Source organism: Lactuca saligna, chromosome 2, assembly GCF_052625555.1.
Source record: "Lactuca saligna cultivar CGN05327 chromosome 2, ASM5262555v1, whole genome shotgun sequence".
NCBI classification, from domain to species: Eukaryota; Viridiplantae; Streptophyta; class Magnoliopsida; order Asterales; family Asteraceae; genus Lactuca; species Lactuca saligna.
Window position 1 is genome coordinate 18889360 of NC_136418.1, and position 72089 is coordinate 18961448.

The following is a 72089-nucleotide window of genomic DNA, read 5'->3' on the forward strand; positions in this document are numbered from 1 at the left end:
ACAGGCAAAGTGAGAGAACTATCCAAACCTTAGAAGATATGTTGCGTGCCTGTGTGATTAACTTTGGAAAAGCTTGGGATACTCATTTACCCCTTGTCGAATTTTCCTACAACAACAGTTATCACATGAGCATAAAGGCAGCTCCATTCGAGGCCCTCTATGGCCGAAAGTGCAGATCCCCTCTGTGTTGGGCTGAAGTGGGTGATACCCAGTTAGCTAAGGGACGAGTTCCCGAAAGAACTCTCACGGGTCCGGAGATCATTTGGGAAACGACAGAGAAGATCGTTCAAATTCGTGAACGATTGAAAGCCTCTAGAGACCGACAGAAAAGCTACGCTGACAAGCGTAGGAAACCTTTGGAGTTCCAGGTGGGCGACCGAGTCCTACTGAAGGTCTCACCATGGAAGGGATTGATACACTTTGGAAAGCGTGGGAAGCTCAATCCAAGATACATAGGGCCTTTCGAGATTCTTGCGAGAATCGGCCCTGTAGCTTACAAACTCAATCTACCGCACGAACTCAGTAACATACATCCTACCTTCCACGTCTCGAACTTGAAAAAGTGTCTATCCGACGAGACTCTTGTTATTCCACTCGACGAGATCGAGATCAACGAGAGCCTCAACTTCGTGGAGAAACCAGTAGAGATCATGGACCGAGAGGTCAAGCGAACAAAGTAGAGTTGTATCCCGATAGTGAAGGTGCGCTGGAACGCAAAGTGTGGACCAGAATTCACTTGGGAATGTGAGGATCAGATGAAACTAAAACACCCTCACCTTTTCGCTTAGTTATTTGTAACTTCTTATTTGCTTAAATTCTAATTTCGGGACAAAATTCCTTCTAACGGGGGGATGATGTGACAACCCGAAATTTCCATTCTGTACAAACTATATCACTTCAATAAAAGTTATAGCAGTCACGGTTAATTTTCAGACTTTTCGCGTAAGTTTGAGTAATTCAGGGTTTACACTTCAGGAAATATCAGGAGAGTGGGTGCACTAGGGTTTTGTGCAACACTGTTATTCCAACACTCTATTTTATTAGGGATCATTTCAGGAATAAAAATATTTTCTACCAAAAATATCTCAGGACTATAAATAGAATTCTGAACCAAATTCATTCATTATTTACATTTCCAACTAGAGAAAAACCATTTTCTCTCTCACGGATCTTCGAGTTTTTATACCAAAACGTGAGTAACTCTTTATAGTAATGTTAGAAAGCTTTATATGTGCTTATAACATGATTTAGATGGCTAAATCATTAGATCTAGGAGTTTACTCCCTAAGGTGTTCTTGGGCGGTAAACTCCCGAAACAAAGCCGAAACTGACCCGTATGTTATACAACTGCCTTACTCATATGTATGTGTCTTAGGGACAAGAAAACAACCATAAATCACCCAAGTTTGGGGAGTTCACGGCCCAAAAGTTTCTTAGGCCGTAAACTCCCTTTTTGAAGTCAAAATGGTGTTTTAAGGCCTCTAAAGCTTTAAGACTTTTATATAGACTAGTTCCCATTTAGTGTAAGGCCTTAAGCACATCAAATAACACAAACAAATGAGAGTTTACGGCCCAAGTGTATCTTAGGCTGTAAACTCCATAGAAATGGACAAAAGGGGTGTTTTCAAGACACCTAAAGCCCTAGACCTTTACAAGGAATTGTTTCCACTTAATTGAAGGACCAAAACTCATCCAAATCAGTTATCAAAGTGAGTTTACAGCCAAGAGAATGCTCTTGGGCCGTAAACATGAAAGAATGGCACCAAAGTGTGCCTAGGGTCCCCATTTGCCTTAAACAATTGTCTAGAACACATCCTTCAAAATCAAGAGGCTTGAAAACAACAAAAACACCCTATACTTAGAGTTTACTCCCAATCATGGGGGTTTGGTGTGTTTTGAAGTCCCAAATGGTTCCTAGAATTATTCCAACTTGGTGGCTAAGTCCTTGGAAGGGTTTGAGGTCTAGAAATACTCCAAATAGGAGTTTACGGCCCTAAGGCCATTCCCCTTAGAATTTATGGCCGTAAACTCTAAGTATAGGGTGTTTTTGTTGTTTTCAAGCCTCTTGCTTTTGAAGGATGTGTTCTAGACAATTGTTTAAGGCAAATAGGGACCCTAGGCATACTTTGGTGCCATTCTTTCATGTTTAGGGCCCACGAGCATTCTCTTGGCCGTAAACTCACTTTGATAACTGATTTGGATGAGTTTTGGTCCTTCAATTAAGTGGAAACAATTCCTTGTAAAGGTCTAGGGCTTTAGGTTTCTTGAAAACACCCCTTTTGTCCATTTCTATGGAGTTTACAGCCTAAGATACACTTGGGTCGTAAACTCTCATTTGTTTGTGTTCTTTGATGTGCTTAAGGCCTTACACTAAATGGGAACTAGTCTAGATAAAAGTCTTAAAGCTTTAGAGGCCTTAAAACACCATTTTGACTTCAAAAAGGGAGTTTACGGCCTAAGAAACTTTTGGGCCGTGAACTCCCCAAACTTGGGTGATTTATGGTTGTTTTCTTGTCCCTAACACACATACATATGAGTCTAAGGCAGTTGTATAACATACGGGTCAGTTTCGGCTTTGTTTCGGGAGTTTACCGCCCAAGAACACCTTGGGGAGTAAACTCCTAGATCTAATGATTTAGCCATCTAAATCATGTTATAAGCACATACAAAGCTTTCTAACATTACTATAAAGAGTTACTCACGTTTTGGTATAAAAACTCGAAGATCCGTGAGAGACAAAATGGATTTTCTCTAGTTGGAAATGTGAATAATGAATGAATTTGGTTCAGAATTCTATTTATAGTCCTGAGATATTTTTGGCAGAAAATATTTTTATTCCTGAAATGATCCCTAATAAAATAGAGTGTTGGAATAACAATGTTGCACAAAACCCTAGTGCACCCACTCTCCTGATATTTCCTGAGGTGTAAACCCTGAATTACTCAAACTTACGCGAAAAGTCTGAAAATTAACCGTGACTGCTATACCTTCTATTGAAGTGATATAGTTTGTACATAATGGAAATTTCGGGTTGTCACATCACTCATCGGACGAATATAGTTGATCATGCTATATTCCTCCAAGACTTGATTACATATCCCGAGGCATAATGTTAGTGTACAACTCATCCATTTTTTACTTTTCATGATTTTCCTAAATGTGACACCATACCGGCATGCATGCATGTACTTATATTTTTCATAAAAATAATGTTTTATTTTTAAGAGTATAATTTTAGGGAAAACATTTAGTCAGAGAATCTTAGTCCGATTGTGTTTATAGTTGGTATATCTTATATGGTTCGATATACTAACTTCACTGTAAACAATGCTCTGATACCAATCAGTCACACCCCCAAACCAAGGATGACGGAAACGTAAATACAACCATTATAAATATAATCGAGAAAGTTACATAGTATTATAAGAGTACATGTTTCAAAATCGATTACAATATAATGACAAAATGTTTTGATTAACGTCGAAGCGTTCCATCCTCAAAAGCTGGTAGTCACCTGTATTTATTGATTACCTGAGAATACAAGTAAATTTTGAAGGAGTGTCAATGATTACGTTGGTAAGTGCATAAGCTTTTTGTTTATAGAGTATAAATCCTTTCTTTGTAAATGTATAGTATGCACAAGAAAATCCAATATTTTCCTCATAAAATGTGTTGCAGTCTTAAGACCCAAGGACCCAAAATGTACAAGTATTTTACCATACTTATAATAGTGTATGCAGTTTTATAAAAATAAAACCCCTTTTTAACTGTAGAAATTACTGTAAACTGTATGTGTCGTTATCTCCCTATGTGAGTTATTATAACCATACTATGACATAGTAGACCTGTTACGATGTTCTTCAGGTATCAGAATGTTATGACATTTGTCACCCCCAACCTGCCGGTCGGGATGTTGCAAGCAGCTTGGGTGTGGGTTGTTAATCCCAATATAGATCTATACACAAGTATCACGTTCTCCCTACAAGAGATTCTAACTACATGAATTTAACCAGTACTCTAAGAGTACAATGAAGTAGTGCCTCACAACCGGATTTAACGAGTTTACGTGTAGTGTAATTGAAAAACCTTTTTGTAGTAGGAGTATAACCCTCCTTAGTTCGTAGAGTTGATGTAACATAAAATATACCTATTATAGCTTATCATGAATGTACGTAGTAATGAAAAACCCGTTTGTAGAGAGAATTGAACCTTTTCATAGTGAATAGTAATATAACAATTCGTAAACTATACTTATTAGAGTTTGTCATGTATGTTTGCAATGACCAAAAATCATTGTAATGAACTAGTATTTCTGTTATTTAAGTGTAACTTAACAGAAAACACAAGTAAATATGTAGTCATCATAGATAAACACTTTGCTCAACACATTAGAAAGTGTTAATGACTTGTAAACTGTTTGTATCTAGTTTTACCTTTCTGTCATTGTTTTTGTAAAAAGTACAGATAATTCATCATGAGTCGAAATCAAAATCCGTAAACACCGGAAGTTCACAAAATGTGTCTAGTATTCTCACAATTTTTATTATGATTTTTAATCATTCCTAAATCATGTTAAAATGACAATTTTCACTGAGTTTATTGGTTTGACTTGTTGACTTTGACTTGACCATAATTTGATGGTCGTCACATCATCCCCCCGTTAGAAGGAATTTCGTCCCGAAATTAGTGTTTTGAATGGGATTTCAAAGATTGGGGAAGAGATGCGGGTATTTTTGTTTCATCTGATCTTCGCGTGCCCAGGTGAACTCGGGACCTTGCTTAGCGTTCCATCGGACCTTCACAATGGGAATTCGACTTTGTTTTGTTCTTTTGATTTCCCGGTCCATGATTTCTACGGGTTCTTCCACAAAGTGGACTCTCTTGCTGATTTCAATCTCGTCAAGAGGGATAACAAGAGTCTTGACGGACAAGCACTTCTTTAAGTTGGACAAATGGAAGGTAGGATGTACATTTTTGAGTTTTTGCGGTAATCGAAGTTTGTATGCTACCGCGCCAATCCTAACGAGGATCTCGAATGGCCCGATATATCTCGGATTCAGCTTTCCTCATTTACCGAAACGTATTAAGCCTTTCTAGGGTGAGACTTTTAAGAACACTCGATCTCCAATCTGGAATTCCAAAGGCTTTCTTCTATTATCCACGTAACTCTTTTGTTTGTCTCTAGAAGCCTTTAATCGTTCTCGGATTTGGACAATCTTCTCGGTGGTTTCTCTTATGATCTCCGGGCTAGTGAGGGTGCTGTTAGGGACTTGTCTCTTTTCTAGTCGTGTGTCACCCACTTCAGCCCAACACAACGGTGATCTGCACTTGCAGCCATAGAGGGATTCAAATGGGGCATCCTTGATGCTAGTGTGATCACTATTATTGTATGAGAATTCAATATGTGGTAAATTGACATCCCAAAATTTACCAAAGTCTATCACACACGCCCTTAGCATGTCTTCTAGCGTTTGAATGGTCCTCTCACTTTGCCCGTCGGTTTGTGGGTGTTAGGTTGTACTCATGTCCTTCCTAGTTCCCAAGAATTTCTGGAGTGACTGCCAGAATCGCCAGGTAAATCGACTATCCCTGTTTTAGATAATGGAGTTTGGCACCACGTGCAACCACACGATTTCGTTGATGTATGTCTTGGTCAGCTTTTCCATTTTGTCGGTCTCCTTTATTGGTAGAAAGTGTGCGGACTTGGTCAGCTTGTCAATGATCACCCAAATGGTATCAAGACCACTCGTATTGTATTGTGGAGGAGGTGGTGGTGGTTGAGTTGGAGTTATCGGAGGGTTGCGTCTCGTCCCTTTTCTTGGAGGAATTGTTCAACTAAAAGTTTATAGAGATGAAGATGATATTAAGAATCAATTGTGATTATAATGAGAGTGGTCCATGGACTAAATCACCATAGTCCAACAAAACAGATGAGAGTACGATTGAAATAGAGATCTAACAATAGAAAGATGAAAGCATTTGGATAAAGATTTCCCATAAGATTAGATGGCTGTCAATAATATTGGCATTAATGATGTAACAAGTTCGGGAAAAATAACCTAAATGTAGGTCTTACATCAATCCATATAAAGAAAATTTTGACAGCACTAAGACCTTAATAGATTAACAACTTCAAAGTCTTTATCATAGACAGGAAATTAAAACTAGAGCTTTTACATGGACCTAAGTTATATCCAAAAGAGAAAGTAGACTCTACTAGTGACTAGAACGGCTTGGATGAGTCCTTGATTTTGCCAGGTGACGTTCCATGTCTCTCATGCGCCTTTCAAACATTGCCTGATGAGATCTAAGTCCCTTGACTTCATCTTGGGTTGCAGTGAGTTCTCTCTATAGGGCTACATTCTGGTTCAAGGTTCTTCCCTGAGCAAACTCCAGATGGCGAATGCAACCTGTGTTGACTCCTGCATCAGCATCAACCTCCACAACTCGGACGATGGCCGCCCTTCCCTGCTCCTCATTGCAAGCATTCCTACGAACCAGGATAGGCAGGACTCTCTCTACTGAGCCTCCCGTGCTCAGATTATAAAAGCTTTGGTCTTCGTTGTAGGGTAAGGGTTGACCCTGCTCGTGACTCCATCTAATCAAGTTTGTTGCCTACAGAGGTGTGGAGCCTTGGAATGCTGGACGAGGGTTAGGATTTGGGATTGGAGCCACCAGAGGTAGATTATTGACTTCTGGCTCGGAGTTAGAATCCTTTGAAAAGTTCTCTGCGAAGTCATCATCTAATGGGATTGCCTGATTCTCTTCTGGATCGGCGTCGAGCCATCCACCATTGCCTTGGTTGGGGAAGTACGGGTCGCCAGGGGGATGGAATCCAGCCATGTTATCTACGCGAGAATAGGGATAAAAGAGATGGTTAATAGACGTACTACTTAAGATAATTATAAGATGATCCTTATTAGTTACTTCAATACTCACGTAGTGCATACCAATTATATGTAACCGAAATAGAATAGACCTTCGAATAAGTGACCCTAACTCTAAATCCACAACCACACAAGGAACAATAAATAAAGCAAAGATCACAGATTCTAAGTCTATGACACCTTAGTCACATATAACCTTAGCATATCCACTCAGCAACTATTGACCTAATAGTAAAGACCTTTTTAGTTTTCAAATAAGTAATTATAGTAGAACAAAATATTCCTATACTATTTTAAGTTTATGTTCTGTTCTAAAGTTTTCATTGTAGTAGTGTTGGTAATTTTTAGACTTGTTGCAACACTACAACCATTCTTAGGCACATGCTAATCACTTCTCGGAAGAATATAGTTGATCAAGCTATATATAACTCCCAGATCTTATTATATGCCTCTAAGCCTACTTGTGCTTTCCAACAATTGCATTACTTTTTGTTCTGTCTTAGTGACACTGATTTTAGTATGAATGCAGGTATATATACTTTGGTTAAATATTTTATTATTTAAAAGTATAAACTCTTGGTTAGAGTATTTTAATCCCAATGTGTTTATAGTTTATATATCTTTTATGGGTTGATATACTCAATTCACAATAAACAAAGCTCTGATACCAATTTGTCACACCCCCCAAACCAAATTAGCGGAAACGTTCAGGGGCGGAGGACGTCATGTACAGTATTATAACAATGCATAATAGTAAAACAAGCAACAACATCCATTGCATTAATAGAATAGTTAAATACAAGTGTGTTCTGTGTAATAATAATAAGACACCAAAAATGTATAATCAAAGTAAAGACGAGTCTTGAAAATGCTCCGTCTTCTCAAAACCTGTCATCGGTACCTGTCTACTGGTGACCTGAGAATACAAGTTATTTTGAAAGAGAGGATCAACATTTAAGCTAGTGATTTCATAAGTATTTAGTTTCAAATTGTTGTATAAGTTTGAAGAAAGTGTTTGTCAATGTTTGTTTGTAAGTGTTTGTAGTAAATGTTTGTATCTCCTAGAAAATCCTATATTTTCTACTAGAAAAGTAGCCTTCTACCAAGGCCCGAATGTTTTGAATGTTGTTTGTTTGTAAGAGTTAATGTTTTTCCCAAGTATGACTATCATTACCAAAATATAGTTTTACATTACCGTTTATATGAGAAGATCACAAAGTGAATGCAATGTGAAAATAATGATGTACTGTAGTATTGTAGATAGTTACTACTATTGTACTAACTACCTTAAATCAATTGTTAATTAAGGTATAATGTGATATGATTGTAACCCTGCTTGATCGACTAGTAGAAAACATGACGCTCGAATACATCGAAATGTTATGACATTCGTCACTCGTAGACCTGCAGGTCCCAGTATAGCTAGCAGCAAGGTGTCGGATGGTCAATCCAGTATAGATCTATACACAAATTCACGCTCTCCCTCTAGGAGACTCTGGTTACAAAACATAACACAATAGTATGATACCATGCCACGAAGTAGCGGCTCACATTAATGTTATAGTATTCTTGTATTTGTATAGTATGCTTTATCTGTTCTATTGTATTGTGTGTTCTCTTTGTATAGTATATAGTATATTCTCTTCTGTTTCTCGTTATAGTATGCATGAACTGACTCTTTTATGTTTCATTGTACTAGAAATAGTGAGTAGTAATCTCCTAAACTATACCTATTATAGTTTACTCGTAATGTTGTTTGAACGACTGAGTATGTTTGTACACCTTTGTTACCCAAAGTCATTGCACTAATGTAAGAACTTTTATATCTATACATATATACTTAATATATAAGTAAGATTCAAATGACATTCGGACAAAGAATCGATACCCTAAGTCCACAACCAAACAAGGAACAAGAAATAAAGCGAGTTATCAGTCCTAAGCCCTTTCAATCTTATTTATATAACTATATTTGTATAGACATGATTTTTACAATATATAAGTTTAAAAGAGTTTTAGCATATAAAAGAGTTTGATAAAATGTTTTGAAATAGTTGTCTGATAACACAGTTTGAAGTATAAGAATTCCATTTGTTTGATAGTTATTAATCACATGTGATTGATATAATAACTAAAATCTTTCAACTTGTATTCCCCCTCCTCATAAAAGCAGTTAAAATCATTTAAAATGTAAGTTAGGGGTATGAACTCACTTGTAGTGAGTGGTTTGAATGTAAGATTGGAAAAGGATGTTGGGTGCTAAGTGAAATCTCGGGCACGAACGGATCCTAATAAGCATATAATGACATATATATGGATATAATTAGTGTATAAGGAAATAATTATGCAAGGAAACCACCTTAGGGACTAGGAAACACTTATATGGAAGTGTTAACACCACAAATGATAGCATCAAAGGGGTTTACAGCCACACAATGGTGTGTACGGCCAAGTGGTGTACGACCCATGTGTATACGGCCATGAAGTGTACGGCCAAAGGGAGTATACGGCCATAGAGTGTACGGTCATGGAGTGTACAGCCGTACACTCATGGAAGAACTTGCAAAAAGAGGTGTTTTATGGTCATATCTAGCATCCCTTAAGTGTTTATGATCCTATGTTGGGACATGAGATGTGTTTGAGGCCTAAACAAGCACTAAACAAGGGTTTACGGTCATATGATGAGTGTACGACCGTACACCCATGGTGTTCATGTATTTGATGATGATTTAAGGCTTAAAATCAAGTGTTTATTAAGCTCAACTAGTAGATAGAAGAGGTACTCACACTTTTGAAGGCTTCTAAGGAGTTCACGGCCCAAGAACAAGTGTATATTCTTGGTGAAAGGTGATGAACTTGAAGATCTAACCCAAAAAGAGATATTTCATGGATGAAAACATGGATATTCACTAGATAAATCAATGTATCAATGGAAGGAATACTTACATCTTTGAAGATCAAGGTGAAAAACTTGATGATAGTTGAGAGAGAATCAGATTTCTTGGCTTGGAAGTGTGAAAAGTGAGGGAAAAAGAAGGAAATGCTTATATATGTGCATGAGTTCACGACTATGATGGGTGTACAGCCATACATCCATGTGTACGGCCCTACACTCCTCTTGAAGGAGTGTTTGGCCCGAATTCAATAATTATGACTTAAGATAACTCATCCCTAAACCCAAACCTTGATTGTACTAAGCTTATAACACTCAAACAGACCCTAAACAATGCTAAAAGGTAGCAGATTCGAGTCTAACTTTGATAATTGAATGTTGTACAAGATAGAAATTTTGCGTTGTCACACTCTCCTTTCTTGGAATTCTGCATGCTGAACCTATTCAGCACCTTTTCCAAGTAGGTACTCTGACTAAGTCCAATTAGTCTTTTACTCATGTCACTCAAAGTCCTTATCCCTAGGATATAGGCAGTTTCTCCAAGGTCCTTCATAGCGAAACACTTCCAAAGTTGGGACTTAACCTCCTGCAAAGTTGGGATGTCATTTCCCATGAGTAGTATGTCATCCACATACAGTACCAAAAAGCTAACTATATACCCACTAGCCTTGACATATACACAAGATTCATCTTCACTCCTTGAAAAGCCAAACTCTTTGACTTTCTCATCGAAACAAAGATTCCATCTGCGACGTGCTTGTTTCAATCTATAAATGGATTTCTCAAGCTTACACACCCTATTAGGGTACTCTGTGCTGACAAAACCCTCTGGCTGACTCATGTAAACATCCTCAGCCAACTTTCCATTAAGGAAAGTAGTTTTGACATCCATTTGCCATATTTCATAATCATGAAATGCAGCAATGGCTAACATAACCCTAATAGACTTAATCTTTGCTACTGGTGAAAAGGTTTCATCATAATCAACTCCCGAAGTCTGAGAAAAGCCCTTTGCAACCAGTCGTACCTTATAACTATGTACATTACCATCCATGTCAGTCTTCTTCTTGAAGATCCATTTGCACCCGATTGTCTTACGACATGGTACATTATCAACCAAGTTCCAAACTTGATTGTCATACATGGACTATATATCGATGTCCATAGCCTCTTTTAATTTAGTAGCCTCAAGGCTTGCCATGGCTTCCATGTAGCTGTTAGGTTCATCCAGACCTATCGGTGTGTTATCACAGATAAGTGTATCACCTTCCACAATAATATAGAAACCATAATAATGCTCAGGTGCATTCCTAACTCTCGTAGAACGCCTCAGAGGTACAGACTCATCTGTCGGATCAACATGAGTTTCCTCCTCAGGTTGATTGCTAGGGTTTGAGGTTCCTTCACCACTTGACTCTTGAATTTTTTCAAGTTCAATTTGCCTCCCACTGTTTCCTTGGCTTATGAACTCTCTCTCTCGAAAGACTCCCCTTGCTACAAAGACCACATTATCACTGGGTCTGTAGAAGAGGTAACCAAAGGATTTATGTGGGTAGCTGATGAAAATAAACCTATCACTTTGAGGTTTGGGCTTAGCGTAAGTCTCGTGCCTCACGAAAGCCTCGCAACCCCAAATCTTGATGCGGTCCAGATTAGGAACTTTTCCAGTCTACATCTCATGAGGTGTTTTAGCAACCTTCTTTGTAGGGACTAGATTAAGAATATGGGTGACAGTCTCTATGGCATACCCCCAAAATGAGATTGGTAGTGAAGCTTGACTCATCATGGAACGAACCATGTCCAACAAGGTTCGATTGCGCCTCTCAGCCATACCATTAAGTTGTAGTGTACTGTGAGGTGTCATTTGTGAGACAATCCTACATTCCTTAAGATAGTCAAGGAACTCTGTACTAAGACACTCACCGCCTCTATTGGATCGGAGTATCTTAATGTTCATGCCCAATTGATTCACCACTTCCTGCTTAAACTATTTGAACTTTTTCAAAGGTTTCTGACTTATGCTTGATTAAGTAGACATATCCATATGTACTATAAGCATCAGTAAAAGTCACATAGAAGCGGTTAGCATCCCTTGTGGCGGTTCTGAAGGGTCCACACACATCAGTGTGTACCAGATCCAACAAACCTTCACCCTTAGCACAAGAACCAATGAAGGGTGTTTTTGTCATTTTTCTAAGTAGACAAGATTGACAACTATCATTCGACTTTAGGTCAAACGAATCCAAGACTCCATCCTTTTGGAGTTGGCCTATGCGTTTCTTGATTACACTTCCAAGACAATAATGCCACATAGATGCTTTATACAAGTTAGTGGAAGATTCAATACACAACACATTATTTCCTAGGTTATGTATAACCAATACAGCTTCATACACATCATCACAAGGTAACACTTTAAAATAAAGAACGTTAATAAAGAAAGCACTAATACCACCACATTCATTATCAAAAGAAAAGGTAAACCCTTTGTTTTTACAAAGCATGAAAAGAAATAATATTTCTCACCATTTCAGATGAATAACAACATTTATTCAAATCTAATGTTAACCCGCTACTTAGCAATAGAGTATAAAATCCAATCTTGGTGACAGGTGAAGCTTTCCTATTCCCCATCATTAAGCTTATCTTCCCATGCTCCACATCCTCACTTCTTCTTAGTCCCTAGAAATCAGAACAAATATGAATACCACAATCGGTATCAAGGACCCAAGAATTATAATGAGGTGAGTTATTAGACAATATAGTGTAAATACCTGTATGGTTGGGTTTCACTTTCCCATCCTTAACATCTTGCAAATACTTTGGGCAGTTTCACTTCCAGTGTGACTTTTCATGGCAATAGAAGCATTCAGCCTCTTTAGGGTTAGCAGAAGGAGTGGCAGAACCTTTCTTGGTTCCACTTAAAGAGGAGCCATCAAGGGACTTTCCCTTTCTACCCTTCGAGGGGCTCTTACTCTTCTTCCCTTTACCTTGCCCGATTGCCAAGATAGGGGCCGCAGTAAGAGTAGGAGTGGTAACAACCAATTTACCCTTAAAACCACTTTTTGCGGTCTTCAAGAGTCCTTGAAGTTTGCTGAGTGTAACTTCCTCCTTATTCTTATGGTATGTCATTCGGAATTAATCAAAACAAGAAGGTAAGGAGTGCAAAATGATTTTAATTGCCAACTCCTTGGGAAAGTTCACATTTAGCTTCAGCAAACGGTCGACATACCTTTGCATTTTATGTAAGTGGCCCGTGATGGGTTCACCATCCTTCATGCGGGTTGTTATCATGGAGTAGATGATGTCATACCTCTCTAGGCAAGCACTTTGATGGTAGCGGTCCATCAAGTCTTGGTGTATATCAAAAGGGTAATAGTCCTCATAGGAATTTTGGAGCTCGGCTGTCATCGTGGCCAACATGATACATGCAACTTTAGTGGCATCTCACTCATGAGTCCAGAATTCAACGATCTCCTTAGGAGTAGCAGATGACTCATCAAGTTCCTTAAGCTCCTTGTCGAGGACATATTCCTTGTTGATATGGGTATATTTAGTTATAAAATTTCATGCATTATCTTAATACTTTATATTGATTTTATTTTAATTAGTGAAAAAAGTGCTTAATTAGTTTATAATTTCATTTTTCAGCAACAATGACATGCTCGGATGGAAAAGGAAGCGGAACTAGCGATTGGAGGCTTGGATCTTGGATTTTGAAGAAAGAAGGATGTTGCTGGAAAGATTGATCCCTCGTCAGTGTTTTGGAAAGAACCGTAACTCTGATTGATGAGATTCAAAATGTACTGAAAACTAGACACAGTTTCGGAAGACTTTCGTGTTTTGAGAAAATGCTGATTCCAAACGGACTCGATGAGTTGGGCCTCAACTCGATGAGTCACATCGAACTTTCACGATTCTGGAGTCGCTAACTTGTCGTACACGAGTTTTAAGTGACAGACTCGTCGAGTAGGTCACTGGACTCGACGAGTCACCTCTGTGTTGTGAAAATTTATATAAAGGGCATTCCTTCCTGATACCCTAGCATATAGATGAACCCTTGGCGGCCAATTGTCGACTAAAGGTGTTGCTGGAGCGTGGGAAGCAAAGGAATCAACCATACATTAAATTTTATGAAGAATCAAGGCAAAATCAAGTTTACTCTTTACCTAATCTCTTGTTTGAACTATGTTTTTACCAATTGATTTCGTTTTTGAGCTTGTTTCTGCTATAATCATGAGCTAAAACTCATACCTTCTGTTTAGGATAGATGATTTTGTGATTATGGTTTGATTTTATGGTTAGGATTAATTTTAATTGGTGATATTGTTTTGTTAAGCTTGTTATAGAACCTCATATGTTAATAACAACTATTCTCTGTTAATAAATCAGTAATTAAGTTGTATGAACATCTCTTAGTTATAAATTTCAAATGATTTATGTGACGACATAGTTATATGTCTAGGAATAACGAATGTGAAACTAGAATTAACTAGAAGATATGTAAATTAATGTGTGAGCTTGTGTGATACACCTTTAACAAGAGGTTAATTGAATCACCAATTTGATTAGCTAATTACAAGTCTTACTTAACCAGAATCAATAAACTAGGAAACTCATTGGTTTAATCAACTGATCACTGCTTGAATTAATTTGTTTTCTAAGGATTAATAATAGCGAACGTGAACCTAATCACACTAATCGGTAGCCAATGTCAATTAATCCACTGCACTTGTCATAAAATCAACCATAGGAATAAATGATTCGAACCTAAACAAAAGTCTCCTTAATTATTGAATTTAGTTGATTTTTTATTTGCTTAGCTCTTAGTTTCTTAGTTTAAGTTTTAGTTAATTGTTTAAGTTTCTAGTCTTGCAAAGCTAGAGAAAACCCCATTTATATTACTTGTTTTATTTAGATAATATTAGCATTTATTTTAATTGTTTACCGTTCCTTGTGTTCGATACCCTACTTACCTGAACTAAACTACTAATTGATAGGTACACTGTCTTTCGTATGTTTGTTTTTGTGTTTAAGTTAGTAGGATTAAAACTAGTGCATTCTACACACATCACTTGTCCTAATAACGAGTGATCATCCTGATGTTCCGGATCCAATCCATAAAGTTCGAACCATCGGAGATGACTCTCCCACAAAGGTTCACGAGAGAGAAGGAGCCGGTAGGGTTTGAGCTAGAAGCAGCATTGTTGGAAGACATCTGAAAAAGAAGAAAGACAAGTTTAGATTAGATATAAAGATAGTCCTTAATAAAACACCCAAATGTAATATTAAGGCTAAGACCCGACACAATATTTTATAACTTTGAAGAGGGATGCCGTAATCCAAGCTATAAAATATTTGAAGGTAGGTGAATGACGATTCACCAAATTCCACCATGAAAAACGAAATAAGTTATTAGGTTTTAATTGGTTTTGAAACTCCTAAATTCTTTGAGATTCATTAAAATTTTCAATGACATGTTTCAATCTCGAGTGTGCCCTTCAAGTTTTGTGACTGGGATGCCGAAGATCACAAAATAAGGTGTGAAGTAACCATGCAGATTACTTGGTACCCTTAATGTTTATTACTCAATCGATGTGCTGGTTAACCACACGCGCTCCACCGACCTATGATAAACCATAATCCACCCTTTTCTTACCTTGTTAAATCCAGCTTAGTGTGCCGGTTAACCTCACACGCTCCACTAACGACTTAAGCAAAGTGCAAAGTGTAATTTCATGGGTTAGCACCTTATTCACATTTTCCTAAAGTAACTAAGATTGAGAATTTATAAAAACATTTAGTCACTATATAATCATCATACTTTTAATGAGGATTAAATTCATTGTCCTACCCATTCGAGTAACGTCCCTCCACCAGTCAAGGAAGCGGTGGGTGAGAAGTTGCCATTTTATAAGCAACAACCTTATACCCCCCTTATAGATCGATTTCGTGAATGAGGCCTACTAACGGTAAAACAACTTGTTCTTATACCTATATATATATATATATATATATATATATATATATATATATATATATATATATATATATATATATATATATATATATATATATATATATATATTTATAATATTATAAAGTATAAGGGTTGAATTTTAACTTTTAAAATTCTAGGGGTTGGAACTAAAGTTTCTAAATTGACCATGTTCCAAAACTTGAGGGCAAGTTTTGTAACTTTCAAAACTTTTCATCTTTCATAACTTATGAGTTAATGGTTTAATAAAATGAGAGACTTTTCATTTTATGTAACTTATGTGTTTAATAATGGACTTTAAAAGAGTGACTTTTGATAATCCATAACTTGAGGACAAATTATGGATTCCATTTAGGAATGTCAACGGGACCAAACGGGAGCGAAAATAGTTGCCCCCGCTCCCGCCCCCGAAATCAGTTGTTGCCCCCGCTCCCGGTCTCGCCCCCAGCTCCCCCGTTTACATAGCCCCCGGTTACCTCCATCGCCCCCGTCCCCCCAGTTTATATGCTTAAAATTCGTTTTTTTTTTGCTAAACAACTATTTTGGTTTAGGCTAAAAAGCTTATTTTTAATAACTTTAAAAGTTTAAAACATGATCTTTTAGAAACTAAAAAATTAAAAATCCAACATTACGAATTCAACATTACAAAACGACAATTCCAACAATCTTAAAAATATAAAATATGACAAATTCAATATTACAAATATAAAATACTTACATTTCCAAAAATATATAATCAATTCATTACCTCTTCAATATCTATTAATTGGAAACATGAAAGTGAAACCTAACCTACACCTAAAATTAGAAAATCTATTTTGTATATGTATTTTATATTAAATATATATTTTTTACATAAATGTACAACCGGGGCCCCCATGGGAGTACGGGACAGAGATACCAACTCCCGACCCCGATCCCAAAAATAAGCGGGGTTTAATTCTGTCTTCGCTCCCGCTCCCGTTTTTTTTGAAAATATAGTCCCGTACGGGGTCGGGGTCCCACGGGGGTTTTGACATCCCTAATTCCATTAAAACACATCAAGATTAAGAATTAATCTAACAAGCAAGTTACAAAAAATTACTATGATCTTCTAACCTCATAAGTTCATGAATATTCATATCAACAATTTCAAGAATCGTAAATAAACCCATACAAACTTGAAATTTTGATATTAGCCATTAAAAATGGATTAGCATAAACATTACACCATCTAAAACAATTTTATAACACCAAAACAGTTTAGAGTAATGTTTCTAGTCCATTTCCAGCAGCAAAAGTCGAAAAACTGCACTCTGAAAAGCCAACTCATCGAGTGCATGAACTGAATCGGCAAGTTGGTTGAATATAGGCATGGACTCGTCGAGTCCCCCCATGGACTCGACGAGTTCACTCAGGCAGAAAGAAGATTTTTCGATTTTCTTAATAGGTTTGCATCAAGTATCAAGTAAACAAGCCTAGGCTCTGATACCACTGAAGGGGTTTGAGCATTCTAACACTCCTAAGGTGTACATGCAACCCTAAAAACCTTGGATCTGTGTTTTACTAAGATACATGCAAATTTGATTTTCTAAGGTTCTTAACCTAACTAGCATGACATGGGGAACTTTTAAACATAATAGCTAGTTGAAGTACATACCTTTTGTTGTTTGGATTCCTCGAGAACCTTGTGAGCCTAGTACCTCAAGTGTGATGCCTCAAATGTCTCACACAACGCCACAACACTTGGAATAACCTTGAGAGAAGTTCACTAACACTTAAAATTCAGCTAGCCCTCTTGTACTTGCTTGTAGTGGTCGATTTTGCTAGACATGGGGTCTTTATATAGTTGTGACACAAGTAGGGTTACACCATGTAAATCCTAATTGTCATGGCTTTCCATATTCCATGATCCATGGGTTTATAACTCCCATGGATTATCCATGGAGCTCCTCATGAGTTTAGCCCAATTCATATAAACCATGGATCATTAGCCCATTATACAAGAATGGATGATTTACACAATCAACCCAAAATATTTAATTAGTCTCTTTTTGATCACTTAATTAATTCCAAATTAATTTTTTGATCAATACTGATTAAATAATATTATTAATATATTAGAACTTATAATATATTAATAATCCTTCAATGTCATTTCTCTCATTTAGTCTATCCAAGTGTTGCAATGTCATGCAACCCAAATGGACCATGCCAACCGGGTCAAGTACATTCCAGAAATAGTTATGAACTTAGACACCTAATCCAACATACTACACATTGATCCTTTCTCATTTTGTTATATTTATCATTTACTATGAACAAATTTGTGCGACATTTGTTATTTTTAATAATGAATTTTAATTTGTTTTTTCCAGTTATATCTGTTATATATATGGTTGGGTAATTTTTTATTGCATGCATTGTTTCATCTGATTCTTGTGTTTATAACAGTAGGTGTGACAGAGAACAACAGAAACTTTCGTAACTGGACAACAACTGAAGATGCCAAACTCGTGGAAGCATTGGTAAATATGGTGAACATGGGAGGATTTAAAGCCAATAATGGTTTTAAATTTGGATAGTTACAACATCTAGAAAACGCACTGAAGGAAAAAAAAATCCTAGCTATGACATATTAGGTAAACGCACATTGAGCCAATGATCAAAACCATGAAAAAAGATTGACAAATCGTTTATGATATATTGAATGGTACGAACACAAGTGGTTTTGGTTATGATAGATCCCCTCATTCTGTAACAGCTAAACCTACAGTTTAGGATTCTTACATACAAGTACAATATTAAATTTTTTTATATATTTTGTTACTTCTTAATTATTTATATTATAATTTTATGTGATAACCTTTTATGATACAAAATAGGTTCATAAAAAGGTAGGAAAATGGAGAAATAAAATATTTCCTCATTACGAGGATTTATGTATCATTTTTGGAAATGATAAAGTTGAAGGGAATAAAACCAAAGATTTTACCCATATGGAAGAAGATGTAAACATTGAAGAACAATCTGAACAAATAGAAGATGGTTTTGAAGAACAAACCACAAAAAATGAAAAATATCCAAACATGGGCTCAAAGAAGAGAAAAAGAGTTGATGTCGAGAAATCAACAAACCAAACAGAAAACAAATTACATTTTATGTTAACCAAATACATTTAAGTTTCTAGTACATTCAAATTCCAATTCTTTTGACAGATTCTATTCCTTTTAAAAATATTCTGCGAAACAAACACAACCTTCAAATTTACTCTGGATAAATTAGGACCAACCAATGCATGGGCCACATATGTCACACCTATATATGAGTGTGAATCACGCCTTTAAAAGCTTGGTATGGTTGTGCTCCTTGTCGAGTATTATGTTAAATGAGGATCACATCCAAGGTTGTCAACATCGGGATCCTACGTAAGATTGTTTTTGGGTTTGCAAGATCGGGATCGTAAAATTGGGATCAGGATCCTTAGATCCCACAAAATAAAACATAATTTTAATTTATAGTTTTAAAACATTCAATTTTTAGTTTAAAAATTGACAAAATTGCGAATTTGGTCCTTGTGGTTTGCCAAAACCTTTGGATGGGGTCCAACTAGTTTCCAGCTTGCACCAAAGGTCCAAAATCAAGGTTTTCTTGGGTTTTTAGTCCATTCCGTCATTGACCGTTTGTTTGGGGCCGTTAGTGCCTTCACGTGCCCTCCATGTGAGGCCATTTTGGTCATTTTAGGTACTTATTTTAAATAATATCATATTTCTCCCTTATATACATATATGCAATCCTCTTCCTCTTCTTCATTTTTATTTACAGAGAAGAATCCTCTTCCTCTTCTCTTCTACTTCGTCTCTTCTTCTTCATCTCTCGTCTACTTCTACTGCTACGAGATTCAAAAATGGTGCTCTGCTTCTGTGGGAATGTTGCTGTTGTGCGAACCTCATGGACTTCACGAAACCCTGGTCGTCGTTTCTATGCATGCCCTAAAATGGTTAGCAAACTCATATTAGGTTATGATATTTCGGTAGTTATGCAATAACTCTTCTCCTTTAATGTATTCTTGTAGGGATCCAGATGTGCATTTTTGGGGTGGTTCGATCCCCCTATGTGTTAAAGATCAACTGTTATCATACCAGGACTGTTGAGAACAATGAATAGGTATGAGGTTGAAGTGGGCCAGCTGAAGATGTGTTTGCTTGTCTTGTGGGTTTTGTTTCTGTTGTTTGTGCTGTTTTGGAAATAGGAATTAGAGGTTAGGAATTTTTTGTTGGTAGTAACCACTTAAAAATGTTGTCTTTTGGTGCTAGAAGGTTTAATTGTGGTTTATATATGTTTTTGTTGGTAGTAACCACTTAAAAGTGTTATCTTTTGGATCATTGTATATGTAATGCTTTTATGACAATGGGAAGTGTAATGGTTTTATCCTTTTATGAATATGAAATTATAAAGGTTTGATCTTGACATGATATGCAAGTGTAATGGTTTTGTCTCTCCCTTTTGAATATGCAATTGTAATGGTTTTATATGCATACATTAAGTACATTGCCATAACATCTTCAGGCTTTGACAGTACAACATAAACTAATAACAAACAACATTACTAAAAGGGGACCATAACAGATAAATGTCAAAACACAATCATTACCAACAAAGGGCATTAAAGTACATTATCAAAAGGGCATCAAAGTACATTATCAAAATGGAACAAAAAAAAGGCAACAAAGTACCAACTAAAGTGCATTAACAAGTCTTGACAAACATAAAAACTACTTAAACATCAATTCCCATCTTTGGCCTTGCAGGTCCTGGCATTATGACCCTTTTGCTTACACTTACTACATGTCACAGTCAAAAACTTCCTGCTCAGTGATTGAGTTTCATTATCATTTTGACTTTGACTGTTTGCTTGCCTCTTACGTTGCTGGATTTCAATCCTTTCCTCTGCTGTAATCCTTCTTTTCTTTTTTGGCCTGCCTATAGCTTTGTTGTGTGGTGGAGGCACAAGAGTTGTTGGGCAGTCACTCTTAGGCCACATGGCTCTACCTTTGATAGGCTCCACCTTGAAGGAGTACATCTCTTTCCATGTATCAAGCCAATACACCTTATGCACATAGGTGTATAGTTCTCCTACCTTTTCATTGTTGTCTGCCATTTCATTTAGGCTTGCAATAACATGTTTGCAAGGAATTCCAGTAAGCTCCCACTTTCTACAACTACACTCCCTTTTCTCCATGTTCACCACATGTTGATCATTCCATGGACCTTTAACCTGATACTTTTGTCCCCCATTCCATCGTGCATGATACTTACTAGCTAGTGTTGTGTTTGCTTCCAAAATCCTAGTACCAGTTGGAGTTAATGGACCTTGACACTTGTTTAACACCTTCATCACATTGCATACTCTCTTCATAAGGTACTCTCTGATGAACTCCAAACAACTGATAATGGGTTTGTCTCTCCCTTTTACAAGTTTGCTATTGAACACTTCACAAAGGTTATTCAATAACATGTCTGAAATTGCCCTTCCTAATAGTTCATTAACAAAACAACAGTTAGTGTATATCTATACTACAATAAAAAATAAGACAACAAATTGAGAAAATACCAGAAAAATGACTTCTAGCCCAATGATGTGGAGGGATTTTCAAGAGCCATTGATATGCTTCTATGTCATAATTCCTTAGCTCTACCATTACAGCTTCAAACTCTGGTATGGTGGTGGCTGTAGCACACCTCCAAAAATACTCCTTGTACTCTGTAGTCTTAAATAACATCCTCATGTTCTGGTATATGTGTCTAATACAGAACCTGTGTTCTGCATTAGGGAACAATTGTTCTATGGCTGGTAGAAGACCCTGTTGTCACCAAAACAAAATAAGAAATTATCATTAGTTTGTAATGAAACTAGTATGCAATATTAAATGTAACTATAGTACCTTCTGTCTATCACTGATAAAGGTGAAGTTGGAATTTGAATACAAGTCAAGATCTTCTGCAAGACACTGAAGAAACCATTTCCAACTTGAAGTGTTTTCACTTTCAGCAACAGCATATGCCAATGGGTAGGTTCCATTGTTGGAATCAACACCAACTGCACTTAGTATTTGACCTGGGAAAGGTCCCTTCATGAAGGCTCCATCTAAGCCTAAAAATTCTCTCAAACCTGCCTTAAAACCTTTCTTCAAAGGACCTAAACACACGTATATCCTTCTGAATTGCCTGGTTGGGGATGAAACCACAGGTTCTGAAACCACATCAATCTTTACAGTTGTACCTTCATTTGTCTTTTGTAGCTCTAGTACATAGTCTCTCAAAGCTGCATATTGCTTTACGTAATCCCCTGCAACATTTTTGGTGGCTAATGCTTTTGCCCTAAATGCTTTCTCTTCTGAAATACTAACTCCATAAGTTGATTGGAGTTGCTCTTGTAGGGCACGAACAGGCAGTCCAGGATTAGCTTCAATCTGATCCATAATACGTTTGGAAAGAAATGTTGCTGTGCAAGATCTGATTTTTCGTGTTTGGAGGCAGATGTGTTTCTGATTATATGTCTTAATAAACCAATAGTCCTGTTCACTTGACCTAGATGCATGAAGTTTCCATGTGCATTTAACTTTATCTGAGTTTACATCTTTACCCTTTACCTTTTTCCCAGAGGTAGGTCCACCTACCCCACTTGCATTTAAAACTACAGTTCCATCATAAACAGCTGTTAATCTACTCTTGTCGTTTTTTGTGAATGAGATATTCCTCCTTGTCTCTAAAGCATGCAGGTCAATTTTATCTTTCAATTCTTTCTTGGCTTTATATTTCTGCCCAATATGAAAAGCTACCTTGTGCACCTCACCAGCAGAACATAAGGTTTGTTTCCCCAGCTCTTTGATCATTTCTCTTCTTTTCCTGTTGTCCCCTGAGTCATCACTTAGTGAATCCCACTCGTCATTGTCAATTACCTCCAAATCATCTTCTTCAACACTATCTTCATTTCTTTGACCACCCATTCTTTGACATCCATTGAACTCTGCTTCTATATCAATATTTAGATTGAAATCCTCCATGTCAACGTCAACATCTTCAATTATGTTGTCCTCATCAATCATAAAGTCACTATCTTCATCTTCACTGTTTTGATTCTCAAACTCAATGTCATCAGGCTCCTCTTGTCTGCACTCATCATTGAAAGGAATATTATCTTGGCCTTCAAACCCATTAAATGGGATGCTATCTTCGTCTTCAAACCCTTCAAAAGGTTGAAAGTTTGTCATTAACTCATCATCTATGTTGATGTTAGTTGAAAATTCATTGACTCCTTGAGGATCATTATCCATGACAACTCTATACCCCTCATCTGCAAATCCTTCTACACCCTCACCATTGGATTTGTTCACATCAAGTTCTTCATTCACATCAATCTCTTTGTTTAACTCTTTTTCTACATCAACTACAACAAATTCATCTACAAATCCTTCTACACCCTTACCCTTATCAACTTCACCACTTGCCATTGTTTTTTCAGCACCTTCCCAATCCAATTTAAGCATTCTACTACAAGACGATGCCCCTTTACTATGTTTCCAACCTTTAGACCTACTAAATTCAGGTGATGCTGATTTGTATAAGGTTAATGCTAACCGTAAATCACCCTCACCAACATCAATTTGGATTGGAGTTACCACTTCATGAGCAACTACAGGTGATGAGGGTCTAATGCAATCCTGCTTCTCCATGTCTTCTATTATAACCCTTTTTGGACCAGTTGGGGACATAAAATATGTAAGCAAGTTCGTTTGACCATGCTCTGTGTACACTTTAATCATTTTGTTATTATGGGTAACATATCGTGAGAGATTACGCACATCATCATCGTTACCTAATGCTCGGAGTCCAAAGTCAAATCCTTCATTAGGCAAACGGAAATGGTAATACATGATTTCAGTACCATCATACCCTAATTCTCTCATCATCGAGTCTAGTTCATGAACAGAAAATTCATCAATGTCGACAACATCAAAGTACCTTACTTGGCCATTAATATACTTGATATTTGGAAACTTTGTGAAACTCCCTCCGTGATGAAGTTCAATAGAGAATATGTTGGGGTAACCATCTTCAAAACAGAAAGAGACGATTATTAGTTAGAGTTTTTCAAAGTTTGAAGCTTGATCATAAAATACAGAGTTTTTCTAAGTTTGAATCTTACCATAAACTTCTTGAACGTTGACAATCTCTCCAACATTTCTAAGTCCCCACATTTTCAAAGTTTCAGATGATCGTTAGGGTTTTTGCGTTTGAATCAAGAGGTATGAGTAGAAGACGAAGGAGTGAGGAATGAGTAGAAGACGAAGGAGTGAGTACAGTCTGAACTCTTATTAATTGAAGTGGCGGCAACGGAGGCTAACCTAAAATGACCAAAATGCCCTCACATGGAGGGCACGTGAAGGCACTAACGGCCCCAAACAAACGGTCAATGACGGAATGGACTAAAAACCCAAGAAAACCTTGTTTTTGGACCTTTGGTGCAAGCTGGAAACTATTTGGACCCCATCCAAAGGTTTTGGCAAACCACAAGGACCAAATTCGCAGTTTTGTCTTAAAAATTATAAAAACTTCAAAATATTAGTCATAAGTCACAACACAAAATGATAAACAATAAACTGGTAAAATGTAAGAGAAATAAAGTGGTTAAAAAAATCAAGGGAATGTAGAATCGGATTGAATTCCAATCTTACGATCCTATCCTAAATACGATCCGAATCGCTTTTCATATATAGGAACGTACGATCATATGATCTGGATCGCGATTTTGACAACCATGATCACATCTTTTAATTTATATATTATTTTATAAATCTATTTAAAAAAAACAATGGGGGTGTATTAGGAGCCACATCGAAACCATAATATAAATCAGTTCCAAATGGTTCCACACCCCTAATTGTAGATGTGACATCAAGGTGTTTTTGAAGACAAAACATAAAGAATAAATAAAAAGATAACAAGTTGATCGTATAAAATCAAAACATAAAATAAATTTATTACATAAAATAATAATTTAATAGTTTTTTCGTGCATTTTGAGTATAGATCGAGCAAAACTAAACCAAATAAAATGATTTAAGGTACGATTTTTAAACCCAAAGTCAAAGGAAACTACTGAAAAGTATATAGTGTGAAACTGTGAAGGGGTAAAAGAATAGAAAAAAAGTGGTCCTTCAATCTCCATCAAAGAAGCAATCGAGACCAAAAGAGGGTTTAGACCTTAACAATGGAGTAAACAGTAAACTGACAGTGACTTCAACCCACCACCAGCAATTCAGCAAACACCTCTGAAAAGCAGACGACTTTCTATCATCTAAACCACAGTCAAACCCTACGCCTTTTTCTAATCCGTGTTCTTCAAATTCCCCCCCTTTTGTCTGTTTCCCCATCATCAATTTCCGAATCTCATTTCCCCAATCTGCAAGCAAGAAAAAACCTCAATCAACGCGTTTGTCACACTCAGTTTTGTTCATACTCACGGATCGTGATTGATATATTCCCATTTCTTTATATGGCTTGCAATTCTTTCGTGTCCGTCAACTGTTGCGAACTCTGGATTTGGTTTGTTAGATTATCTGGTTGAACGCGATTCACCGGATCTTTCGATTTAGGGCGAGAAAAATGGGTGGGGTTTGTACGGGAGGGACGTTGAAGCGGAGCACGGCGGCGGATTACGGCAGTGATAAGAGTAGTACTGGGTTTTCAGGGAAATTGAGGTCTGTTAAGAGCTTTAATCATCAACAGAAGAAGAATGATTATGATAATGGTAATGATGATTCCGTTTTATCTTCTTACACACAAGATAACGATGTATATCATCGGAAAACCACATCGTATGATTCCGGCGAACTGTTCTTCTCGATTTCAAGAGAACTGAAACCCTCTACCCCTGCTAGGGTAGCTAGCAAGGTATATATCCAATTCCTTTCTCTTTTCTCCATCAAATCCACTCCAATTTCTCTATTTTCAACGAAGATCCTTGAATTCTTCAGTATAAAATCACAATGGAACTGATTTGATTATGTTAATCTTCCATTTTTGGCAGGTTCCTCATGTAACGACGTTTCTTGGTAAAGCTGGAAACGTAGGTCTTGAAGTGTTGGACACTTTAGGAAGCAGCATGACGAATTTCAATTCTCATAGCGGATTTGTATCAAATTCAGCTTTAAGAGGGAATAAAGTATCGATTTTGGCATTTGAAGTTGCTAATACGATTGTCAAAGGCTCCAATTTGATGCAATCCCTTTCAGAAGAAAACATTCAGATTCTTAAAAAGGAAATATTGCATTCGCAAGGTGTTCAATTGTTGGTTTCTACTGATATGAAAGAGTTGTTAAGTATTGCAGCTTCTGACAAAAGGTAATTCGATTCTTACAAAACATTCAAGAAATATTAATTAATTAACAAATTAATTTGATTTGGTTTTTTCATAGGGAGGAATTTGAAGTGTTTTCAAGAGAAGTGGTGAGATTTGGAGATATGTGTAAGGATCCACAATGGCATAATTTGGATCGTTTCTTTGTAAGGTAAAGCTGAAGTTTTTTTAAATACTTATAAATAATTAATATTAATATTAAATATGATTACAAAAACTATATTGTTAGAATTAAATAATCAGATTTGAATGAAATGTTTTTATGAATCAGGTTGGATTCGGATCCAATAACAAACAAGCAACTTAGAGAAGAGGCTGAGATTACAATGCAAGAACTTGCTAATCTTGCACAACATACTTCTGTAAGTCATTTATAAAAAAGTTAAGATATTTAATCTATAATTATAAAAACTATATTGTTAAAATAATAATCTGTTTCTTAACGTTAAAATACAATTCATGTGAGTGGATTTTATGAAGTATAGTATTGTAAAAAGAATAAAATTGAAAGTACAATGCTATATAATTAGGTAGATTTTTTAAGGGTTAATCTCATAAAAGAACTTATATTTGTGTTTTTTTTTTTGGATTAAACCGAAACTTTATTCTGTTCATGAAAAAGACCTTGTATATATTTCAATTTTTCCGATTCGGCCCTTTTAGTTGTTTTTCTCCAAAAAACGTAAAATGTGAGGGTTTTTTCAGGAAAAACAAAAAAAGTTGAGGGTTTATTTGGAAACATTTACAAGGTTGAGGTTTTTTTCGAAAAAAAAGACAAAGTTGAGGGTTTTTCGGAAAAAATGAAAAATATAAGGTGTTTTTCATGAAAAAAGTAAAGATGAGGTTTAATCCGGAAAAAACCACAAAGTATAAGGTTTTTTTTATGAGATTAACCCATTTTTTAAAGTATAATGTTGTAATAGAAAGAAATAAAAGTAGGATGCTATAATAAAATAATAATAATAATATATATATTTTTTGCAGGAATTGTATCATGAGTATCATGCTTTGGATAGATTTGAAGTAGATTATAGGCGTAAGATTGAAGAAGTAGAATCTTTACATCTTCCTCGAAAAGGTTAGGCAAAATTAAAATCATTTTTGAAATTTTAATTTTTTTAAAAATAAAATATTGTAAATATTTTATGTTTGTAAGTTGTTTGATTAACATTTGATTGTTTGTTATAATAGGAGAGAATCTCATGATATTACAAAGTGAGTTAAAGCATCAAAGAAAACTTGTGAGGAACTTGAAAAAGAAATCTCTTTGGTCCAAAAATTTAGGAGAGGTACAAACTAATATAATGAGGGCCCACATGAGGGCAAATTTGTAAAAAGTAACTGACTTAAAAAATGAAATAAATGTATTTTTTTTTTTTTTTTTTTTTCATTTTGCATTTCTTGTTAGTAGGTTGTGGAGAAGCTTGTAGATGTTGTCACCTTTATTCATCAAGCAATTGTGGATGCTTTTGAAGAGAATGGTATTGCAAAATACTTCAAATTTAATTTAATTTAATTTTTTTTTTCCAAAATGTTCAATGAAATATTTGAATTTATATAGCACATATCAAAGGGCAAAATACAAAAAAAAAAAAAAAAAAAAAAATCATGTACTTAACTATTTATATAGTGAATTAAACCATTATACGTTTTCTAAGCGATGAAAAAAATCAAAATAACCATTTTTCTCTATTACACAAATGGTTCCTTGAGGTTTGTTGTATATTGAAGATTTGGTTCAAGGGTAAAATTGGTCTTTTCATAAAAAAAAAATAACAGCTGAAAAGTTAGTTTTAACATCGGAAGGACCATTCATGCAAGGTTTTGAAACCATAGGGACCAATGTCATGACGTTTTCCATAGTTGTCCTCAAAGTGTGATATTTTGCAAACCACAGGGACCAATTATGAATTTTTTTCTTTTTATGTAATTAGCAATCGACCGAGATTATCTTTTATGATTATTTAGAGGTTAAATAAATAAATAAAATAGTTGAGTGGAGAAATTGATTAAATTTCAGCTGCAAATTCAATAAAGAATGGCAAAGACGTAAATAAAAAGACGGAAAGATTAGGTGGCGCGGGTCTTGCTTTACACTATGCCAATTTAATCACTCAGATGGACAACATCGTAAGCTACTACTCTATTATTCTTTAATTTTAATTTGATAAAAAAATTAATGCATTTGATATTTTTGAGCATTTTGGCATATGTTTGTGGATATAAAATTAAAACATATAACAAAAATTTTACCATTTATTTAAATATTTTTTTAGGCATCTCGTCCAACTTGCTTGCCTCCTAACATGAGGGACACGTTATACAACGGTTTGCCCGCCAGTGTAAAAGCAGGCTTACGGTCTCGATTACAAGCTCTTGATTCAAAAGAAGTCGTAAGTAATTTTTTCAACAGTTAATCTCATAAAAGACATTGTATTTTTTGTTTTTTTTTTTTTTAATTAAACCTCAACTATTTTTTTCATTTTTTTCGATCTGGCCCTTTTAGTTATTTTTTTTCCTGAAAAAACTTGTAGACTGAAGGTTTTTTTTTTTTTTTTTTCCCGGAAAAAACAAAAAAGGTTGAGGGTTTTTTCGGAAACAGTTAGAAAGTTGAAGGTTTTTTTTTTCGGAAAAAAGACAAGGTTATGGTTTTTTATCGGAAAAAACTAAAAAAGTTTGAGGGTTTTTTCGGAAACAATTAGAAAGTTGAAGGTTTTTTTTCCGGAAAAAAAGACAAAGTTGAGGGTTTTTTTTAAGGAAAAAAAATCGAGCTTTAATCTGGAAAAAAACATAAAATATAAGGTCTTTTATGAGATCAACCCATTTTTGAAATCTCTATAAATGTTTTCAATTGTTTGGAGTAAATAAATAATCACTAATTATGATTATGATTTTTCTGATTGTTGAGATAAATTTAAAATTACTCGACTTTTAAACAACTAATTATTTAATTCTTCAATTCATTGTAATCAAATTGAAAAACACACGTCCGAAGTCCAAACACCGCCTTATTTTTAGTGGTATAAGGGACAAGGGTAAAATAGTAAATTCCGTTTTAACATTATAAAATTTTATTGGTTGGTTTCAGATGACAATGCCTCAAATTAAAGCGGAAATGGAAAAAACTCTTCATTGGCTCATTCCCGTAGCTACTGACACCACCAAGTATGCTCTTATAAATAGAAATCTGACTGACAGACTTGTACTGTGTTTGACCTGCATTGGACTGTATCAACTATCAAGACTTATGTCAATAACACAAAAATCACAAATGTTTTGTCCTACCAATAAATAGAAATTTGTACAAAAGATGGAAATACCCTTATCATCCTCATATTAAAAACTAGCTCTAAAAAGCTTGTCCTATCTTGTCTTGTCTTGTCCAATATTACAAAAGACGTAAATACCCTCATCATGTTTTTACATTTGTCATTTTCTTGTGTCTACAGAGCACATCAAGGTTTTGGTTGGGTTGGAGAGTGGGCAAATACCGGGTAAGTCACCAATTTATATATATTTTAAGACTTTTTTGTTTCTAAGTAAAAAAGAAATCACTTTTAAATATTTATCTTCATCAAATACTATAAGTAAAAAAACACGAGAAAAAAGACAAAAATAACTATCTTTCTTAAGCTTTTTCCTAAAAGTTGGCCAAAATTTAAGAAAATGTTCTCAATAACCACAATTTTTGCATTTAATTAGCTTTGGCACTGCAAAATTAATTAAGCGACGTGTTTTTTGATATTTTGAAGAAAAATAAAAGTAAAAGAATGCATGTTGCGAATTTCTTCATATTTTTTTTTGAAAATCATGATTTTTTATGGGTTAATCTCATAAAAAATCTTATATTTTGTGTGTGTGTGTGTTTTCATGATTAAACCTCTAACTTTATTTTTTTTTCCTGAAAAAGACCTTGTATTATTTTCATTTTTTTTTGATCCGGACCTTTTAGTTATTTTTTTTTTCCGAAAAAACATGTAAAATGTGAAGGTTTATTAGGAAACAGTTAGAAGTTTGAGGGTTTTTTGGAAAAAAGACAAAGTTGAGGGTTTTTTAAAAAAAAGATGAGAATATACAATTTTTTATCAAGAAAATAATAAAGTTGAGGTTTAATCCAGAAAAAACACAAAATATAAGATATTTTATGAGATTAACTCTTTTTTATTTATCAAGAAACATATTTGGAAGTTTTTTTTGGTAGGGAGAAATAGCGCAAAGACAAGGAAAAGTAAAAAAAAAACCATGACATGATAAAATCGATAGTTATTAGGTTTTATTTATTTATTTATTTTAATTTATTTAAATGTTGGCTAATTTTTGGAAAAAGCTTAAGAGAAACGGCTAAGTTTGTCTTTTCCTCGAAACATCTGAAATTAAAATAATTTTTTTAAAAAGTTACGACTTCAAATTTCTCTGACTTTCTTTCTGTATTAAGTCGTTCTTTCTGTATTAAATCTAAACAACAGATCCGATTTTGGAAAAAAGACATCAACAAGCAACAACATAATCCGCCTACAAACATTATACCACGCGGACAAACAAAAAATGGATCGATACATACTCGATTTAATCATCTATCTTCACCGTTTAATAAGCCTCGTGAGATATCGCGACAAAATACCCAAATACACACCCACCCGATCTCCAAATTCAAACGGGTCAAATCCAAATCCTAAACGGGTCGAAATCTCATCAGAGGACAAGAATTTGTTGGAAGAAGTGACAAAAAGAAAAACGGGTGTTCGTGGAGTGAGTAAAAGTCAAGAACTTGTTATGGTGAAGAAGAAGAGAGGGGAGGTTTTTGTGTCGAGTAGAAGTATGGGGAGTTCACCAAGGAGAGATTTGAAGTTTGAGAATGCTAATATGCTTGATGTGTTAGATGGGCTAGGTACAACTTATTGAGCTATGGGTACCAAGAATTTAAAGATTTTTTTTTTAATTTTTTTTTTATTTATAAATGTTTGTTATAGTAACTTTCTTATTGAATAAGAAAGTTGTATGTGTATGTATGTATGTATAAATTGTTGTTATGAGAGGCGTTAGGCGTGTAGTTGAGTGGGGAAATTGTAGTTGGTTGGAACTACCGGTGTTTGAAATAACCGGGTTTAATTGGATATATAGTGTCACCAAAATGATTATTATTCTTAATTTTATTTAACAATTCGACTATCTTTTTGAGAGTTGGACACTTGATTATTGGCAGTACCACATATTTGAAGTGTTAAAGATACAAACACACACACACAGTATCATTTTCACATCTCAACATATAACAATTAGTTCATATATTATTAGGAGAATATGTTGATGAATATACTATAGGGAAATGAACTAGTGATGTGTATTTAAAGAAAATAATCAATTTTTTAAGCGTTAATACCATAAAAGCCATAATTTTTACACCCAAATTCTAAATTAGCCCTAAATGGATTTTTTGTGTCTAATTAAATATTATGTATGTGTTACTTTTGCCTCGAGCTCTGTTAGCCGGTTACCCCTTGTACCCCTTTACAAATAGGTGTTTTACCGTTAGAAACCCATCTTCCACCTCCTATTTCTACCTTCTCCGATTTCTTCTTCCACACAACAACTTCTTCATGACTAGTTCATCTACATGGTCAATGACTTCAGGATTTTAAAATGTTAATGTCAATTTCAGGAACAAAAACAACCCATGGTTTTGTGTTGTTGTGGTGTTGAGGCTAGCTTCTCAATTTCATGGACGGACAAGAATCTCGAACGAAAATTTAGGGGATGCACCAACTACAAGGTATGTTCTTCACTCTTTGATCCAGTATAAAGTTTTGTTATGGGACTAAGGGTAAATTTATCATAAAAATGTGCAGGATCCTTTCAGGTATTGTATATTTGATACCATATAAAGAAAGAGTATACAAATCATATATTTGATTGATCAATAACATATATTTCTTGTGGCTGGACCCACCTTTTACTAGTGAAGAAAGAGATTACAACTATTGTTTGACTAATTATTAACAACCGAAATAAAATGTGCAGGATCCTTCCTGGTATTGTAAGTTCTTCATGTGGTTGGACCCACCTTTGCCTAGTGAAGATTACAAAAACCTGATGTACCAAATGCATTTAGCTCTGGTTGGTATGGCTGATGGCAATGCTCGGTTGAAACAGGTGAATATGGATCAAAATAGGAGGTTGATGTTGATGATGAAGCTTATGTTCATCATGGTCATGCTATTTGCAGTGATGTTGGTAACGGGGACTATATTGCTGGTGAAATTGTAGGAAGTTAGGAAGTTAAGTTTAGTCTTTTGTGAAGTTGTTGGGTAGGTGAAATTGTACTAGATTGCTTATTTTGGCGCAATTATAATAGCATCTGAAAACGTTTTGAAGGTTGTAACATGGTACCCTTGTAATATATAGTCCTACGGGACAATTAATATGAAAAACATTAACCAGAAATTGACAATGTACTATCCATTACAAACTGACACTGAACTTTGAACTTACTACAAACCACAATCTTTATAAACATAATAGCCAAATACATAAATGGAGGGTAACCATCAGAACCAAACTTCCAATTTTACAACAATGTTTACAAGCCAAAAAATGATTTCACAAAATGACAATGTACTTACTACAATTTACAGTCAAAAGATAACATGTTGTCAACAAATTGGAAGCTTGTTATCAAAAGATGCTTTCACAAAAAGGGCTATCAAAAGATTTATGCCCAATTAACCCCCCATCCATAACAACATCAGTCCAATGTAAGTGCTTTCTCAGTTGTTGAACCACTTCCATCTGGATCATGCACTGCTTTTTCAACATAATCTTGATAATTCTTTTTGAGGGCTTCCTTTTTCTTACCAACAGATCTTGTGTTTCTTGACTGGTCTCTTTATCAACTATACTCTCAACCAACATCTCCTTCCTCTCTTTTATCAACTGTGAATAAGAAATTAACATATTATCACATAATGTTCAAGAAAATTGTGTTAATAATTAAATTTATAACTACACACCTTATTAAAAGCTTCAACAATTTCCCCATGATCATATCCAGATGCCTACAGATCTTTAATAGTTTCAAAATCTTCATGGTCAAGCTTTTCATGGCAGGTAAGTACAACTTCATCAACACCTCCTGCCACAGTTTGACTTAAACTACCATGCACAACCCCGATTCTCCCTACATATTTGATCTTACCTCCCCTCCTTGCCATCATCCTCATTCTATTCAAAGGAGAAATTAACTGATCAACATCTATCATCTTACCTGCTTCTTTTGATGTGCCCTCAGTAGCTTTCATCTTTCCCTCACTTGCTTCTTTTGATGTGTCATCAACATCTTTCTTCTTTACCTCATTTTCTTCTTTTGATGTGCCCTCAACAACTTTCTTCTTTTCCTCACCTACTTTTGTTGGTGTCTTTGTAATGTTCATAGTTGGATTCCCTCCCCCATCTCCTTGTGGTCTGCCATTTTTTCCTTTTAGGGACAGGGTGTAACACCTGGTTCCTGGTACGTATTTAAATTCAAGTAATTTCATGTTTTGCCCTGGGACTCGGCGAGTTAGAGGCCCAACTCGTCGAGTAGACTCAATTCTGACTGGGAGGTTTAGTGACCTACTCAACGATTCGGGGGACCGACTCGATGAGTAGAAGCTGTTTGGATGAAACCCTAATATTTAGGGTTTGCACCCTATTGAAACAACTTATCTCATCCCACACCAGCCTCCATCGTTCCTCTCACTTCCAGAAGACCCTAAATCGAAACCCTAGCCTTGTTTGTGTGTTCTTAAGCCATTCTTGTGCATTTTTGGTGGTTGTGAAGCTTGAGAAGGAGGAAGGAGATTAGGAGTTCAAGTTGAAGCTAGTAGATCCAAAAGTTGTGTTTCATTTCTAGCTCATTTGAGGTAAAAAGCTTCAACCTTGACTTTCCATTTGTTAGATCCTCTTTAGGGCTTGAATCTTGTCATTTTTGGGGCATTTCTAAGTCACCTTCGGGTTTGGGGCATTATATAGAGGAATAAATTCAGATCTGGAACATAGGAGGGTTCTCATGGCGAAAAGGTTCCAACTTTACTGCCATAAGAGCCCCATGGATCTTGAAGACTCCATTTTAGGGTCTGTTAAGCTAAATGGCCCATGCATGAACGTAAAGTTTGTAAATTTACTTACGATATGGACCCTAGGAGGTCAGATATATGGTTTAGATGCTTTGAGACCCACTGAAATCGACTGTATAGTTTTGGACAAAGAGGGACTCGACGAGTCGGGTCGTATTTCCCCATCAAATCCTTCTGTTGATGAACCAGATGCTAAGATAGAAGAACACTCCGCTTTCTAGGCTCATTAGGGACCTAGAAATTGTGGAACTCGGCAAGTTCAAGGCAATATCCTAACCACTTGAAGACTAACTCGACGAGTTCAAGGAGAACTCGGCGAGTCATAGACTAACCACCTTCATACAGATGAGGATAAACTCGATGAGTCTGTTGAAGAAGGTTTCGATGATATGTTGAAGGTAAACTCGTCGAGTTCTTGCTAGACTTGACGAGTAGGGACGAGGTTGTAACATCTTGTGGACGTGGGGACTCGACGAGTTGGTGAACCAACTCGGAAAGTCTAGCCAACCAAAGTTGACTTTAACCAGGGTTTTGACCTTGACTTTGACTTGGAATTTAGTGACCCTTGTAAGGGTTATGAGTATGAAATGGTAATGTAGAAAGGATGTTGTGTAGGGATTGAGGAGTCGAGAAGAGTCGATTTTCGTACTAAGGACAACTACACGACATTGAGGTGAGTTACCTTCTAGTAGAAGTGGGTCTAAGGCACCAAGGCCGGCCGACTAGTAGTTGATTATAGTTGAAATTATTGTCTTTGTGATAATCGTCTGCTTTGCTACTACCTGGTATGTTTATGTGTTAGCATGATATGTTATATGTGACAGTGGTAGTAATAAGGGGAATAGTCCCCAATTACCGGTCATTAGGACCAAAGGGGTAGTTTAGTACCAACTATGCTAGATAGTATGGTTATGATGTTTTAGTATGCGATAGTAGTAGGGGTGAAATAGTCCCCGTAACCGGTTGAGATAAACCGGAAGGGTAGGTCGGACACCCCTGTATGTCTGACACGGGTAGGTTAGGCACCGCGGTATGCCTAGCAGGGTAGGCCGGGCGCCTAGATATGCATGACAGTATGTTTATAGTAGGATATGTGGTATGGTGGGGGAACTCACTAAAGTTCATGCTTACAGTTTTCAGTTTTGTTTCAGGTACCTCTTCGTCGAAGGGGAAGGAGCCGGCGCGGTAGCAGCGCATCACATACACAATCTTTGCAGAAGTTGTTTGGATGAAACCGTAATATTTAGGGTTTGCAACCTATTTAAACAACTTATCTCGTCCCAAACCAGCCTCCATCATCCCTCTCACTTTCAGAAGACCCTAAATCGAAACCCTAGCCTTGTTTGAGTGTTCTTAAGCCATTCTTGTGTATTTTTGGTGGTTGTGAAGCTTAAGAAGGAGGACGGAGATTAGGAGTTCAAGTTGAAGCTAGTAGATCCAAAAGTTGTGTTTCATTTCTAGCTCATTTGAGGTAAAAAGCTTCAACCTTGACTTTCCATTTGTTAGATCCTCTTTAGGGCTTGAATCTTGTCATTTTTGGGGCATTTCTAAGTCACCTTCGGGTTTGGGGCATTATATAGAGGAATAACTTCAGATCTGGAACATAGGAGGGTTCTCATGGCATAAAGGTTCCAACTTTACTGCCATAAGAGTCCCATCCATCTTGAAGACTCCATTTTAGGGCCTTTTGAGTTAAATGGCCCATGCATAAACGTAAAGTTTGTAACTTTACGTACAATATGGACCCTAGGAGGTCAGATATATAGTTTAGATGCTTTGAGACCCACTGAAATCGACTGTATAGTTTTGGACAAAGATGGACTCGGCGAGTCGGGTTGTATTTCCCCATAAAATCCTTCTGTTGATGGACCAGATTGTAAGATAGAAGAACAATCAACTTTCTATGCTCATTAGGGACCTTGAAATCATGGAACTCAAGTGTATGTGCAGACTCGATGAGTTCAAGGCAATGTCCCAAACACTTGAAGACGGACTCGACGAGTTCAAGGAGAACTCAACAAGTCATAGAATAACCACCTTCATACGGATGAGGATGAACTCGAAGAGCTCAAGGATGAACTCGGCGAGTCCGTTGAAGAAGGTTTCAATGATCTGTTGAAGGTAAACTCATCGAGTTCTTGCTAGAATTTACGGGTAGGGACGAGGTTGTAACATTTTTTGGACGTGGGGACTCGACGAGTTGGTGAACCAACTCGGCGAGTCTAGCCAACCAAAGTTGACTTTGACCAGGGTTTTGATGTTGACTTTGACTTGGAATTTAGTGACCCTTGTATGGGTTATGAGTATGAAATGGTAATGTAGAAAGGATGTTGTGTAGGGATTGAGGAGTTGAGAAGAGTCGATTTTCGTACTGAGGAAAACTACACGACATTGAGGTGAGTTACCTTCTAGTAGAAGTGGGTCTAAGGCACCAAGGCCGGCCCACTAGTAGTTGATTATAGTTGAAATGATTGTCTTTGTGATAATTGTCTGCTTTGCTACTACCTGGTATGTTTATGTGTTAGCATGATATGTTATATGTGATAGTGGTAGTAGTAAGGGGAATAGTCCCCGATTACCGGTCGATAGGACCAAAGGGGTAGTTTAGTACCAAATATGTTAGACAGTATGGTTATGTTGTGTTAGTATGCGATAGTAGTAGGGGTGAAATAGTCCCCGTAACCGATTTAGATAAACCAGAGGGGTAGGTCGGACACCCCGATATGTCTGACAGGGGTAGGTTAGGCACCCCAATATGCCTAGCAGGGTAGGATGGGCACCCAGATATGCATGACAGTATGTTTATAGTAGGATATGTGGTATGGTGGGGGAAGTCACTAAACTTAATGCTTACAGTTTTCAGTTTTGTTTCAGGTACCTCTTCGTCAAAGGGGAAGGAGCCGGCGCGCTAGCAGCGCATCACCTACACATACTGGGTTCCACATTTTGAGATCTATGGGATTGTACTATGATTTTATTACTGTTTGATGTTATGATTTTGAGACATGTGTATTAAGGGTTTATGGATTGCTATGATATCCACAATGTTTTCAGTAAATGGTTTTATAAGTTAATTAATTAAAAACAAAATTTTTGGACTTGAAATTTGGGATGTTACACAGGGTCACTTGGACCTTCTCCATTCTTACAAGACAGCTTATTATGACCAAGTTCCCTACATTTCCCACACCTAAACAGTCCTCCTTACCTTTTCCTTTTGAGTTGGGAACTTAGAATCCTGACATTTTGAGGCGTGTCTTATCTTTATTTTTGGCCTTCCAGGCATTCTCCTAAGAAGGGGCGGTAAGGGATTCAAATATTCAGTATAGGGCCACATATTACTTCCATTAACAGGTAATATGTTGTCCCTGTATCTCTCTATGAACTTGTCCTTATAAAACCAAAAGGAAAAAAAAAGCTGGATCTCTATGTGTGAAATTGATTGCAGTTTGAGCATGGACACATGGTAACCCTGATATCTCCCATAATCTGCATGAACAAGAATGAGCATCTAAATCCATCGTGTAAGCTAAATATCCATGCCTTGTCTCAAATAATGCCCCTCCACTTGGTATTACTATGCAGAACCTAAAATTATAAGTAGTTAGTAATGTACATGTATAGACTTAAGATCAAAATTAAAATCAAATAAACAGACCTCATATGCTTTCCAAACTCCTTAATCTTCTCTAAGGTGTTTGGGCCATAGTCACCCTTCCACAGTACTTTTGGCAGCTTCCCAAAATAGGTTCTTGAGCTCTAACCCAATGTATTTCTTCCTGAAGTTTGCATAGATGTGCCTGGCACATTGTCTATGTTCAACATATGGAAATAGTTCTGTAACAACTGGTAGTAGACCTTGACATTGAATAAACAATATTATTATAAATGTATAATAATTAAACAAATTTACAATATAATTTACCTTGTGCTGATCGGAAATAACCACAAGACCCCTACGACAATCAAGTTCAAGATTAGTAACTAATAGCTCAATAAACCAAGTCGAATTATCTTTGTTCTCTACATCAATCACTTCCCATGCTATTGGATATACATGACTGTCTGTATCTCTTCCAACAACAATCAAAAGTTCTCCCTTGATCTGACCCTTTAGGAAACAACCATCCAAACAATCACACGTCCGCAACCCCTATTCCAACCATCCTTAAAATCCTTTAAGCACACATAAAACCTTTTGAAATAGTTCATGCCACTTGCATTAGAATCTACTCCCACCTTACAAGTGCTCCCTGAGTTAGACCTGAGGATTTCTATAGCATAGTCCCATGCCTTTGCATAATGTTCTTCTAACTTACCTTCTATCATCTCTCTTGCCTTTGTCCTAGACTTGTGACATTTCCCCGTAGATACATTTATTGAAAACATCCTAAGTACATCTTCCTTCAGCTTAGTTAATGCCATCTTTGGCTTCATAATAATATCCTTCAGGTAATGTTTGGCCAACCAGTTGCAACTAACCAAAGTTCCAAAATTAAAACTTCTAGCACATAGATGTATGTCACATATAAATTTAATATGAAACGTTCGTTCATTATACTTCCAAGAAGCATACACTCTAAAGGGACATGGGTCTTTTTTTATATATTTTCCCACACCTAGCAATCACTCTGTGCCTATCACTCTTCATAAACCACAACTAATACCCATTAGCTACTGCATAGTTAGTTAATGCAAACCTGAGTTGAGAATGGGACTCATAACACTCTCCCACTACTAGCTTCATTTGTGTTTCCAATGGTTGTCTGGATCATGAACCCTGTACTCTACACCCACTTCACCGTCATTTTGATCATCAATATGATTATGTTATGGATCCTTAACACCAGTTTCCTGATCATCATCTCCCATTCTATCAAGAGTCCTCCTTAACCTATTTTCATCACATAATATGTTAAGGAATGGGTCATCAGACAGGTTTGAGGTTGGTTTAAAGGTCTCTGGTGCAAAATCCAGGAAAGAGAAATCTATGAGATCATCATCAGAGTCCTCGTCCCTTACATAAACCTTTTTAGGCCCTTTCACCTTTTTAGTTTCAGATGATGAATCCATCTGTTCAAGATGAAAAATTAAACTTGTAAGTGACACTATGGAACTCGATTATGTAAGATAAGAACACATATAAACATCAATTTCTTATTGGCACCCCACATACCTTTCTACTTCAGTGACTTTCAACTTCAAGATAAGAGATTTTTTTACATGCAACAATGGTGTAAGAAACCCTTTTCAAACCATTCTTCTTCCTAAGACCAACTACATGAAACCCTTTTTTGATGCAAGACATTTCTATGAAAGGTGATATTTTGTCGTGTACAAACGATCGAGTAGTATAGGAGAGTGGTGATCGGCTGCGTACCTTGACATGTTGTTAACCGATTGATAAAACGATTTTGAAACGGGGTCACAATTATTTAGGCTAATTAGACAAAAAAAATCCATTTAGGGTTAATTTAGAATTGGGATGTAAAACTTATGACTTTTATGGTATTAACCCATTTTTTTTAACAAAATAATCATCAAGTTTGCAATGAGGCATTCTAGACGGAATAAAAACAATTTTTCTTACAAAAAATATATTTTGGGTTTCGGATTGAAATTTTGAGGTTCGAAAAAAACACTCTAGAATTTGAATAACAAGTAAGAAATCCGATGAACAATTTCGGAATTTTTAAAATAGTTTTTCTTTTTTTTACTAAAGCCTAATAAAAAGTTAAACATCCATAGTAAATGGGATGCAAATACGATACTAAGGTATATAGCATGGGCAAATCTACTATGGTGCCAGAAGTGGCACCGACAACACCTCTTTTTTTTTGGACGTAATCCAAAATTTTTTGAATATTTTTCTACTATCGTGAAGCTATTAAAATTTCATGTTACACCCCTACTATGAAACCATGCGTCTCCCCCGCTATATAGTCCAACATTTGATTGAAAAAGAGTGATATCAATAGTTCGAAATGGACATTTTTGACATAACTATAGTGGTCTCTTTGAGTTTTTTTACCACAAAACTCTGAAATTTAAAGAACAGGTATGGAATGAAACTTTTCCAAAAAAAAATGGTTATTTATAAAAAAAACTCATTCATAACGGTTTAATGAATTTCCTATCTATATTCGGTTGTTTTTATGTCGTCATTAACTCATTATCTTTAGAGTAAATTACACGATTTTTCTTGGTGTAAGTATCAAAATGTGCGTTTAGTCCCTATTTTTCAAAATTAATTCGAACTGTCACTTATATAAAAGTTACATGCTTAATCCCTGATAAACCTAAAATGACCATAATGTCCCTTTTAACACACACAGACTAAATCCTACTCCTAAATTTACTTATTTTGTCCATAAACAGACTTGAACCCTTAACCGCTCGGGAAGGAACACATTTCCCACACCTAATACCACCAGGCTATAAGCCCTTTGGTAATGTTGTAATCTATTTTTTATTTGTTTATTATTTATGATATAGAAAGGTAAAAGAATATGATCACTCTCATCCCTACCTTTACCCTACCCCTTCATCTAAAATGCTTCTCTTCAAGGCCTCTCTCTCTCTCTCTCACTATTAATTTGTTAAAGAACCCTAATCTGGACCATGACCATCACCACAAATTGTTGAAAAACCCTAATATAGAACCCTAATACGAACCATGACTACAATAACAAGTTATATAACAACCAAAATTTACATTTCTCCAAGTCCAAAAGGAATATGGATTGTACATAAGATGTACTATCATGGCACTTATAGGTTGTTTTTTTTGGAATCCATTGAGGATATCATTATCGAGGTGAAGACGTAGATGATTTTAAAACTTAGATGAGAGATTTGAATTTTTACATTTATGGAAGAGATGCAAACTTGTTAGTTGATAAGATGCTTGGTGCAAAAATCATATTTCCATAAAAAAACGCTTAGCGGTACAACTTGATGCTCGTTCGCTATCTCACTCGTTGTATGATGATAACTAAGACATGTTATTATTGTGAGATCTTGTGATTAAAAAAGTTGAGGACAATCATTCATATTCTTTATTTTAGGACGACGAGACTTCCAAGTTATATTGCAAAGAATTTGGTGATGTATCGTTTGATGCTGCATTCTAAGACCAAATCCAACTGGCCACTAAAATAGTGGAATTACTGCAATTTTTGTTCCAATTGTCTTCTAAATTGGGCGCTATCACTGTTTATAAAAGTTTGTCCACTCAATATGGAAGCCCTTTTCATCCAGTACCAAATTGCTTTTTGATTATATGTTAATGTTATATTTAATAGAATTGCTTTCATAAACGTAACATAGATAGTAAAATTGATTTTTAATATAATAATATTAATATTATTTATAGTTCATTGAGCAATAAATACCTTTAACTAATTATAGGTATACTATGGTGTTTGTTTCTTTTATTGGAATTAACAACCATAAACAATGTGTGACTTTTGATGGTGGCCTTTTAAGTCGAGAAGATACAAGTTGTATGTATGGCTGTTAGAAGCATTTCATCCTCAATGGTCTCATTAAACGACTCTCCAACGGATGAATTCCTAGTCTCCAAAGGTGTCTGACAGGGTGACCCTCTAGCCCCGTTCTCTTTGTAATCGCAATTGTAATGTTCGAGTTTTAGGTACTCGTCAATACCTTGCATAAGTCTTAAAAGTTTGCATTTTGGTCCTTGTTATGCTGGGCATAACTTGGAGTATGTTGGGCGTACTTCCTTAAGTTGGATGTGGGGGTTGGCAGTGTACATTGGACTTACCATATGTATGCCGGGCGTATGTGAGCAGACCATAAACCCTAGGGATTGGCCTCTATTTAAGTGTCATTACGGACCTTAAGGCTACCCCTCATCAGTCTCCTTCCCTCTAAAGACTCTAAACGAAATCATAGCTTTTCCTTGTATGTTCTTGATCTTTTGTTTAAACTCTTGGTGTTTTGTGCATCTTGAAGAAGAAGGAACTTGGTGATCAAGGATTAGTTGGAGTGGAGCTTGAAGATCCAGAATCTTCATCATCATGGCAAGTCTCAGAAGGTATAAAGTTTCAACCTTGTTGATTCATCTCCTATATCTAGTTATCTTAGGGTTCTTGGCATGTTTTGGTCCCTTGAGTTGTTTCATGTGAGTAGTAGCTACTCTAGAATCTTAGGATGATAAATATTAGAATTTCTGAGGTCCCTTGTGCATAAAAATGGTATCTTGATGGATTTAACTAAACCATGAAAGGGCTAATGTTCATTTCATGGGGTTAAAATGTTAAAATTGGGTATTGAGCCTTATTAATCCATGCAAAAGCTTAAAGCTTTTGACTTTATGGATTAGGACCTTGTTTTGGAGTAGATTTGAAGTTTGGATGTTAGGGTCTTAAGGGATTATGCCATCTATATAAGGAATTGTTCACATACTAGGAATTGTTCACATATTAGTAAGATGGGTGTACTTCTAAGTACGTTAGGCATACTTATAAGTTCATTGCATGTACTGGGTTTAAATCCCATCTCTCGGTAAGGTGTGAGTATGCACAATGTACGAGTCGAGTATGCTCAGCATATTCCCATCCGTGGGTTTAGAAGGTTTTGGGCCATTTTGGGCTTTGGGTGCTCTTGGGTTTAGGCTAGAGTTATTTGGGGCCAATTAAGGAAAGGGTAAAATGGTATTTTACCCTAGGAGTCGGGCTTAATGAATCAGATTCCCGGTTATGTTTTAATGCCTAATTATTAATTTGGGGTTTTATTTGATTGGATAGTACGGGGATTCTCCAAGTTAGCGGCTCGAGCATCTATTTGTTTATCAACGGGTCGATGTGAGTTTGCTCACTTTAATATAGGACACTAGGGTTGTATGTGCTTGTTGTATTTGTGAATCTTGTTGTATGTATGTGTGCCTGTTTGTTATATGTATGTGGGGTGAAATTGACCCATACAGTTGAAAAATACCGATTAAGTTGATATAGACTCGGGTTGAAACAGTCCTGGTACAACCTTGAGCTGAAATATATGTATGGTATGTGGTATTTTGTGGAACTCAATAAACTTTGTGATTACAATTTTTAGTTTATGTTTCAGGTACTTCCGATTCGAAGGGGAAGAGATCGGGATGATCGCATCGCTCACACCATGATTTTATGCGTTATTTGATCCTGATGTATTTTTGGATGATTTTCAACATACTCTAATTTCCTTTATGATTTTTATAAAAATGTTTGGTTGATGGTTTTATTAATACATAATTAAAATTTTTGGTTATAAATTTTGGGACATTACAGCAATGAAGGGCCTTAATGTGGTGATAACAAATGTTTGCAACAAAGATTTATTTCGTGGGGTTAAACTACCAAATAACGAGCCCACCATATCCCATCTCTTCTATGCCAATGACGCCCTTTTTATAGGAGAATGGAATTGATATTATATTTTTAATCTCGCTCGCATTCTCAAATGCTTTCACGTCTCGTCTGGGACTAAAGGTGAATTTTTACAAATCTCGTGTCTTTGGTATCGGCTCCTCGAATACTGAAAACGACTTGTTAGGCCTCAACACTAGGCTGTGTCGTAGACTCCCTCCCCTTTACTTACCTTGGGGTGCCCGTGGCTGCCAATATGTTGTTTAAAAAACATTGGAGGCTTGTAATTGAAAAATTCCAAGCAAAACTCTCCTCATGGAAAGCCCATACCCTTTTATTCGGCGGTCGACTTCCCTTAGAAAAAGCCGTCCTCAACTGCTTTCCCATGTCACAACCCCAATCGAGGCGGCAAAACACGTTGGGCTGTGCGACTAAGTTCATGGATCACAGGTAAACTGAATATATATCACATGTACAACAATAAACAAAATAGCATTTGAGTTTAATCTTGATATTTGAATACAATGTTTTTACATATAATAATAATACATGAAATTGCCTTAACAGATAGGCATATAATACAACAACAAGTAAACTAGGTCACCTGTAATCCAATCTATCTTGAATGTCTGTTTAATGATTTTCTGAGAATACATGTAGTTTTGAGGGTCAACACAAGGTTGGTGAGCATTACAGGTTTTCTGCTAACAACAGTAATAATACTTTTAAAAGCGTTTCAAAAAGTATTTTCTTTATAAGTAAACCATATTTAAATAAGCGTTGAAAATCCAAAGGTGTCTTGGTATAAGTAAATTCATGCTTAAAATGGTTTTAAACGAATCAAGTTTATGAGTTGTAGTAAGGGAGAGAGAGATATTCGAGTTAATGTTTATAGTGAGTCCTATAACCGAGCTATACGACTTGAGTGTACTCGACTACGACACTTCATTGGAGTTTGCCGTAAAAATTTTAGACACATATCACCTGCTTTGATTGATCAGTTGAACGAGGCACTCGACTACAACACTTCATCGGAGGGGCCGTAAGCACTCACTTTCGTAGCGTGAACGAGGCTCAAGGTGTGAATCTTGTCGTGAGATTTGTTACGTGACATTCCATGTTCTTAAAACGAACCAACGAGTATATTTATATTACCTAATAAACCAAAAGGTAGTTTTGGTGTTAATTATTAAGTATATGGTGGTGTTTCTTAAATTTAATAAACTCTAGGGTTTGATTTTTGCCAAAATCATACTTCAGGGACTGATATTGTGAATTATTCTCAAGACAAGGGTTAAACATGTGCATTTGAAACTGTTTTAGGGTCTACGACTTAATTTATTAGGTTTTTCCTGGGGGAGGGACCAATTCTGTTTAATTTAAATGTAGGCTTAACTTGAATCTGAATTATTTCACAAGGGGGGACTAGAATCTTAAAAGCAACATAGTTTAGGGTTGGATTTAAATAAAATTTATCGATGTTTGAACAATCCCCTCTTCTAATCTAGTCTCAAATTTTGTAGTTCCAACAATTGGGGACGTGACCCACGACCTAGGTCTCGCGATTCCGACTGGAGCAGTCGATGGACATTCAAAAGTGGAAATTTCACGATAGTGGTGGTCGATCAAATACTCACAGTGGTGGCTTATGAACGAAAAAGACACAACGAAGGCAGGAGGAGTCCAATGGATGTCGATCATTCGTCGATCGATTTTCAGGAAGTGATGGTCTCCGGGCAATGCGAGGAGGAGGGACAGGGAGCGAGGCTACTGTGACCTCGGTGGGTGTAGCAATCAACATCACAAGTGGAGGGTTCAGTATGGCTAGGGATTTCATCGGTCTCGATGGTGATGGACGAGCAATATGTAGAGGGATAGCCTCCCACCGATGATTTGTATGTAATTAAATGGGGGCTGCTCCGATAGCTCTCCTGTTCTTCTCTTTTTTTATGTGTTGGCTGATATCGATGGATGAACTGGGATAGATGTTTGGGGTTTATGTTTTACTGGGAAATCGATGGGTGTTTGTTCTTGTGTTCCTGAGTGGAACTAATGTAGAATGAAAGGAAACATGGAGGCATTTGGGTTTGTTTCATTTGACAGTTCAAGAAGAAGAAGAGTTCAGGTGAAACTTTGAATGGTTTGAAGACAATTGTTATAATTCTTGAAGTCATTTGATGTAATCTTATAGGCCGATTTCTTATGATTTCATTGTGTAATCAGATGAGAGATTTTAAGTTGAGTTTGCGTGTTAATTCTTCCTTTCCTCCTTTAATGTTCAGTAGATGGAATGGTTTCAATATAAGGACAACAGAAACTTAGCGTGTGGGTTTGTTTAGGATGAAGCTTGGAAGTAATCAGGGACAGGTTGTACAATAACTCGCATAAATTGTATTATATAAGTTTCATTTTTGTTGCTGTAATGGTGTTGATTATGATGACAAATGTGGAATATGAAATAATCTAGTGAATCATACAAGAATCATGAACATGAAGAACACAAGAGTAAATAAATCTCGTTTAAGCTCTCATTAATTTTTAGAAAGAGTATAAGTGGGTTTGCAATAATTCTCTCTCTAAACTAATCTCTCATAAATGTTCCTTAGATAAAATAAGTGTCACTCACTTCCTTATAAAGGAAAGACAACTCATTACACACATACAAAGGAGCAAGCACACATGACATTCAAGAGTGACGTTGTACCCTAACATTCTCCCCCTCAAATTTAGGATTAGATGTCCCGACTTCAATACCCAACGAGTTCGCGCGATCAAAACTAACCCCCCCTCAAAGTGTAACATACCGATGTTCAGGTACTTCTAATTCTTTCATGTCATGATAATTGGTTTGGTGGTTGTAATATTGGGGTTTAGACACATCTTGTTAGAGGCACCAACACGGTGTGTCTAGACAACAAAAGGCGTGTGTTTTGGTGAGAAACACAATGTGTTTTCCCTCTGGGCACGACGTGTTGACCGCTGTGTGTGAAACCCTAATATTCCGGGGTTTAGTCCCCTATTTAAGGATTATGGGGGCTAGGGTTTGTCCACCCTCAGCCTCCATATACCCTCTCAAGCTCAAGAAGAAACCCTAATCTTTTCCTCTCCCATTTTGAAGATAGATGGTGCTTTGAAGGAAGAAAGTGAAAGAAGGAAGCAAGGTTGTAGCTAGCAAGCATCATACTTCAGTTTAGTACTCTCCTGGACCATTGTAAGTGTTTAAGTCTCGATTTTTTCCATTCCTAGTGGCTAGATCTGGAGTTAGGTCCCCTTTTCTTCTTTTTATGGGTTGATGCATGGAGTGATCTCAAAATGTTTTCAACTTTATGAATCTCCAGGTCAAGGAGACCTTGTAGTGGCTTGGATCTAGTTCCAACCAAAGTTTTGATTCCATGCATAGAAAGTAGGTCATGAATTCCCTTTTTGAACTAATATGGGTTCAAGAAATGCATTGGACATGTATGTCTTGTAAAGCGTGAATCTTTGGAATGGTTTAGGTGGTTGAACCACTTTTGGAAGGAGGGGATTTTGGATCTTAAGGGTTGAGGACTTTATGGTTGAGCCTTGTATGGTTAAGCATGTAGTTTGGATTTTTGGACCTCCTTGCGGTCCCAAAGGATAAAGTTGGAAACTTTATCTTTCCTAAACACATTCATAGTCCAGATCTGAGCCTTGGTGCTCTTGGGTCGAAAAGGCAGTTGAATATCTTAAGCTGTTCGCAAACACGACGTGTTGGCTGAAGATTTCCCGTCTGTGGAATTGTGCATGGAACACGACATGGTAAAAAGAGAACACGGCGTGTTAGGTTAACCCAGGCCGTTGACCTTGACTTTGACTTTGACCAAGTTGACCTTGAGGGTTTATGGTATTATGGGTTTTGATGGAATTGGTCATTTGATGGTTGTAGGAATTTGAGTTGTGAGTTGGGATTCAGAGTCAGGCCTTATCAGTTCTACGCAGCTTGTGTGGTGAGTTTTCCTCATTGTACTGTTGGGTCGAAGGCACCAAGGCCGACCCTTTGTTTTAATAACCTAATAATGTTAATATGACGAGTATGGAATTAATATGCATGCTAGTCTTAATATGTTAGTCTTGATATGGTAGTCTGGTAGATCTGTAGAACCTACCCGTGACATTGTCTATTTTCTGAATATGTTGTTATCTGTTACATGTCGATATATTGTGTGGGTTGGGTTGAGGTTGTACTGCTCCGTGCTTTATCCAACAAACCCAGGAACAAGACAGACATGAGCTGAGGGCCGGGAAGGGCATGCCAGACTTATAACGAGGGCTCATGAGCATTCCAAATACGAGCTGAGGGCCGGGAAGGTCATGCCAGACTCGTAATGAGGGCTTATTGGTATTCAGTCCGAGGACATATCAAATCGGGGAGCAATCCAGACATAAGTTGTGGGCCCAAGAGGCAAGCTAGACTTATGCTGTGGGCTCAGGGGTAATCCAGTCTGTTAGCTGTGGACCCATTGTATGCTGTTATTGTATTTGTGCTATTTGTTACGTATTGGTATTTAGGGGGAACTCACTAAGCATTGGGATTTCAGTTTTGGATTATGTTTCAGGTACTTTAGAGGATTGCAGAAAGGTGAAGGCGTGATCGTGCACCTCCTCATATTTTGTGTTATGATATTGGGAAAAACTCGAATGTCTAAACTATTTTGAAAACTACAATGTAAAAAATTATGATTTTTGGTTGGATGAAAAAGTTTAAATTTTTATAAATTTTTACCAGTGTTACATGAAGTAATATCGGTCTTCAAATCCGCAAATGAATACCCGAGAAGCATCGAATACCCATTCTTCATTTTCCCCTTTTTATAATTAACAAGTGATTATAAAAACCTACTAAGGTTGAGAAGCGCCCGAGGAATAAACTTCACAAAACCCCCCCTCGATGTGTGCCAAAAATGAAACCGTAAAAAATTGCATTGAAATACAATCAAGTTATGAAAAATTTCCATTTTTTTTTGAAAATTTTCAACTTTTGGGTGAGAGTTGCAAGAATTTTGAAAATCCGGGTAAAAAATGACAATATCAGAATTCTTTTGGGACCCTTTGCGCTAAAAACGGTCTCGGATGTGAAACTTTACCCCAATTGCGAAACTGGGTATATAGTGTTAATTCACATTAACTGTAGGGTCCTGAAATATAAATTTCACCATTTCTCAAAATTTTTATTCCAATTTCGAAGTTGTGTAAATTCTGCCAACATTTTGAAACATCAGGGACTCAATGCGAAAATTTTTCATTCTTCTCAAACTGTGATCTCTATTTCGCAGTTGGACCATAACTGCCATTTTGTCGAAAGACCAGGGACTCAAATCGAAAATTAATATTTTCTTCCCCATTACACTTTACTTTCCAGTATCGTGACCAATGATAAACTCAAAAAGTGAAGTCCTAAATATCGAACTCCAACTTCGAAATCAAACCATCTAAATCGAGACTCCTATTCCGAAGTCAGGTATTCGCTACTCGACATCGACTATCAATTCCTAGGCTGGACTCCAACCCTTCACTTTCAATCAGTAAACATTGACTATTGACTCCAACCTGTCGACTTCGAAAACGATCGAACCAAGCCTTCGAAATCAACAAACAACCATCGATTCCAATTCCTTTTGCCACAGTCGATTATCAACTTTGATACCCAAGCATCAATCATCAACCAAAATCAACATATCGACACCAGTCCTTCGATTTCTATTAACAAACCAAAGTGAAACTTCTCATACATCAAACTCATTATCCCCAAATCGAATTCCCAAACACACAGCCTTCACTTTTAGTTTTCAACCCAAATCGAGGCCTATTGTCACACAATTCTGATTTTGACTTCAACTTAACCACGTTTGACTTGAGCTTAGCACCTATCACCTTTGAAATCATGATACTTGACTCATAAAATTGATATCATCCCAAAATCAACTTCGATCTCTTTCAATCAACTTCCAAAACCATTCAATACACATTCGAATCAATGACCAACATTGACTCAGACACAACAATGAACATCAATCGAACTCACATTTACCCAATATACACCCGCTATTTTAGATTCCTTAGCCATTTGATTTGAAGTCCAGATTTTGACAATAGAATCATAGTTACACATCGAAACTCCAAACAACTTACATACCAAAATACACAATATTCCATTCCATTATCCCTTCGATTCTAACCATCTAAGCATCGAACTCTATTTCACTTCCAAAACTAACTTCGATTTTGACTTCTTAAAAACTTCGTTTGACTTTCAACCAATTAGTCAAATTCAAACTTTTGACTTCATACAACAAACTTCAATCAAAGATTTAGACTTTAATCGACTTAAATCGAGTTTTGATTCCAAACATTAACAGGTATAAGTCAAAATAACACTAAGCATCGAATTTTGAGTTTAGATTTCAATAAAATTTTGACTATGGACAAGTGAACTCAAATCGGAAACGAGATCAATATGCTGAACAATTGTGAATGTTAAATCTTGGTTTTTCAAAAATCTAAATCGAACTCTTTCGATTATTAAATCCTTTTTGATACTCAAAATTGATTTTGAGTCTGATCAAAACGTTGGAAGAATAAAAGAAGCAAATGTGAAATTCGATTTAGGAATATACATTGGGCCCAAGTAAAATGTGATAGAATAGTATCGAATTTGAAGTTTGGGCTCAAATCAGATTAATTGAGTGAACAGTGAAATTCAAAATTTTAAAAAATGAATTTGATTTTGGTTTTGATCTGAACAAAAATAGTTGGATCAATCAATGAGATAGAAACGGATTTGATCCAATGAGACAGAGCGATCAAAAAATGAAAAACGCAAAGCACATTAATCGAAATCATGAACGTTTTGGAATTCGTTTGAGAATTTTAGATACCTTTTTGATGATCCGAGTTCATTTGCAACGAACGAATCAAATTTTGAAGATCTTGGTTCTTTTGTTGGAACAAGAAAATCTCCAATTTGAACATTGTACCACCCATAACGCGTGTTGTACAACTCGTTCTTCGTGTTCTTCAATGATCTAACACCGTCTTCATAAGAACCATCAACACTTTTGGGTTTGAATTCCAATTCATTGCAACACTTGATGATTATTGCTTTGGAACCCAAATTTGTTTCATAGATTTCAGCTTCACAAAAACATTTGATGATAATTGTGAATAAACTCGCTTGCTCTTATGTTTGATCTTCTTCTTCTTTTTCTTTCTCATCTTTTTGCATCTTGAATATTTAATTTCTAGAACAACTTCATTCTTGAAAATTTCAACTTTCTAAGTTTGAATCAAATCTTTTGAAGTTTGATACTTGTGAATTTCTTGTATTGATGGCTTTCGATAAGGAATCATTCCATCAAACGAATCACAAGAACACAAAATATCATCAGTTTGAACTCCAATTGAGCAAAAAACTATTTCATCTTCATGAGAATCAACTTGAATCTTGTTATCATGAACTTCTAGAACATTAAGAACATCACATTGAACTCCATAGTCTTGAACTTCAACATAAGAACATGAAGATCATTTGGGTCTTCAATAAGAGAAACATATTCCTTTTTGAATAATTCTCTTTCTTTTCCTTCCTTTTGATTTCCACACCAAGATAACATATTCATGGTAATTTCAAGCAAACATCCAATCTTCGAAAGTGGTTGAAATATCAATCTTCCTTGATCATCTTTTAATCCTCCATAAAAACCAAAGTATCCCATGAAATCAACCCACCTTTCAACAATAATCCATAGAATTGATTTTTGTTGACTTTGTATTTGACATATTTAATTATCACAACCCAAGAATCATAAGGAAAGTACACCATCTTTGATCAATTGATACGATCTTGAGTTATTCTAGAGAGAGAAAGTGATTTTAAATGAGTTTTCTAGAGAGAGAAAGCAAAAATCACTTGAATTATAGTGAAGAAAATCGAATTATGAACTGAATCAAGGAACAATTCGATTTCTAGAATCCAAAAACTCTCTAAAACACGAAGACCAAATAACAATGAAGAATCACCAAATCAAGAATGTCATCATGAATCATTTCTTGATCAAATCAAGAACACCCACTCTGATACCAATTGTAGTGGTGTTGAGTATGACGACAAATGCGGAATACGAAATGATCTAGTGAATCATACTTTAATCATGAACATGAAGAACACAAGAGTAAATAAATCTTGTTTAAGATCTCTTAAGTTTTTTAGAAAGAATACAGATGGGTTTGCAATAATTCTCTCTCTAAACTAATCTCTGATAAATGTTTCTTAGATAAAATGAGTGTCACTCACTTTTTTATAAAGGAAAGACAACTCATTACACACATACAAAGGAGTAAGTACACATGACATCCAAAAGTGACTTTGCACCCTAACATTTGCATTTTGTATTATGTATTTGTTTCATTATGTAATGTGTCTGTATGAGGTATGGTTTAACTGGGTATGTATTTGTGTGTATTTTTTTTGTTTTGATATGTATTATTGGTGTTTTTCTCTTGCATACACATGTATGTATACTTAAAAACTTTTACAAACCATTTCTTAATAATTATAATCTACTTTCATTTATCATGAATTTATAACATATACATAAATTTAAACTTGTACGATAGGAATGTAAAATTTATAAATTTGTTAAACCTTAGTTTATTAAATTTAAAATACACACATATTTATGACAATTTAACCAACCACATGTAATTGATCATGACACATGTCCATACCTGTGTACACATACATATATATAGTCCTTCACGAAATTATTTGTCACACCCCCAAACCGGAACGGCGAAACCGATCGGGGGCGGAGGACGTCATGTACAATATCATAACAATGCACAATAGTAAAACAAGCAACAACATCATCCATTGCATTAATAATATGGTTTATACATGTGTGTTCTGTATAATGTTATAAGACACCAAAAATACGTAATCAAAATAAAGACGAGTCTTGAATATGCTCCGTCTTCTCAAAATTTGGTCATATGTACCTATCTACTGGTGACCTGAGAACACAAGTTATTTTGAAAGAGTAGATCAGCATTTAAGCCGGTGAGTTCATAAGTATTTTAGTGTCAAATGTTTGCATTCGTTTGACGAAAATGTTTGTAAGTGTTTTGATGTAAATGTTTGTAAGTGTTTTGATGTAAATGTTTGTATACTTCCTAGAAAATCCTATATTTTCTACTAAAAGTAGTCTTCTACTAAGACTCAATCGTTTTGTATGTTTGTTCTCTCGTAAAATGTATGTTTTTCCAAGTTTATGACTATCTTTACTAGAAAATAGTTAGTGTTTCTCAATGTGAGAATATCACAGCATGAATGTAATGGAAAAATGAAAGTGTACAGTAGTGTTGTATAAAATATCTACTGAATCACTAACTACCTTAAACCAAATTGTTAATTAAGGTAAAATGTGATGAGGTTATAACCATGCTTGATTGACTAGTATAAAACACGACGATCAAAAGACGTCGAAATGGAATGACATTTGTCACCCGTAGACCTGTACGTCCTACTGTAGCTAGCAACAAGGTGTAGGATGGTCAATCCCATATAGATCTATACCCAAACTCATGCTCTCCCCCCAGGAGACTCTGGTTACAAAATGTGACACAACAAGTATATTGCTATGCCATGAAGTAGTGGCTCACATTAATGTTATCTTGTTCTTGTTATAGTATGTATGTTCCTTCCTGTTCTAGTTATAGTATGTATGTTCCTTTCTGTTCTAGTTATAGTATGTATGTTCCTTTCTGTTCTAGTTATTGTATGTACGTTCCTTTTTGTTCTTGTTATAGTATGTATGTATGAATTGACTCATGTATGTTTCACTGTTCTAGAAATAATAAGTAGTAATCCTCTAAACTATACCTATTACTGTTTACTAGTATGTTTTTTTGAACTGTTACCGATTGTAGAAAAGACTCAATTACTCACCATAAGCAACTAAGTTAAGTATGTAACTTAAAAATGGGTTTAATATTCACATATGTATTTAATAAGTATAACTATGATTTAGCCAACATTCGGACTAGTGATCCTACCCTAAGCCCACAACCAAACAAGGAACAGGAGTTAAGGTATATAGCAGTAGTCCTAAGCCCATTAAAGCATGCTTATACATAAATAGATAGATGAATATGATTTGATGTAAAAGAAATTTATAAAAAATTTAAAAGAGTTTTAACATGTTTTGAGTATAAGAAATCCCTTCGGATGTTGTTTTCACATGTAAATGGTTAACACAATTTCATTGTGTTCTACATTTATTCCCCCCCTAAAATCATTTAAAAGTGTAGTTGTATGGGTATGAACTCACTTGTAGTGAGTGATTCGAATGAAAGATCGATATAGGATTCTAAGTATGCGAAGTTAACTCTCGAGCACAAACGGATCCTATTAAGCATATAATAACACGTATATGTATACAATTAGTGTATATAACTATTGGATAAGATGTCTAAGTCCATAACTATTTCTGGTATGTACTTGACCTGGTTTAACATGGTCCATTTGGGTTGGATGGCATCATGCATTTAGATAGACTAAAATGAGAGAAATAACACTTAAGGGTTATTAGTTGTAACGCCCGGGTTTCAGGGCTAAGCATATTTGTCAATGTAATAGTCTAGGTCAACTCTTGTAACTCTTTTTGAAGTAATAAAGATGGAATATTTGAGTATTATGTGAATTATGTGTATTTATGTGCTTATTATTTAATTATAAATGTATAATTAATAAAGAATAAAAATAAGCGTCAAAATTAAAGTATGGGATATGACCGATATCTTTATATAAAGTTGTAGTGGTCGAAAAAAAAGATTCCGGGGATATAGAGAATGCCAAAATCCGAGTTATAACGAAGAAGTTATGGCTCGCCGAAGTTTTACGGCAAAACCGGCACGACACCGGGAGACGTAAATAGTGAATTTATGATGAAAGGATTTTTAGCCTGAGTGATCTAAATCAAAGTTGTAGTATATGCTAAACCGAGAACATTCATAAAAAGAACGCCCAAATCTGACTTCGTATGAGGAAGTTATGATTTTTCTAAGATTCGGCTTAGCAGTGCACGACCCGGAACTCGAATTTTAGTTCGAGCGATTTTTGGCTTACGCAACCTAAATGAGAGTTGAAGATCTCATTAATAGGAAAACAACGGTAAAAAGACAGACGAAAACAGAGTCCGTATGTAGAAGTTATGAATTTTACACGGACGTTTAACAATATAATCTCTTTGTACTGTTAAATTTAAGATCGGTCGAGAATTAGCCAACGGAGTCAAAATAAAAGTTGTAGATATTATTATTACCTACGCGTGGATATAAAGAACATCAAAAATGGAGGTCGTATGTGAAAGTTACAGATTTTAGAAGTCGGAAGTGTGCTGTGCGAAAATGGGTGATGTGGCACAATCTTGGCCATTGCTTTCTCCCCAAGGCTTGCCACCAGATGGTGACATGTGGCACCAAGTTCAGCCACATTTCACCCTATAAATACCACCTCTTCCACCCTCATTTTCTTCACACCTTTCCCATTCTTTCTTCTCTTTACTCTCTCTCTCTCTCTAGAACCTCTCTCTAGCCTCGAAATCCCCCGAAAAGCCTAGGGAACCTCCCTAGCACGAGGCGGAAGCCCCGGAGTTCTCGAAGGCTCCGAGAAGAAGAGATTTTCGGCTTGGGAAAGCTGCTCCAAGCAAATCCCGGTTTTCTATAAAACCCGCTGTAAGTGAGCTACGCTTACGCTATTTTTAATATAGCTTTTATTTAATTATAGTAACGTTATTAGGAACTTATAATAAATACTTAGGCTATTATTATGGGTTATATAAGTATTTTTTAACGCTTATATAATAATAATAATAATATCTAGACTATTAATTAGTCTCGGAGAATAATAGACTAAACTCTAGTGGTAATAATACTAGGTTTCGTCGAAGAAAATTCTTTTTAAGAAGCGAAGCGCTGTCTAAGTTCGGAATCACCACCTTTTCAAGTGAGTGCATAGTTACTTTCATCTTACACATAGATATGAAGTATTTTATATATTACATGCTATGTGTGCATATTATCTGTATACTTGTTATCTATGCTGGATGAATGTTTTTTTTTTTTTTTTTTTTTTTTTTACAAGTTTTAAATGATTTAAACTGTATATGTATTTTATATCTACAAAAATGTTGGGGTAAAACATGGGTAGATGTAATAAGACGATGTGTGATAAAATGATGAGAGGCCTCAATGTTGTTGTTGTTGTTGTTGATCCAGTCATCTAGCGGAGTATAGATGACGACCACAGACTCTTCTAGACAGTCCAGTGGAACGCTGGCAGGTTCGCAACCTACAGGTGTTGTGAACGATGTGTTCATCGGTGTAATCCATCCCCCACATGGTTGCCTTTAGGAAATTTATTGCTGAGGAACCCCCTTAGCAGTAGTGTCCATCCCGATGATGATCCTTAGGATATGTCTCTTATGATAGGTGTTTAGGGACGTAATGTGAGGATAACGGGAACGGGTAATCGGGTTATTGTTGATTGATGAAATTAATAAACTTATTTATTGTGGGTTGAAAACCCTATGTGCTCACCAGGCTCCCAAGCCTGACCCACTCAGTTTTATGTATTACAGGTAGTGGCGCATGAGCATAGATGTGATGTTTTGGATGAGGGATTATGGATATAGGCCAGTAGATATGAAATAATGTAGTAAGGCTTATATTGTATTGTTTATACTTATGTACTGTATCGAACATGACATCCCAAGTCTTTTAATGAAATACATTTCTAAGGAAATGATTTTGATAAATCTTTATCATATTATTGTTTTGGGACAAATTCCGCAACCCTTTTATTAAAATATAACTCTGATTTTGAAATAAAGTAAAAACAAAACTGGTCTTTTCTGGCCGTGATTTTGGGGATGTCACATTAGTATATTATAAGTTCTAATATACTAATAGTATTATTTAATTAGTATTGATCAAGAATTAATTTGGAATTAACTAAGTGATCAAAAGGAGACTAATTAAATATAGGTTGATTGTGCTAATCATCCATACTTATATATAATGGGCTAATGCTTCATGGATAATTAAGTTGGGGTAAAACGCATAGTGTTGGAACCTAAAAGTGAACCTCTATCAATCCTTAGTACTTATTCCTGAGTGTGCTGGTTCGGAAGGCAAGAGTGCTCCGGAACCTGTTCGGAGCTGAAGAGTTGGAGAACGAAGTGAAGTATTGAACAAAAGTCACTTCGGAATGCATGTCCATAATATTAGATATTCCGGAGTCTAGATATTTTGTATTTTGTCATTTAATGTCTTTCTATTGATGTAACGTTTAATAGGACTTAGTCTTTTGTTATATTAGACAATCAGAATGTCAGAAGTAATTCTATTGTCCGGTCCTATGTAAGGTCTTTGGTTAATCCGATGTAACATTTTCTCCTATATAAAGGAGCATTCAATACAAGTCAAGTAAGGATTTTTTTCACACTTTTGGTATCTTTACTGAGTTCTTAAAACATTCTTCTTGTTCTTCATTTATTAGCTTTACTTTGATCATTAACTCTAGTTCTTCATTTAATGACTTGATCATTTGTTGAACACATTATCTAAGACTAGACTGGTCTTTCCAGGCTAGAACTGAACATTTATTAGTAAGCAGACATTGATCTTAAGCATTCATTCAAGGTTTGCAATCTCAAACCTTGTCCCTGCGCAACTGATCAAATTTCTAGTTCTCACAATTGGTATTAGAGCTTGAGTGGTTGTCCTTTGAGTCCATAAGAGTAGATTATAGTTGGTTTGAATATACCTTGGTATTTCAACCATTTCTATGTTAAGGATAAAAGTTCTTCTATATACCACTTTTGCTCAAGATATCTTAACTTCAATGGCTACTTCTAATCCTCAACAAATGATTTCAATGCAAATCGCAAATAGTGTGGGTGGCCCTACTCATGCCCCATTACTAGTTGTGGAAGAATATGATCACTGGAAAGTTAGAATGGAAAGATTTCTTTTAGCCAAAGATAAAGGTGAAGAGATCTGGAGATCCGTGAAAGAAGGTGTGACAACCCGATATTTCAACTCTTTGTAACGACCAAAGTGGGTCAAGTATTGTAACCGCTTCTGAGTAATAAAATTTACTTTCATAATAAAATGTACAAATAAGTTTTATTAAATTTCCTTCTATGATTAAATGTCTTTGAACCATGATCGTACGTGAAAAGAACGCCCAAATCCGACTTCATTTAGCGAAGTTATGATTTTTCCAAGTTCGACTTAGCAACAGATAGCTAAAAACTCGAATCAGAAATCGAGCGACTTTTGGCCGGAATGACCTAAACGAGAATCGAAGGTCTCGACAATGGTATTCCAGCGGTAAAAAGTCTGGCAAAAACCGACATCAGATAAAGAAGTTACGAATTTTCAAAGAAATTCCTTAAACACGATAGATTTTTTAATATTTAATAAAAAAAAATAATTTCGGAATTTGCCGACGGAGTCTAAACGAAAGTTGAAGAGCGTAGTCTCACCTACGCGAGGATATAAAGACCATCGAAAACGGAGTTCGTATGAAGAAGATATGAATTTTTGAAGTTTATTAAATAAATTAATTAATTATTTTATTCAAAATTCGGATATTATCCGAAGGGGAGTCAGCATCCGAGGTACGCGCTGCGTACTCCTGTACGCCCCGCGTACCCGAGGAGCTTGGCCTCAAACCGTCCACGTCGCACGATCCGGAGAACCCGACCCGCTGTCCCATCCGACCCGCGTACCCAGGGACCCGTCCCATTCGAGGCCGAGGCAGTCGAGTCTCCGGTCATGCATGACGTACGCGTACGCGCTGCGTACGAGTGTATGCCCTGCGTACCGAGGCAGACCAGCCTTACTATAAATAGGATGTGAAGGCTTCCAAGAAAAGGGCTCATTTATCTCCTCTCTCTCACAACCTTGCCTCATTTTCCGTGTCCGTTCAAACCCGAAGCTCTGGTCTTTTTGGCTCAAGTCCCGAAGGTCGATTTTACTCCCGAGATTCCCGAGAATCCTGAGGAAAATCCGTTTCCCGAGACGAAACTCTGCCCGGTTTTGCATCTCGCTATCTTCAAACTTTCAAAGTGAGTTTCATACCCTTTAATCAACCTTTTTAATTATTCTAAACGTTTTTATATGCTTTCAAGGGGGGGATTACAAGTAAAACACACGAGTATTATCGTGTGTTACATAAAGAAACTCTTTTATATGCTGATATATATATTCAAATCATGCGATTTATAAACCTTTAAGGAAACTTTTATATATATATATATATATATATATATATATATATATATATATATATATATATATATATATATATAACATAGATTACAATAGTATTCTATCTTTTAGAATATAAAGTTATTGTAATGCATGTATAAACTAAACTATTCTTAGATTATTCTAGTCTATCTTAGACTCTACACCAAAATTCTATGCTTTCATAAACAAGTGATTCTTTCTCTAGGTATTTCTAAACAAACAAGACACACTTTTTGAAAACTAAAATAGGTATAGTTTTACGAACAGATTTCTAACCCTTATGTACTAGAAACATATATTTCAAGAAGATTACCTTCGTATACAAGAACAAACGTAACATTTTAAACAAGTAGATCTGTTTTTATACCACGGTTTTGTGAGACACTAACTTCATGTACGTTCGAGTACACATTTCAAGTCCTGTATTATATACCAGAATCCCTTGGAGGGGGAGCGTGGTGTTTGTGTATAGATCTATACGGGCTTGACAACCCACGCCCTGACTGTTAGCTACAGTCCACCGTTTGGGGTGACAAACGTCATAACATTCCAACGCCTGAAGAATGTTGTGTATAGGCATTCAGAGTCAATAGTATGGTTATAAAACTCACAAGGGGTATTAAAAATGCATTGATTTACAAGGTTTTCAAACTCATTGGTTATTTTACATTTACATACATTTTGGAAACAAGCATTGGTCTTGAGTGAAGGCTACTTTTACACTAGTAGAAAATATAGGATTTTCTAAACACAAACGAACAAAGAGAAAACATTTCATTTCATTCAAACATTGTCACTTAAATAATTATGAAATTCACCAGCTTAAATGCTGATCAACTCTTTCAAAATTACTTGTATGTCCCAGGGATTCAGTAATTTCAGGTACTAATATGCTTTTGAAGAAGAGATGCTGCGGCGACAGTTTAATCTCATATTTTTGGCATCATATTGTAATTGGTTTTGAACATGTAACTTTTGACAAATGTAAACTTTCAATTATATATATGATGGTTGTATTGCTTTCTTTACTATGTATTCATTTGTTACGCTACCACATGAAGTCATCCGCCCCCGAACGTTTCCGCCGTTCCGGTTTGGGGGTGTGACAGATGGTCCTCATGTTTCTGTAAGAACCGTTGTAAGAGATGCTGCTGCTCAGCTTATGGGTCAAGATAAAAATCGTCTAGCCCCTCTAATTGCTGATGACATTGAAAAACTGCATGCTGACCAAGTTGCTTTATCTGAAATGGCGTTTGGTGTTCCTCCCTCACTCTTCGAGCACATCAAGTTATGCAAATCAGATAAAGAGATTTGGGACACTCTTTAGGACCTAATTGAAGGTTCGGAAAACTTGAAAGACAAGCGCCTTACTTCAGTTGTCAACGACTTTGATACCTTCACGATCACTCCTGGTGAATCAGTGGCCTCTGCCTCCAACCGTTAACGAATCGTGGTCAACAACACGATTGCTCATGGGATTGTGAGAACTCCCTTGGAGTACAATATTAAATTCATAAATAGTCTTGGCAAAGGATGGGGAAACGTAAAATCCTGTCTTCAAAGTACTGGTTCCTTGAAAAAGTTAAAGCTGTATCAACTTTTTGATGAACTTCAAGGACACGAGTCAGATGTTGCTTAAACAATAAGGGAACTTTCCGGAGGTCCTCTAGCACTTCTCAGTTCCTTTGAACCAACTATTCTAAACTCATCTGCTTCGGACCCTTTCAAAACCATTGTTCCACTGGTTAAATCACCCACAACCTCTCAAATCTATCCTATTGATGATTCCGAAGCCATGGATTCAGAACTCCGTTTCCAACAGGAGTTCGCTCTACTCTCAATGAAATATAAATGACCTTTCAACCCTTCATTTAAACCATACCAAAACGGATTCTAAGCTCCTCACCACAACAATCCTCAACCATATCCAACTTCGGAACCTAAATCAACTTCCAAAAATCCTCTTACATACAAACCAAACCTCTCTAAGCCAAGCTCTTCTTCAGAATCTTCTCAGAATTCCAATTCAGACAAACCAAAAATTATGTGTCATAAGTGTGGACATCCTAACCACTTTGCAAAATATTTTCGAGCTGATGCTCAACTGAAACAAAAAATCAAGGATTCTGCCTACTATGTCCGAAAAGCTCAAGAAATGACTGAAAGTGAAAAAGCATTTGTAACAACGGTTTCAAGAGATGTTGAAGGTTATTGGTCTTCCGGTGATGATGATGAATCCACTGGCAGAAACATGTGTCTCATGGCAAAACAAGAAATAGAATGTGAGGATGGCTATTGGTTGTCTGGATCTAAGAAAGATGATGAAGATGCTGAACCCAACTACTGCTACATGGCTACAAACGACCCTCCAGGAAGAAGAATCATTCAACAGGTAAAAAGTTTAATTACTGAAAATAATTTTGATTTATCAATTTGTGAACCATATCTAACTTAGATTCAATCGGACATGAACATCATTTACAAAGCCTATGAGTCATCCATAGAATTCAGTGAGAAGAAGGATATCGAATTGAATCATCTTAGATTACGTTTCAAGGATAAGAAGTTAAAAATTGAGTCTTTAGAACAAGAGCTTGTAATGTTAAAATATGAATGTATCATTTTGAAAGAGAAATGTGAAATTACCTACTCTGAAAGAAATGTGTTGATCTCTAATAATAAACGTATCAATGCTAAAATAGATGCTTTGCACAACTCTATTGACATGCTTGAAGCAAATGAACGAATGACTCATAATTTTCGTCATCCATGGTCCAAGGCACCTGGCCTCGGAAGCGAGTTTCCAAAACCTATTACTAGTCCTATGATGGAATTGCGAAATCTGACTTTTCTAGGAGAGGTTGCAAACATCAAACATTCAGACACCCCCGTTTCTCCTTTATCACTCCTTCCTGAGACAAATGACCACTTTGCATCTTTGATCCCTAAGTTTCAACCAATTGTTGTTAAGGGTCCTGATTTCACGCCCCTTCCGCCTCTGACAAACCTGGACTTGAATCGGACCACGGAAGTCCACCACAGTGTTTCCAATAGAATAAATCATATTCTAAACAACAATCCTCCTCACAACTGTGTTATTGAGGAAATTATTCCCAATCTTATTGAAACCAATTCATATAAGTTTGTAGGGGCACCCTTGGATGATAATGTCGAAACCTCAAGCAATGTCTCCTCTGATTCATGTGAATCTGAATCCCTTGTTAGTTCAAAAACGACACTGGTTCCCATTGATCCAAAGTTTAGCAATCTATCAGCAGGTCAAACCTCAAAGTCTGTATCTCAATCAAAGCAAAAACCAATGCTTAATAGAAAGGATGTGGTAGATCCTAAAGTGGAAGAAAGAAATGCTCACAAGAAGGAAGTTAGGTCTAGACAAAACTCTCGATTCCTTGAGAATCTTAGCTCATCTACACCTAGACAAAACTCCCTTGCTCCCACTAAGATACTCAAACGACCATCAAGTTCTCCCAGTTTTGCACAATGCAAGACAAGAGTCAGTACCACTCTGTCCAAAACTCATGAAAATGCCTCACCTGTTTGAAACACTCCCTCTCGGATGTTTCCTCGATTTTCATCGCTAAAACCAATGGCACAATTTTTAAATCAAATTCTTCAAAAACCAGTGTGCTGTCTAACAAACCAAAGAGTACTCAGAACATAAGTTTCTCAAAATCTTCTAAACAAAATCTTCTGTGGAAAGTTAAAACTCATTCTAAAGAAAAAAAGACTCCAAAAAAATCAGTTACTTCCACCACTCCGGAAGCTCATGTTCCGAAGCACGGTGGTCCGGAAGTTAATGTCATTGAGTATGACTATTGGATCTATGAAAGAACATTGTCTTTTTGCTTGTTCCTTAAGGAATCCCAGAATAAGCCTTCTAAAGCCTCTGTTGCTCATAAGTCCCTTTCAAAGCCCAAGACTCGTGCCGTTGTCCCAAAATCTAACGTAGAGCCTAAAAACTCCATCATTCACTAATTTTTGCAGGCACTATGTGCTTCGGAGCAAGAAACAGTATGGTATATTGATAGTGCTTGCTCCATGCACATGACATGGCAGAAGAACTTTATGCGAGATCTAAAGCTTTCATCAAATGATGGATATGTAACATACGAAAACAATTCAAACTCTCAAATCCGAGGTTATGGCATCCTTACAAATGGTAACTTCTCAATCTCAAATGTGGCATATGTAGCTGACCTAAAGCACAACTTGATAAGTGTTGTTTAACTCACCGCTGCAAATCGTCGAGTTGAATTTTGCAAGAAACACAACTACATCATGACTGAAGACAGAAGCAAGTGTTTAATCAATTCCAACCGCAACAAGAACATGTACCCTCTTGATATCAACATGATCATTGGCAAGCCCCAGCTGTGCTTACTCTCCAAAGCAATTCCTGATGTTAGTTGGTTGTGGAACTGAAGGCTTACACACTTAAACTTTAGATACATAAATGATCTTGTGTCAGCAGAAATGGTCCAAGGCCTGCCACTCCTTAAATTTGAGAATGGTTATTTGTGTGCTGCATGTCAGTGTGATAAGCAGTCAAAGAAAGGTCATCCTGTCATCATTGAAAAATCCATTTCAGAACCTCTAGAACTTCTACACATCAATCTATGTGGACCATCAACTGTGGAAAGTTTACATCACAAAAAGTACATTCTTGTGATTGTGGATGATTTCACTAGGTTCACTTGGGTTTTCTTCCTCAGGCTAAAGTCAGAAGCAGCCTCCGAACTCATCAATTTTATCAAAGGAATAGAAGTTCTCATCAAGCTCCCAGTCAGACATATCCGAAGTGACAATGGTTCAGAATTCACAAATTCCTCCATTGAAAACTTCTTTTTCGAACAGGGTATTGAGCACAACTTCTCTGCTCCATATACCCCCCAACAAAATGGTGTAGTTGAACGAAGAAACAAAACTCTTGTTGAAGTTGCTCGATCAATGCTCAACTTCGCAAATCTTCCACTCTATCTCTGGGTTGAATCCGTCTCCACTGCATGCTTCACTCAAAACAAAAGCATCATAAATCGTTGCCTCAACAAAACACCATACGAAGCAATAAGTGGAGGGACACCTCTAAATTTTTAACCCGTGATCATCTTACCAAGTTTTAACCCAAACTGATGAAGCAATTTTCCTTGGGTACTCCTCTAAATCAAAGGCCTATCGAGTCCTCAATCGTCGAACTCAAGTTATTGAAGAAAGTTTTGATGTTACCTTTGATGACAACTTCGTTCAGAATTTCGGTCCTACTCACGTTGCAACTCACATCATGGAGTCCGATGCTCCTTCCCCGGAATGTCCAAACATTCAAGTAATTGATGAAGTTGACTTTGATACTCTCTTTGGACCATCCGAAACAGCCCTTGATTTGGAATCTCGAAAAAGGCAAAACTCCATTTAGACTCCTGAAGCTTCCATCTCTCAAAACGTCTCCTGTCCAATTCCAAGTCTCCCTCCATTTGATTCCGAACCGTTTCAACCTTCTCAAGTAGAGGGGAAGAATGCTCATTCCTCTCTTGAATCAAATCTAGATGGATTTCAAGATGTAGCTGCTAACTTTGATGACTCCAATCCAAACAATATCGATGACAATGAAAATTTCTTTGAGTTTCCTTATGATGATGATGTCATTCTTTCTGGTTCAGAGGTTTAGGGGGGCATCATCCTCATGTTCAAACCATTCAAGGGGAGCAACTCAATCCTAATGTTGATATCGGATCGTCAGTGGCTCAAGAACTTCCAAGATTACACGTTTGGACCAAAGATCATCCTCCAAACCAAGTGATTAGATACCTCAATGTTGGTGTACAAACTCGTTCTGTTACAAGCATCCAAAATGAATTTCATTTCTCCGCATTCATATCCATGGTTGAACCCAAATCCATTAAGGAAGCATTAGAGCATGCTGACTGGATTACCGCCATGCAAGAAGAACTAGTTGAATTTGACCAAAATGAAGTTTGGACTCTCGTACCTCCTCCTCAGAACCATCCCATTGTCGGTACAAGATGGTTATTTCGCAACAAACTAGATGATGCAGGCGTTATCATTCGAAACAAAGCATGTGACAACCCGAAATTTTCATTTGTATAATTTCCACATCCAAACACTTCAAATATTAGTCAAAGATATTTTAATACATTTTTGGCCAGATTTAAGTCCATTTGGTGTTTTATCTTTATTATCATAAAGCAATTAAATAATAGGAAGTGTCGTTAATAGTGAGGAGTAACAAACCGAACAACCAACACCTTAGCTAGGTTTTTACGGCCAAACATGAGGTGTTTGGGCCGTAAACACCCTTTCCCCAAGAACTCATGCATATAGTATGAGTTTACTCCCCTTGCCTTCATTTCTACACTTTCCACTCAAGAACACAAGGTTTTTCTATCAACTATCATAAATTCATCCTTCCAAATATGCCAAATGTAAATGTTTCCTCTCTAATTTCGTTTATACAACACTAAATCTAATGTTTATACATCATTTTCATCCATGGATTTTGATTTTTACTTAGATCTTCAAGCATCTTCAAATCACCAAGAACACACTAGTGTTTTTGGGTCTTAAAACCCTCTTACAAGCTTCATATAAGTAAGTATACTCCTCCTACCTAGTTATCTTCTTAGTATGCTTGAAAATTTATGGATTAAACCCCAAGAACAAGTGTTTACAGTTTCGGGATCTCCCAAAACCGTAAACACCCACAACAGGGTGTTTTGATGCCCTAACTCCCTCTCTAACATGCCTTATGTACTAGGAACTTGTTTGAATGATCTATGAACCCCAAAACTCCAAGTGGATGGAGTAACCATGAGTTTACTGCCGTAAACTCATGGGTTTACGGTAGTAACCTCCCAAAAAATGGTCCAAGGACCGTAAACTCCAAAAAGTGGGCAATTCATGCCCTAACCACTTCCTAAGCCCTTGAATCAACCCTAGAACCTTTCTTTGCGAATCATGGAGCCTTAAAGCACACAAACACACCATCCCATGAGTTTACGGCCGTAAACTCATGGGGGGAATGGTCCCTTAACCGTAAACTCACATAGGGTGGTTATTTGAGGAGTAAACTCCATATTGAGGCCATACACTCCTTATATGCAACCCTTAGCACTCCTCGCACTTGAAGCAAAGTGTTTTCATGCATTAGAGTGTCTTTACTTACTTTATTACTGATTAAATGTCTAATTAGATATCATTATGTGCCACTACATTTTACTTAGGGTGCGTGGGTGTGTTTAGTCCTCACTTGACACCTAGCATCCTACTCGACAATCCCATCCACTCCACTCACTGCAGGTGAGTTCATACCCCCTTAATTAACCTTTTAAATGTTTTTAAATGCTTTTATGGGGGAGGGGGAATACAATTTGAATCCAACGAATTATAGTATCAATCACATGTGATTTGTAACTTGAAATCAAAAAGGATTTCTATACTTTTAACTACTTTGCCATCAGAACTGCTTTAAATGTCTATAAAACTCATTTTTTCGTGTTAAATTGTTATAAAAACTATTTACAAACTATTTTTAAACTTCTTTTGTTCCCAGACTATATCTACACCAATATATTTATATAAGTAAGACTTGAAGGACTTAGGACTGATAGCTTGCCTTACTTCCTATTCTTGTTTGATTGTGGACTTAGGGTATATTGTTATTTGTCAGACTGTCGTTGAATTCTTAGTTATATATTATATATATTTGTGTTAGATATGAAAATATTCACTCAGTTCAATACATTTGTGTATCAAAGTCATGCAACCAACATTCTATTTAACTATAATAGGTATAGCTAAGGTCTACCGCTCATTTCTACTATTACTATGACACTTACTATAGCTAGTACTGTTATAAGTCTCTACATGTTAAATACTATATAAGGAGAATATTATATACTATACAAGAGAACACTCAATACACTATACTAAAAGTACATTATACTACAATACAAGAGAATACACTAAAACAGAATGTGACACAATATTCCTCTATACGACACTCCACTGTACCTTTACCGTGTAACCATAGTCTCCTGGAGAGAGAGCGGGCGTTATGTGTATAGAACTATACGAGACAGAAACTCCCACATCCCAACTGCTAGCTATAGTCCGAGTCGACTAGGCCTAGGGATGACAAAATGTCACCACACTACGTGTGACCTGAAGGGTCATCAACCACTCAATCGTCTATCAGCATGGTTACATACGAGTTCACATTCGGACCTCTAATTAATAAATATAGAATTAAAGGTAAAACAGACTCCCCAAGGTGTATTGTACACTTATCACTACTTGGAGTCTGCATTTCTATTTCATTCAGCTGATAGAAAAACTGTTGGGATAAAACATTATTTACCCATTTACTTTACATGAATGAAATCTAAAACTATATTTTTATAGCTGATAGTCTCATTGGGAAAACTTTTACACACTCAAAGGATCAAACTTACAAATAACCAAGTCCTGGTAAAAGACTACTTTTACTGGAGAATATAGGATTTTCTAGGGTTTCACACTATTTTCAAACTTTGATAACAACTTTTATATTACATGATTGTAAACACTTTTATACAAGAAAAGACACTAAATACTTATGAACTCACCAACTTTATGCTGATACTCGTTTTCAAAATAACTTGTATTCTCAGGTCATCAGTAGACAGGTACATATGCAACTTTTGAGAAGACGGAGCACATACACGACTCCTCTTTATTTTGATTATACTTTTTGGTGTCTAACAAACTGTACAAAACACGCTTGTATTACAATTACTATATTAATGCAATGGATGTTGTTGCTTGTTTTTACTATTATGCATTGTAATGATACTGTACATGATGTCATCCACCCCAGAACGTATTCTGCTGTTCTCAGTTTTGGGGTGTGACATATTGGTATCAGAGCATTGTTTATAGTGAATTAAGTATATCAACCCATAAAGGATATACAAACTATAAAGACACCGGGATTAAAACACTCTGACCAAGAATATATACTTTTAAATACTAAAATATTTAACTAAGTATATATATATATATATATATATATACATCCATAAATACAAAGGGTCAGTATCATACTAGAACAGAACAAAAGTATTAAGATTGTTGGACAACACAATTGGACTTAGAGACATATAGTCACATCTGGGTGGATGTAGCCTGATCAACTACATTTTCCTAGGAGTGACTAGTGTGTGCCTAAGATGTCACAGCAAGTCTAAAGACTTACCAACACTACCACAAGAACATAAGAATGAGAATACTATAGGAGTATTCTGCAATGCTGTGATTTACATATGTGAGAACTAAATGGTTTATTAGTAGGGCAATAGTTGCTAAGTGGATACCCTACGGTTACATGCGATTAAGATGCTATAGACTTAGAATTTGTGATCTTTGCTTTACTTCCTGTTCCTTGTTTAGTTGTGGATTTAGAGTTAGGTTCGCTTATTTGAAGGTCTATTTTGCCTCGGTCATATGTAATGAGTATGCACTATGCAAGTATTGGTCTAACTCCTAACGATCATCCTATAAGTATCTTAGATTTGAATGTCTATTAACTACTCTTTACCCATTCTCGCGTAGATAGCATGGCTGGTTTCCACCTTCCCAGCGATCCGTACTATCCAAAACAAGGAAATGGGGGATGGCTCGATGAAGAGTCAGAAGATGATCACTCAATCCCTTTGGATGATCACCGTGCAGAGGGTTTTCCGGATAGCTCCGCCTCCGAACCGGAAGTCAACAACCTGTTGGGTTTTGATATAATACAACATCCTATGGTGCACATACAACCCTAAATACCTTGGATCTATGTTTTCACTAATTATACATGCAAATGGTTTCCAAGGCATTAAGCATATAACTAGCATGCACTTGACATAAACCATATAATATACTAGTTAAGGAAACATACCTTTTTATGTGGCTTGAAGTCTTGATGTATTTGGCCTTAAGAGCTTAGCACCAATAGTATGAAATGCCTCAAATGGAATCACAACACACCTAGGACAAAGGTGGCTCTTGAGAGAGAATTCCATGCACCAAAACACCTCCATATTTCTCTAAGAAAAGAAGTGGTGATTTTGGTTATGGAGTAACCTATTTATATGTAGGATTCCAAGGGTCATGGGTATAACCCATAATCCATACCCATGGGTTTTATGATCCATGGTTCATGTGGCCCAACTCTTTATGTATCCATACATAAAATTGGTCCAACATGGATCATAAGCCCAACACATATAAATATAACTAATTATCATAATTAGTCCCCATAGATTTAATTAGTCTCTTTTGATCAATAAATTATTCCAAATTAATTCTTGATCGATACTAATTAAAACATATGATTTCATATTAATATATTATAACTTATAATATATTAATAAACCATAAATAGCCTTCTCTCAAAAGTCCATCCTAACAAATTGTCTTAATGATATGCAACCCAAATGGACCATGCTACTCTCGGGTCAAGTACATACCAATAATAGTTATGGGCTTAAACATCTAATCCAACACAACCTACCCCCAATATCCCCAAACCCTAACCCCCATCCATCATTTCAAGGTCCCACTCCCATGTGGGCCAAAACCCTGAACCGATGGAGCGATGAGCAGGGTCAACCATTACCTTTCAACGAAGACTGAAGTTTCTACAACATAAGCGAGGGAGGTTCAGCAGACAGAGTCTTACCCATCATGGTCCGTAGGATTGCTAGGAACGTCGAACAAGGTCAAGTAGCCATTGGTAGAGTTGTGGAAATTTATGCCAACTCCAACCTTAACACTGTCCGTATCCACCAACAGGAAGAAGCCATGGATAGGACTAGGAGGACCAATGAGGCTCTGCAACAACAACTAGCTGCATCCGGAGCCAAAGTTAGGGAACTCCGAGTAAGTCAGAGGGCTCAGGAACGACATCTTAAGGAAGTGGTACGCCAACTGGCTGATCTTAGGGTTCGCCCAATGGGTACCCGTCGCCAGTAGAAGATGTCAACCCATCTTTCCCTTTTGTTTAAGGAATAGCCTTTCCTTTTTCTATGCTTGATTGGACACTTGTCTGTAAACATCCCTAACTCTGAAAGTACTCTAATTAGGCTCCTAGACTGCCAACATTTTCCCTTATGGTTTGATGTAAGACCTACTGTTAGGTCACTTTTCCCGAACTCATTTTACATCATTAATATCAGTAATATTGACGACTATTTACTCTGTGGGCAAGCCTATACTTTCGTATTCCCTACTCTGTTACTATGACTCTATTTGATAGTTGAACTATGACGATTTAGTCCGTGAAACACTCTCATCATGATTACAACCGATTCTTACTATCGTCATAATCTTTATAAATTTTCAGCAAAAGATGCCTCCCCGTAAGAGCTCGTACAGAGGCAGACCTACAACTTAAACTCCACCTCCACCACATCCTCCTCCACAGTTCGATCCGGTGATGTTTCAGACAGCTGTAACCGCAACTATGGCCCAAATGACTTATGGCGATGCAAGTGGAGCCGGAATGGGCACCAACTCTAGACATGGTGAAATCCACGCATGTACGCAGGGGTGCACCTATAAGGATTTCATGAGCTGCAAACCAACATTCTTCAATGGAACCGGAGGGATCATTGCACTGTCCCAATGGATCGAAAGAACCGAAGCCGTCTTTGAGATGTGCTCGTGCCCCGAGGAAAGCAAGATTAAGTACGCTGCCTGCACCTTCACCGAAAGGGCCTTGACATAGTGGACCTGCGATGTCAAATCACTCTCTTTTGTAACATCCAACTCCATGGGCTGGGACACACTGAAGGACCTGTTGATGAGAGAGTACTGCCCTAGGGGCGAAGTTCAAAAACTCGAGGAGGAACTCTGGAGCCTCAAAATGAAGGGGACCGACATAGTGGCTTATACGGCCGTGTTCTGCGACCTGGTAACTACGTACCCTAACATGATCCCCACTGAGGGCAAAAAGATTGAACAATACATCTGGGGTTTAGTGCCCCCGTATCGAGGGAACGTTTTAGCATCACACCCTACGACCTTTGACAGCGCCAAGGAATTGGCCCAAAGGTTGATTGATCATGAAACTCCCTCCACTCCATTAACAACCACGACGATTGCCACTGCACTGCCCAAATCAACTGACAACAAGAGGAAGCGTTGGGATCGAAAGAAGGGCAAGTCAACTCAATCCTCTTCCAAAAACCAACAGATCGTGGTTGTCCATGCTGCCACTACTCCTGCTGCCCCTCTACCAGCCAAAACATACGCAGGGAACCTACCCAAGTGCACCAAGTGCCCTTTCCATCATAACGGCCCCTACCGTGAATTGCACTGCACTAACTGCGACCGGAAGGACCATACCGCCCGATTTTGCAGATCTCAACCCAAACCCATTTCTCAGGTCCCCGACTTGGGAGTAAGCCATGCCTATTATGGCTGTGGCGAGGTGGGGCATTTCAAGAAAAACCGCCCGAAAGCTGGGAATGCAGGAGGAACAGGGAGACTACTTGCTATTGGCCACAACGAAGCAGTAGCAGACCCCATAGTAGTCACGGGTACGTTCCTTCTCGATAACTCTTAGGCTTGTATCCTATTCGATAGTGGAGCAGAAAGAAGCTTTGTAAACCAAAACTTTAAACACTTACTTAAGCAATCCCCACAACCACCAAAAGAAACATTCGTCGTAGAAATGGCTTAGAGAAAGATAGAGAGTTCTAACGAGATCTACATAGGCTGTACCCTCACACTAGATAATCATTCATTCCCAATCGACCTCATACCAGTATCGATCAAGAGTTTCGATGTAATTGTGGGCATGGACTGGTTGAGTCTCCATCGTGCTGATATCATGTACTTCGACAAAGCAATCTGTCTAAATCTACCGAATAACGAAACTCTGTTCATCTACGGAGACAAACCCAGTACGAGTCTTCGCATCATCTCGAGTATTCAACCCCAAAAGTACGTGCGTAAAGAATATGGTGCATTCCTTGCACACGTTGTCGACACGAGCCAGAGAACAAAAGATCTAAAAGACTTCCCCGTAGTATG

At 36.6% G+C, this 72089-nt stretch overlaps 1 protein-coding gene across 1 annotated transcript; it reads left to right on the top strand.

The window, feature by feature from the left end:
- The first annotated feature begins 24998 nt into the window (after positions 1 to 24998).
- LOC145030738 (protein PSK SIMULATOR 2-like) lies at positions 24999 to 31348 on the top strand. The gene is made up of 12 exons (XM_078979139.1): positions 24999 to 25713; positions 25850 to 26163; positions 26238 to 26330; positions 26451 to 26541; positions 27164 to 27257; positions 27371 to 27468; positions 27591 to 27660; positions 28200 to 28309; positions 28456 to 28572; positions 29268 to 29344; positions 29629 to 29673; positions 30646 to 31348. Exons 1-12 carry the CDS (start codon positions 25426 to 25428, stop codon positions 31079 to 31081), a joined length of 1833 nt encoding a protein of 610 aa, XP_078835265.1. The 5' UTR covers positions 24999 to 25425; the 3' UTR covers positions 31082 to 31348.
- The last annotated feature ends 40741 nt before the right edge of the window (positions 31349 to 72089 follow it).

Coding starts and splice junctions, on each gene's coding strand:
- LOC145030738 (XM_078979139.1), top strand. CDS start 25,426: ATGGGTGGGGTTTGTACGGGAGGGACGTTGAAGCGGAGCACGGCGGCG. Junction 26,331..26,450: donor TTGGATCGTTTCTTTGTAAG/GTAAAGCTGAAG, acceptor TTTATGAATCAG/GTTGGATTCGGATCCAATAA. Junction 28,310..28,455: donor TCACTCAGATGGACAACATC/GTAAGCTACTAC, acceptor ATATTTTTTTAG/GCATCTCGTCCAACTTGCTT.